Source organism: Podarcis cretensis (genome assembly GCF_951804945.1).
Source record: "Podarcis cretensis genome assembly, chromosome: 7".
Classification (NCBI taxonomy): Eukaryota; Metazoa; Chordata; class Lepidosauria; order Squamata; family Lacertidae; genus Podarcis; species Podarcis cretensis.
Window position 1 is genome coordinate 26433506 of NC_137176.1, and position 72089 is coordinate 26505594.

Here is a 72089-nt window from a genome sequence, read left to right on the forward strand (position 1 = left end):
TTCTTTACCAAAGAAGTAAAAATACAAGCACGCAGGGATCATTCATTGCATGGAGTCATTTTATTCCATAACTTTGTGGCTGCAGTCTGTAGTCACTAATGCAAGAACCTCATCCATCCACACCTTGAACTTACAAAATGTTCCCTTTCTGACTTGTACATCCAGTGCATAGGCTTTGGATTTACCGTAACTCTGGTCCTGTTCTTGGGATACCAACCACACCTTCTAACAGGAGTTTCTCTCTTCTGGAAGTGCATTATATGTATTTAGAAGGTGTGTGACTATGCTCATGTTTAGCTGTGAATGCCTGGGGATGAGAATTTGTAGCTCATAGGTCAAGTACATTATGTTTTTTAATCCTATCCTTGTCCTCCAAATTGACCTATTCTGGTTCCGCAAACACTCCTCACTAAACAACAATTAGCTATGCATTGCAATTAGATGTGCATGCTTTTCTCAGGATCGAACGTCAGAAAATCATGCTCTGCCGGTTTCCAGAAAAAGCTAGTTGTAAACAACACGGATTGACTAGCACCCAATGACACAGCACACACACCTGCTTTCTCTACTCATCTGGAGCAGTTTTTTGTTTAAACTTTAGAAAAGTTGGTTCTGTTCTTTTTATTTAAAAAAATGCAGAAAAAGCTGTTCACTACTTTTTAGCATTTTAATTGGTGCAATACGAAACTTTTTGGAAATTGATTTTTCTTTTAAAAGGAATCAAACGATCTTTTAAGCATGTAAATATTCAAATAATGCTTTAAATGATGAAGAAACCAACCTGAAGCATAGGAGGAGGACAAAACACTTACCACTATATCTTCACTGGCTCCTTTTTGGCAGGTATCAAATATGAAATTTTATAAACTGGCCAGTATTGCCAAGAACTAAATGCCATTGAACTGCCGAAATCGAATGTTATCCACCAAGTACTGTTCGCCATAAAATATTAGGAACAAAAATGATATCATATATCAAATGAAGACATCAAAATATTCACAATATATGTCAAAATATATTAAAATATTCCATACACATTTAGAAACATGCAGTCAAGACTTTGTTCAGCCAGAACTCGCTGTAATTCAGTTCCAGCACCTCTCAGGTGGGCACCATTGCTATTAGAAGAGAACAAGGGAAGTGAACAAGGGTGTTCTGACACCTGCTTTTCTAGAAAAACAGCACTGCATGCAGTGAATATCTAGTGACCATTTGATACAAAAAGTAAGCTGAGAAGAATGCTGAGGTGAATTTTAGAAGAAAAAAGAAAACATATAAAACCTAATCTGGTTTCCCAAGCAATTCTACCCCCTTCCTTGACTTCATCAATTTGGGTTGTGGAGTCAAGAAGGGAAAAAAAGTTAAAATGTTATTATTACTATTACTATTATATTTATGTATATCCCATTATTATTACTATTATATTATGTAGTCCTAGCCCAGGACTGAAGGCAGCTTACACAGATAAAATAAAACAAGCTTAAAACATAGAATAGACCATCATTAAAATGTAATTAAATGCTAATATAATTAAAATTCATTAACACAGACAATAACCATAAAAACTTCACAGCACCATCCCTTTCTTAAAAAACAGCCATTTCCCAAAGGCCTGTTGGTATAGAGAGGTCTTCACTTGCTGGCGGAAGTAAAGCAATGATGGAGCCAGTCTCACTTCTCTAGGATGGAAGCCCCAAAATCTGGGAGCAGACACTAAGAAGGCTGTAAAATGGAAACGGCACTAGAGAGGACAGAAGTTATTAAAGAACCTTTTATTGAGGGTGAAAGAGGAGAGTGCAAAATATGGTCTGAAGCTCAACATCAAAAAAACGAAGATCATGGCTACTGGTCCCATCACCTCCTGGCAAATAGAAGGGGAAGAAATGGAGGCAGTGAGAGATTTTACTTTCTTGGGCTCCATGATCACTGCAGATGGTGACAGCAGCCACGAAATTAAAAGACGCCTGCTTCTTGGGAGAAGGGCAATGACAGGCCTAGACAGCATCTTGAGAAGTAGAGACATCACCTTGCCAACAAAGGTCCGTATAGTTAAAGCTATGGTTTTCCCAGTAGTGATGTATGGAAGTGAGAGCTGGACCATAAAGAAGGCTGATCGCCGAAGAATTGATGCTTTTGAATTATGGTGCTGGAGGAGACTCTTGAGAGTCCCATGGACTGCAAGAAGATCAAACCTCTCCATTCTGAAGGAAATCAGCCCTGAGTGCTCACTGGAAGGACAGATTGTGAAGCTGAGGCTACAGTACTTTGGCCACCTCATGAGAAGAGAAGACTCCCTGGAGAAGACCCTGATGTTGGGAAAGATGGAGGGCACAAGGAGAAGGGGGCGACTGAGGACGAGATGGTTGGATAGTGTTTTCAAGGTTACCAGCATGAGTCTGACCAAGCTGCGGGGGGCAGTGGAGGACAGGAGTGCCTGGCGTTCTCTGGTCCATGGGGTCACGAAGAGTCGGACACGACTAAACGACTAAACAACAACAGCAATATGTTTGCTGAGTGAGTAGGTGGTAATAACTCCTGGCCCTCACCAAACTTCACAATCAGTTCAGGAGGGGGCTGATGTGGGTGGGTGTGGCCACACCCACATTTTGCCACACCCACTATTGTCAGGGGTAGTCAACGTGAATGCAGCCCTCAGGCGAAAAGGGCTTGCCAACGCTGGTTTCAAATGACCATGAGTCACATATTTGTACTCTTCAAAATGCATGGATGACTTGCCAATGCCACCTGGGTCATGGGGTCCCGCTTCTTATCATTGACCTTTGCCCTTTGGCTGGATCAACATTTTCTGTGCCCATGAAGGTGTTGTTTCTGGATAATACAGTCCAATCTGTGAGTCATGTTTAGAGAAACGGTTGCATGTTTTAAAGCCCCTTCCACAACTACCCATTTACTATTCCTTTTTTTAAAGTGGTGTCTACTGTAATTAGACAGCATCTTAAAAAGCGTCTTAAAAAGCAGAGACATCACCTTGCCAACAAAGGTACGTATAGTTAAAGCTATGGTTTTTCCAGTAGTGATGTATGGAAGTGAGAGCTGGACCATAAAGAAGGCTGATCGCCGAAGAATTGATGCATTTGAATTATGGTGCTGGAGGAGACTCTTGAGAGCAGCAAGAAGATCAAACCTCTCCATTCTTAAGGAAATCAGCCCTGAGTGCTCACTGGAAGGACAGATCCTGAAGCTGAGGCTCCAATACTTTGGCCACCTCGTGAGAAGAGACGACTCCCTGGAAAAGACCCTGATGTTGGGAAAGATGGAGGGCACAAGGAGAAGGGGACGACAGAGGACGAGATGGTTGGATAGTGTTCTCGAAGCTACCAGCATGAGTTTGACCAAACTGCGGGAGGCAGTGGAAGACAGGAGCGCCCGGCGTGCTCTGGTCCATGGGGTTACGAAGAGTGAGACACAACTAAACGACTAAACAACAACAACTGTCATTAGGGCCCACCTTGTGCAGCAGCTGATCATGTTGCCTCTCATCCAATTGCCTAGGTGTGGTTTTAATTCTTGAAGTCATGCTACTATAAAAGCAAGACAGCTGATGAACCAATTCCAAAAGAAAATAAACCATAGGAGTTATGTTGAAATACTTCTAAAGGCTTGACCTCAATCCTCTCTAACCCAGGAAACTTGCAGCCAAGCCTGCAATCCCCACATGTTACGATGAAGAAGAATGAGACATGGCTTAGCTGAATGGGCAAACAGCTGATAGCCAAGAGATCCTGAAATTTAATTTCACTGCTCAACACTAATAGGAGAGGTGGGTGTGTAATATGTGTGTTTATCATGTAGTGCTGTCTCCAGCTTGAGCTGTCAGTCATCTAACTGGGACACACACATTGCACTGATCTCTGAATTAGCAATGGGGAAAAGGGAGATTGGGTCCTTTGGATGCCAGTTCCTGCTAGTCTTGAAAAGTTGTGAACTGGAATTGTTTTCTTACTTTCACCTTGTATTTGTCTTCAGTAATGACTGTTTAGGAATGAAGATGCACAGATATCTAATGGATCAGATGTGTGACATTCTTTACATCTGTCCTGATGCTCTCACTCTGCCTACTCTGGTTCCCCAAACACACTTCACTAAGTAAGAATTAGCCATTGACTAATTCTGGTCAATCATATGACACTGCAGGATTCAGAAAAGGAAGCCACCAGATCCCACAGCTTTACTGTCTCTGCCACTGGGGCCAGAAATGAGAGCTGTGGTGCCTTCAGTCTGTTACCTGTTGGGTGCTACCAGTAGAGATGGTCAGAAGGCCTGTTAGCAAACATGTAAGATGGACACTGTTGACGGAGCAGTTTTATTAGGTGCCAATGGTGTTTCAATTTGCCCTATAGACTCAAGAGATCTCATTGGTTCTTGGGTCTCAGCCTTTCTCTAGTGAGTTCCTACCCTTCTTGTCTGCTTGCTTTGTTTCTGACCATGTATTGTCTACCAAAATACAATCCATTGCTTGTCTTCTGGACCAGCTCCTGGTCATACCTCATAGCTCAGTTGGTAGAGCACGAGACTCTTAATCTCATGGTTGTGGGTTTGACCCTCACGATCCCTTCCAACTCTATGATTCTATGATGCTAACCCAGGCTCAAACCCATAGAGAAGGGATGAGGAGCTTCATCCATTTTGCCTCTGGTCTCCCTCACCACTGGCCCCTGAAATATTGTCTAGAAGGGAATGTGGGTGAATAAGGTTTTCCACTGCTGACATTGGATATTTATAAAGCTGAACTATGTTTCTTTTCCATTAAGCAAAACAATGGCAGTAGAAACATACTCAGAGCTCCTGACACCCAACACCACAATATAAGCCACCCTGAAATCTTTGTTACGTATTTGAAATGCCAAGCATTTAATTGCTAGTGACCCACAGTCAGTTTATAAGATTGCTCTTGATTCGGAGACTGTGTTTGTTTTGCTTTTAGTATGACAGCTAGTCTAAGAATGTGAGGGCGGTTAACTGAAGGGGTGTGGGTTGTCCTGAAACATGCCCATCTACTTGGAGGGGAATGTTGAAAACTTTGTTAAATAACCAAACTTGCCCACAACTAAATGAGCCAAGAGAATTCAAACAATGGGCAATGCAGATCTGCTTCTATATACTCATTGCCTTTACGGTATGTGTGAGTTAGATTAACATTATGGGAAGGTGTTTTGACTATGAGCTGAAATCAAGATTTTACAGGTAAAGAATTTGGATTTTTAGTCTTGTAATGATGGGAAGAGGCACATGCTTCAGTCCTCATCGATCTGTGTCATTTTGATGGATTTCGAAAGCGCTACCTGTAAAAGCAAAGTGAAGTTAAAGGGTGCAGGCAGTTTTCACAAAACTTTGCTATGATACGCCAGAGCACACAATGCTTTTCTCAGCATGGCAACCTTGTTTTCCCTTTTGCTCACGGACACACATACCTGTGTTAGAAGATGTGAAATGGGACTAAAAGGAGGGATGCAAAAATGCCTCAAAGGGCCATTTCACAGAGGACACTGCAGCAAACCCAGGTTTATCTCTGAATGTACATCAAATATGAAACCACAACCAATCCTAGTTCTTTGAGGAGCATACCTGTGTGATACAAATATTTTCAAAATGTTTGTTATAGCCACACCTTGCTTTTTAGGCACACACACAGCAGGAAACTTATCTGGTACACTTTAAAAGTGTAATGCATTAAGAGATATTCTAGGGCATGGGAGAATCAATTGATGATGATGATGATGACGACAGATTGAATTGGCTGTAATTAGTTTTAATTCATTCTATGAATAAAGAAGATATATTTTTTCTGAAAGAGACTAGAATCCCATTGTAAATTATCTGTGTCTCCCTATAGGGTCACACTAATGTTTGCCAGATGTTAGCATTTCCTTCTTCTTAAACTGCACCACTTCACTAATAATAATAATAATAATAATAATAATAATAATAATATCCCACTCATTTGACTGGGTTGCCCTAGCCATGTCCCAAGGATCAGAGCCTGGATGCTACAATTCCAAACCAAAATGTTGCTGTCGGGAACTAATCAGATCTTATCATTCAGAAAGCACATATCCAAGGAGTTTTGTTCAAATTAAAATCAGTTGCTTGGATTTCATACCTCATCAATCATTCTAAAAAAATTCTAAAAATTTAGTGAGGGTGAGATCCTTTTAGACCCTTCCCTTAACTACCTTTCCTTGGTGAAACACGGACACTGGCACCAGAGCCTGCAATAAACCCAGATGCCAACTTTGCTGCCACATACACCCGGACAACACCATTACTGGCCCCAACAACATCACACATACCATCTTGGGACTATTTAATTGCTCATCATCTAACATTGTGTATGCCATCAAATGCCAACAGTGTCCTTCAGCTCTCTATATTGGACAAACAGGCCAAACCTTACGCCAAAGGATAAACGGACATAAATCCGACATCAGGAATCACAAGACAGAGAAACCAGTAGGAGAACACTTCAATATCCCAGGACATTCTATACAAGATCTCAAAGTAGCTGTTCTATTACAAAGGAATTTCAGAAATAGACTGGAAAGAGAAGCTGCTGAATTGCAACTTATTACCAAACTTAAAACCATGGAGAGACCTGGTCTGAACAAAGACATTGGATTCTTATCTCATTATACATGACAAAGCCATTTTTCACCTTCTCACCCCTTGCCTTTTCCTGTAAGACCTATTGCTGTCGTTAAGAGTCGTCAACAGGCTCATCACAGCTATCTGCCAATCACCCATTCCCACCACCCTTCTGAGTAATACCCCTCCCCACCTTCTCACTATATAGAAAGGTCTGGTGACTTCTGTTTCAGTGTATCTGAAGAAGTGTGCATGCACACGAAAGCTCATACCTAGAACTAACTTAGTTGGTCTTTAAGGTGCTACTGGAAGGAATTTTTTTCTTTTATTTTGTTTTTACATTTCCTTGGTACAACAAAGTGATTATTGAAACAGATTTAGTCTGTTATTCATAGTCACATGTGGAACAGAGTAACAGGAATATTTTGGATGTGGAAATATTTCATACTCCCCCCCCCCCCATTTTTACATCATTCCCTTGGTTGCCTTATATTTCTTTAATCAATCATACACATTTATTCAATACACTGTTTTTAGCACAGTCGTTAGGCTGCTTCATTCTATTTTTTTTAAAAATAATATTTATTACTTTTAAACACTACAAAAAAGGAAAGAAAAAAGAAAAAAGAAAAAAGACAATACAATACAATATAAAAAGATTACACAACACTAACGCAATAAACAAAACAAAACAAAAACAGTTTAACACACATCATACAATTTCAGTATCTTATCTTTCATTCACTTGTTTCAACGACCTCCTCACACCTCCCTTTTTGTATTCCACTTCTCTTAATTGTTTCAGCAATTCCTTTCCATCTTCCTCTATTTTCTGTCCTATAATTATCTTAACATATTCTAACCTTATTTTTCCTTTAATACTCTAATAATCTATTTATACCTAATTCCTTATAACATTTCTACTAAAGCCATATAACTTCATTCCAACATTTTTCTAACATTCATTAATTTTACAATATTTCTATAAATAGTCTTTAAACTTTTTTCCAATCTTCTTCCACCGACTCTTCTCCCTGGTCTCGGATTCTGCCAGTCATTTCCATCAATTCCATATAGTCCATCAACCTGGTGATCTTCTGTCCGATGCTCTTAGCTCTTTTCCAAGTCCCTTCTGCAGATCTTCTTCGTATTTATACAAAAACTTTACTTTGTCTTCTACTGATCTTATTTTTATTTTCCTTCCTTTAAAGCTGAAGAATAGACCTTGGGGAAACTCCCACCTAAAGATGATTTTATTCCTTCTCAGCAGGGCAACCAAATCTCCGTAGTTAGACCTAAGATCCAAAAGGTATTTCGGGACGTCTTTAAAAATTTCCACTCTTGGCTGTTGTACTTCTAGGTTCTTCTGGTAGTGCCAACAGTCTCTTATTCTGTTCTTCTCTTTTTTCCCTCCTCTTCCAAATCTGAAGGCCCTCACAGTTTTAAACTCTTCTTGACCCAGATCCAAGTCCCAAAAATCAGCAAATTCCTGTGTGAAGAAGTCTATCAAACTTTCTTTCTCCAATTCAGGTAGGGCTCTGATCCTCAAATTCATCTGTTTTTCTTTAAATTCAATCATAGCAAGCGTCGACTTATGGTCATCAAGTTGCCTCTGTAAGGCTGTGACTCTCTCTCTTACCAATTGTGTTACTTTACATTCAGCAGCAACGGCTTTCTCCCTAGCTTCCTCCGCAGTCTGCCGTATCAAAGTAGATTCCTGTATAAATTTCTGGATTGTTTCTGTATTAATATTCACCTTTTATCCCAGATTATTTATACTTTCTGTATTTAAGTCAATTTTAATAGTTGCAGCGTCCACTTTCGCATTTGTCACATCTATTTTCTTGTTAAGCTGTTCCAGTGAATCACTTATCTTACTTAATGCAACTGCTAAGGCCTCTTCTGTCGACATTCCTCTTGATTTTGAATATACTGTTACAAAAGCAATAGCGGAAGAAGCAGGGGGGCCTGATATTGAGGCTCTCCTAGATTGCTGCCAAGTCCTCCCAGACCTTAATGTTTTTTCAAGAATTGACTAGTCCGTTTTTTCCTTTCCATTTGCCATAACACTTTTTATTTATTTATAAATATTTATTAGAGTTTCCAAGTTAATACAAAAAAGAAAGAAAAAAGAAGGAAAAAAACAAAAAAACAAAAAGTAACAAAAAGTAACAAAAATACAAAGATACAAAATTAAAAAAACAGTCAGAACAAATATAGTTTCCATTACTTATTTCCATTAACTTGTTTCCCAGACCTTCTCTCACCTCCCCCTTTTGTATTCCAGTTCAAATTCTTAACTCAGCAAATCCTTATTATAACTTATTATAACTTATTGTTCAACCTTTACATTACAGCTGGTAACCACTTAATTTCTGTCCAACATCCCTCTAATGTCCATTAATTTTGCAGTGCCTCTGCAAATAGTCTTTAAATTTCTTCCAGTCTTCTTCCGCCGACTCTTTTCCCTGGTCTCGGAGTCTGCCGGTCATTTCTGCTAGTCCCATGTAGTCTATTACCTTCATCTGCCATTCTTCCAGAGTGGGTAAATCTTGTGTCTTCCAATACTTCGCGATGAGTATTCTTGCTGCTGTTGTAGCATACATAAAAAAGTTCTATCTTTCTTTGACACCAATTGGCCGACCATGCCCAAAAGAAAGGCCTCTGGTTTCTTAAGGAAGGTATATTTAAATACCTTTTTCAGTTCATTATAAATCATTTCCCAGAAAGCCTTAATCTTTGGGCACGTCCACCAAGGTGAAAGAATGTACCTTCAGTCTCTTTACATTTCCAACATTTGTTATCGGGCAAGTGATAAATTTTTGCGAGCTTGACTGGGGTTATGTACCACCTATATATCATTTTCATTATATTCTCTCTTAAGGCATTACATGCCGTAAATTTCAAACCGGTGGTCCATAACTGTTCCCAGTCAGCAAACATAATGTTATGTCCAACATCCTGTGCCCATTTAATCATAGCAGACTTCACCGTTTCATCCTGGGTGTTCCATTTCAGCAGCAAATTATACATCTTTGACAAAATCTTAGTTTTGGGTTCTAACAATTCTGTTTCTAATTTTGATTTTTCCACCTGGAATCCAATTTTCTTGTCCAATTTATAAGCCTCCATTATCTGATAATAATGAAGCCAGTCTCGCATTTTGTTTTTTAGTTTCTCAAAACTCTGCACCATTTGCCATAACACTTAACCGATTCAAGGTCAGTCCCAGAGTCTCACAGCTTTTTATCTTGCAGCTGGAAATTCCCCAGCCCAGCTCTTGTAACAGTTTCAAAAGCTTCCTCTAGGGGGAAACAGTTTCTGTTTATATTAGTCAATAATGTCCTCTTTTAAACACAGCTCAAACAATGAAGTTAGTTTCAATTTTCAGTTACTTTTACTCCTTTTTAAAAGCAGACGGAAACAGTAGAAACAATGTATTTCTCTTATTAGCTAGCTGTCAACGAGCGTTCTAATCGCTGTCAGTGAGCCTTCCAAAGAACGTCAGTCCTGCTAGCAACCCGTTTCCAGGGTCTGAGCGGCGGTATTTTAACTCTCTTCGCTCTCTCCCGCAGGCATATTCAGTTCCCAACTTCCCCCCCTCTTCTCCTGCCTCCAAGGGGGGGTTTAATGTTCTTTACCGATGGAAATTTAGTCCTTTACAATAGGCTTTCCAAGGCTTCAGCTTGCAGCCTCAATGCTTCAGTCTATTTACAAAAGGGGAAGGCGGACTTCCTGTATTGAACCTCCCCGTTACGATACCAAATTAAACTTTTAGAAATCCAATTCTCCCACTTCAGCTCTACTCACGGGTAATTACTTTAAAATCAAATTGTCCACAGGAAAAAGTCAGCGCTCTCCGGCAACAGCTATGCGGCTTCGCTCCGTGGAAGAAGCAGACGATTCAAAGCACCGCGCCACTCACCCCACGTCGCTCCGGACCCCCGCGAGTAGGGGAGGCGCAAAAGGTGCCCGTCGAATCCCACGCTCACGGGCTTCTCCCGCCTGTGATTTTTTGCGGGTCTCCGCCTTCGCCGTGACGGCCCGACCCAAATTCCCACGGGGCAAATTCCTCCCGATCAGAGGAATTCAGCCATTACCAGAGGCACCAACCCGGAAGTCAGGCTGCTTCATTCTACCACCTTTCTTGATTTCCTTAAGTATTACATTTGAAAGCTTAATATAAGAAAAGTCTGGTAGCATCAAAGCATTCAGATCTGAGCTACTGCAACCATTTTTCATTTATGTATTCAACCTAAGCTATGCCATTTGTTTCAGCAGTAGTCTGTGGGAAAATAGTAATACATTTCTGACTCTTAAATTTCTAGCCCTCTTGTAAATAACTTTGAAGAAGACCATTGCAGTCCTTGATGTTTCCAGTCAGCGCCTCTTTATTCTGACAAATGTCAAATATTAGAGGTTTAAAAAGAATATTACAGCTGACTTGACACTATAATTGCTTTACGTTCATGACTTTTAGAGTATGCATTTGCAGGATTATGTTAAATAATAAATCTTTGTGACTGACAGATAGCTTCTCAGCTAGGATTAATAAAGATAAAACTTATTCAGAAAGAAAATGAGGAGCAGATAAGTTCAACTGGCATTTCACACACACACACACACACACACACACACAAATCTTTATTTCTTTATAGGCTGTATAGCATTACAAGATGCTATACACATTAAAACGATAAAACAACCAAACAGCAGATTCACAGCAATATAAATAAAACACAACAGATAATACAAGTAAACCCTTCTTTAAACTCTTTAATAAATAAAACACAACAGATAATACAAATAGACCCTTCTTTAATTCCCAACATTAAACTCAAGAAAATGTTTGAATGCACAGGTATGTTTGTTGTTGTTTAGTTGTTTAGTCATGTCCGACTCTTCGTGACCCCATGGACCAGAGCACGCCAGGCACTCCTGTCTTCCACTGCCTCCCACAGTTTCATCAAATTAATGTTGGTCGCTTCTATAACACTGTCCAACCATCTCGTCCTCTGTCGTCCCCTTCTCCTTGTGCCCTCAATCATTCCCAACATCAGAGTTTTCCCCAGAGTCTTCTCTTCTCATGAGGTGGCTTCAGCTCAGGATCTGCCCTTCCAGTGAGGGTTGATTTCCTTCAGAATGGATAGGTTTGATCAAGTGCCAAAACATCATCAGCATTGGCACCTGTCAGAGCAACAAGGGGAGGTGATTCCATATGGAAGGGGCCGCTACAGGCAAGGCCCTGCCTGGGTTGCTGTTAACCAAGATTGTGGCACAACCTGCAGGGATGCTGGTGCCAAGTAGTTCATGGCTTTACAGCTTCATAAACAGACCCTTGGACTCGGCCCAGCTGTTTATGAGCAGCCAGTGCAGCTCTGTTAGGAGCAGTGTAATATGTGTGAGGGGGGACAAACCACTGAGAAATCTCACTGCAACATTCTGCACCAAGTGTAGAATGCTTTAAGAATCCACTTGATTTCATTGGCCTTCCTCACTGACCTGGTAATTAAAGAAAAACCAAAGCAGCTTTCCCACCCATTTCCCCCCAGCCTATTTACCCCCTTAGTTTACATGGCAAAAAGCACATGATTATTTTAATTATTAATTCAATTTGCATACAGTCCTTCACCCGCAGATCTCAGGGAGGTTCACAACATAAAAATGCAATATTAGATCATCATCACTGAAGTCAGCAGGAGAAGCTGGCTTTCCTAAACGTGCATATTTCCTGACTCTAACCCAAACCCCCTTTTCTTTTAAAAAAGACTTCTGGTGTTAATTTTTGGGAGATTGAACAACTAAAGTTTTAACCGAAAAATGGTCTCAGTCAACAAGGCTGCCTTTTATGAGACATTCTCACCCCACCCCCCGGCTATTTTGATTCCAGTTTGTTACCATGTTAGGAAATGGGGGGTTACTAAAGATGTATTTTTCTTTGCAACATTTGTTTGCCTCTGCCTCTGTTGTTGTCTTCATGCTGTTCATGGTAATGTCCATATTTTCTCTCCACATAGGTAGGATGGGGCAACATACTGGTTGGAATCTGGTCCAATCACTACTGATAAGCTAGCTCACCAATTACCTCATCAAATTATAGAGCATATACCATGTTTGTGCATCAGCAAAGTGCGTCTTTGGAACATGTTGTGCCTAGTGTGGCATAATGATGTGATGCATCATAATGTCATGTGCTACTCCATTCCTTCCTTTAGCTGTTTTCACATGTCCTGTGCCTATGTGAAGAAATTGAATCATAGAGTTGGAAGGGATTACGGGGGTCATCTTGAAGGATTTCAAATCTTGAAGGATTTCAAGTTTTAAATATTTTTTTTAAAAAAATAATTTTTATTAACTGACCAATCAAATCAAATCAAATCACATCACATCACATCACATAAATTCCGAATTACAAAGCCGAATTTTAATTTTTTTTGTTGGGTGTACCCATATTTCAAGTTCCGAAGGGGATTCCAATCATCTTCTTGCTGCTGCATTAATATCCACAAATCTGTCCGAATAATGTTCATAATTCTATCCAGTTCTATCTTGCTGTTCCCACATCCCATCTTATTCATATCTTTTTCTTTTTTCTTTGTGATCTCTTCTGATAATCTCCTTAAGCAGGTATACACCAGTTGTAATCCTGTGTGAATTTTTCCGTTCGTCCAATCACCATATCAAGATGGTTTCCATATATCATCACTTCCATAAATAAAAGCACTCTTTTCATCATTAATCTTCACAAATCTGTTGTCTTCTTTAGTCCTCTGAGGAGGCTCGCCCGCAATATGAAAACAGATCCATTCCTCCTCCCAGACATAAGTCTTTCGATAGAACTTGCCAAAATGGCGACGCTGTTTTTTACTGCGTCATCCCAAAGCTCTTATACTTTCCACGGTCTCCTTTAAACATGCTTTTGGTTAGAAATTATCTCCACACAGTCTTAAATCATCAGCTTAGGTCATTTAAGCGGCATTTCTGACTTTTTTGGGGGGGGATTCTTGGTTAATCACATAGAGAAAAGAAAGGAAAGTTTCAGGACCGATATAAAAAGCAGTGGAGAGATTGGGCAACCTTGTCATGTTCCTTTCTCAATCTTAAACTCTTCTGTAACTACATTGTTCACAATTAATTTTGCTTTTTGTTCTAAATAAATTGCACCTATACCATTTTCAAAACCTTGACCTACCCCCATCCCCTGTAAATTCTTCTTCATAAAACTCCAATAAATATTATCGAAAGCTTTCTCCGCGTCCTCAAATATCAAAACTGCCTTAGTATTGATATTCACTTGTAATTTTTCTAAAATGTTAATTATGTTCCTCATATTGTCAGACAGATGTCTGCCCGGGAGAAAGCCAGCTTGATCTTTATGAATTTCTTCTACTAACACCTTTTTTAATCTTTTAGCCAAAATATCTGCAAAAATTTTATAATCCACATTAAGCAGCGATATGGGGCGGTAATTCTTAAGCTGTGTCTTTTCAGTCTCTGTTTTCGGTATAAGTGTAATATAGGCTTCCTTCCACGACTCTGGTGCCCTTTTCCCTTCCAATATTTCATTACAGACTTGCTTCAATGGTTGTATTAGCCATTCTTTTAAAGATCTATACTATCTTGAAGTCAAACCATCTATGAATCAGCTGCTTTTTGCTGGCTGAAAGAATGGCTGCTTCTTGAAAACACTGGTGTGCTGGATTTAGAAGGTTTTAACAATGTATTTGGTTGGCATGCATATTTGTGGTATGATAAGGTAAAAGCACATAAAGCGTTTAAAAACCATATTGTTAGAAAAGCACTGTTTAATGTTTGGATAAGATACAAGGATTTGTTAGAAAATAAAACCCCAAGATGGTTGTCACCAATGGAAGCGAAGGCACAGAAAAAACTCAATATGGAGGCCAAATGGCCGAAATATTGGGAAATTTTGGAACAAGATGGAGACAGAGTAAAACTGCAGAGCTTTGAAAAATTAAAAAACAAAGTGCGAGATTGGCTCCATTATTATCAAATAATGGAGGCATATAATTTGGACAAAAAAGTTGGCTTCCAGGTGGAAAAATCAAAATTGGAAACAAAATTGCTGGATCCCAAAATTAAGAATTTGTCAAGAATGTATAACTTGCTGTTGAAAAGGAACACTCAGGATGAAACGGTGAAATCTGCTATGATTAAATGGGCACAAGATGTTGGACATAACATTATGATGGCTGACTGGGAACAGTTATGGACCACAGGTATGAAATTTACGGCATGTAATGCCCTAAGAGAAAACTTAATGAAAATGATTTATAGGTGGTACATGACACCAGTCAAGCTTGCAAAAATTTACCATTTGCCTGATAATAAATGCTGGAAATGTAATGAGATTGAAGGTACATTCTTTCACCTTTGGTGGACATGCTCAAGGATTAAGACATTCTGGGAGATGATTTATAATGAAATGAAAAAGGTATTTAAATATACCTTTCTGAAGAAACCAGAGGCCTTTCTCCTGGGCATGGTCGGCCAATTGGTGCTAAAGAAGGACAGAATTTTCTTTATGTACGCAACAACAGCAGCAAGAATACTCATCGCAAAGTATTGGAAGACACAAGATTTACCCACCCGGGAAGAATGGCAGATGAAGCTGATGGACTATATGGAATTGGCGGAAATGACTGGCAGAATCCGAGACCAGGGAGAAGAGTTGGTGGAAGAAGATTGGAAAAATTTAAAGATTATTTACAGAAATATTGTAAAATTAATGAGCTTTAGGAAAATGGTGGAATGAAGTTATATGGCTTTGGCAGAAATGTTATAAGGAACTAGGTACAGATAGATTGTTAATGTATTAAAAGGGAAAAAAAAAGGTTAGAATATGTTAAGATTAATTACAGGACAGAAAACAGAGGAAGATGGAAAGGAATTGCTGAAACAGTTAATTGAAGTGGAATACAAAAAGGGAGGCGTGAGGAAGTCAATGAAACAAGTGAATGAAAGCTAAGTTTGAAAATATTGGAAGTGTTTTTTAATTGTTCTTGTTTAGTTTTGTTAATTTAATGTTCTATGTAGTGTTTCTGTTTTTGTATTGTATTATATTGATTTGTTTAATTCTTTTTTTTCTTTTTGTAATCTTTAAACTCTTAATAAATATTATTTAAAAAAAAGAAAGAAAGGAAAGTTCCCCCCCCATCCAGTCCCGTTGCCAACATACCTTGGTGTGTCTTCTCATGATTTATTCCTGTTTATCCGACCCGTCTTCTTTCTCAGAGATCTCTTCAATTAGCAGTCTTTACTCCCCATTATTCCTTGAAATATGTGCATTTGCTTCCTCCTAATTGTTTCTTTTGAAGTTGCTGCAGCTAGAGGCGCGAATCAGAGACAGCGTCCAGGAGAGCCGAAGTCCACACAAGGGCTTTCTGCCTAGTGCCCCACCCCCTCGAGTTCGGGGGTGGTATAGGGCACAGCAGACAAGGGCAGTCCCCCCCCCACTCACTTGGGAGGGGGCGGGAGGCTGCATACTCCCATCACAGCCTCTTAATTACCTCATGTGGGTCGGAGAGATGTTATTGTCGGCCATCTTCCAATCTGCCCCTAGTGGCCCCCCCTCAAGTTTTAAAATTTATTGGTTTCCTCAAGACTAACATCAGGAATGAGCCAGCTCTGATTGGAACTTTACAGCTAGCTGGAGAATACAGGCAGGAAGAGAGAGGTTTAAATTTGACGCAGGCTGAGCAGAGACCAGAGCTGACTCCCTCTGACCTTGGACAGCCTGTTGCCAAGGGAACAAACTGAGAGTGGGCTGGAACACAACCAATGCTCTCAGGAAGCTCAAACAGGTGCGGACGGACACAGAGACAGTCTTTCGGAACAGGAAGAGGTTGGAGCTGATCCAATAAACCTGAAGAGTTGTCGAATGGGAGGGCTGCTGGACAGGAAGCAAAACAAGAGATGTAAGGGGTGACGGTTCAATATCTTCTGTAGGAACCGGGAGAAGTCTTCAGAAGGGTCATCTTGAATGATAATGTTGGCGGCTTTGTTAGAGCCATCCGGAGCTATCTGTTTGTTTTTGCAATAAACCCTCCTTTTAAATTCCCTACGCTTGCTGTGTTATCAAGCCAGGAACCTGGACTCCTGACAGCTAACAAAGGGGTTAGAGGAAAATCATTCTTGGGTCAACATCTGAGCATGCACAAAGATGGCAGAATTTGGATGTTTAGTCATGCACATTGCCCACACGCAGAAGCTAGAAATTAACTCATAACCAATCTTGGCCTGAATTATTAAAATATTAAAGTTCATCAGACAGAAAACTGGGTTCAGTGCACATTGGGGCATTTTCAACCTAACAGGTTCAACTTACAAATCAGCCAATTTCAAATTTAGGCAGCATCACCCACATGGGCAGAAGATCTGGATGCTAGCAGGAGCAGCATAGGACCAGCGATAGTGCTGATCACATGAATAAGCCTCTTGCCTAAATTTGCAAAGTTAAGTTGAGAGTTGGTATGATCCCATAGTGAGAATGTGAGATTTCCTGATCAAAGCTCTCCTCAGCTTATTAAACGGTCTCCTGCAGATCATCCCAATTGTGAAAGAACAATGACCTATTTTACAGAGTTGTTGTAGCAATAAAATCTACATTAGTGCTGCTGAGAATATTCACAAATTTCTGCTTTGAGGTGATTCTGTGGCAGTGAGCATTTCCCCTGAAAGCCCTTAATACAGGGATGTTTAGCTATTTCTATCCTTTTGTTTTGTTTTTGTTTTTCTACCGTTTTCCTCCCTGGTGTCACATTCTGTATGAATTCTTTCCTGCCTGTGTTTCTTCCTCCTTCCTGGATTATTCATACTGGTGATCCCATCTAGTCAGGCATCTTGGGAGTGCAACATCACCTCATCCTATAGCCCATCTGATCTGGCTGTGTTATACTACTGAAGGCAAGCATTCAAACAGTAAAAATATACAAAAAAGGTGAGTGGTTTGACACAAATTTTTACAAGAAAGCTTTGCTTGGGTTTGTCTTTGTGTGTTGTAACAGATCAGCCACCAAATTATTTTTAAGAGCATAACTTCCAATATAATAGAGGAAAATTTCCACATGACTGTCTAGCCAAATGAATACCTAATACAGTTTCCTCCTGTGACTTGATTTAACTCGATGGGAAACACTGGGAGCTCCTTAAAGACACTCCATGCAATAGTATACAAAATTGCCAGATTTTATTAGTCATAAAGTATTGCAATAATTACAACACAACAGTGAGTTACAATTTAGCAACTCTTTTACAGTGCATTGTAAAGTAGGTTGGTAAATTTTAATCCAACGGTCTCAAATTGTGCTGCAATTAGCATATGGTTACCAGATTTTTTTCAATGAATCTGGGGACACTTTTTTTTTTTTTTTTTTTTTGAAGCTGAGTAGCAACAGGGAGTCAGTAGTGGGGATGGTGAGGCAAAAGACCCTGGGCCCAAGCACACATGCATATTGTATCAAGGCACAAAGCCCTTCTTTTGCACCCTGTGAAACGTAAATGTTAGTTTTTAAAAAACTGGGCAATGGCATGCCACCTGCCCGTGACTCCCAAGCCTTTCCTGATCTCCTGCCCCCTTCTCCCTTTTGACAGATCGGGGGAGGCTTGGGAGTCCTGGCCGGCTGGCCATTGCCCAGTTTTTTTTAAAAAAAAAAAACCTGCACATTTATGTTTCGCAGGGTGCAAAAGAAGGGCTTTGCACCTTGCCTAGCAGAGTAACTATGTGCCTTGCCCCCCTCCTGGGCAACGGCCGCTCACCTGCAACTCCCCCAATCTATCAAAACAAAGGGGAAAGGGGGCAGGCGATCTGTACCAAGTTTGCCTATACCTTTGAAGTATTGTTGCATGCCACCCCACTCTCTGAGTGGTGCGAGATTCCAGGAGTTCCAGGCACTTACCCGGGGTCTGTGTTTCCTTTTTGAAATGAGGCACAGCGGAGTTTTGGGTGTCTTTATGATATGTGGTTTATTTACACATTTATACAACCTGAGCCTATGTATGATGTCCCCAGTTCACCTTCGGCAGTGGTGGCGGCAGCGAGCAGCTCCTGAAGCCAGCCAGAGCCAACTGTGCTACCAGACTGTCTCTGGGCTGCTGAGGCTGCCGCTGCCCCATTTCCTGGGGAAAGATTTGCAAATCTGGGGACATTCCAGAAAAGGAATTTGTCTGGGGACAGATTTGCAAATCTGGGGACTGTCCCTGGGAACTGGGGACGCCTGGTAACCCTAAATTAGCATCCTTCTTTCTGGGTATAAACCAATTTTATTGTAAAATAAAGCATAATGAGTTCATGGGTGCTAGTTAGCCTAAAATCCCTGGATTCAGTTGGTTGACATCTGTCTCTGGAGACAATGAAGGAGTGCACTTTTGTGGGTAACATCAAACTGTTTGTAGAGACCGATATGGGAGAGACATGTTGTGTTGCTTCTGGGACTGATGAAGATGTACTGCTGTGCTGCTGCAGATGCACCATGGTGTTTCTTCTCTATGTGCTCCAAAAATGTTAGAATTTAATCAGTGCTTAAAACTGGATGCCAGACACTGGATTTAGCCAGTATTAAAATATAAGCCAGGCCAGCATCCCATGTCAGAAAATTGCTTAGGAGACAAGGGAAGGGAAGGAGATATAAGGAAAGTCAGTGGGCAAATGGGAAATAGCCCTCCCTCAACTCAGAGTTTAGCTTGGAAGGCAAAGCAGAGTTTAAAAGTAGAGTTTCAGAGTTGGCTGTGAGATGACCTGGGGGCGTGGGGGGGGGGAGGTTGCAGCCTGTAAATTTCAGCAAGCTGCAGGGAGTCTGGTATCTGTTTGAATCCAAGGCTGCAGCTATGGGAGAGGCAAGACCCTCTCGGAGTGTCACTGTTCTGAGCCCCTCCATCATACGTAGGCTCAGGTTGTATATATGTGTAAATAAACCACATATCATAAAGAAACCCAAAACTCCTCTGTGCCTCATTTCAAAAAGGAAACACAGACCACGGGGTGTTGTTGTTGTTTAGTCATTTAGTCGTGTCCGACTCTTCATGAACCCATGGACCAGAGCATGCCAGGCACTCCTGTCTTCCACTGCCTCCCGCAGTTTGGTCAAACTCATGCTGGTAGCTTCGAGAACACCATCCAACCATCTCGTCCTCAGTCGTCCCCTTCTCCTTGTGCCCTCCATCTTTCCCAACATCAGGGTCTTTTCCAGGGAGTCTTCTCTTCTCATGAGGTGGCCAAAGTATTGGAGTCTCAGCTTCAGGATCTGTCCTTCCAGTGAGCACTCAGGGCTGATTTCCCTCAGAATGCATAGGTCTGATCTTCTTGCAGTCCATGGGACTCTCAAGAGTCTCCTCCAGCACCATAATTCAAAAGCATCAATTCTTCGGCTATCAGCCTTCTTTATGGTCCAGCTCTCACAGACCCTGGGTAAGTGCCTAGAACTCCTGGACTCTCGCACCGCTCAGAGATTGGGGTGGCACGCAACAATACTTTAAAGGTACAGTCAAACCTCTGTTGTCGGACTTCTGGAACAGATTATGTTCGACAACCGAGGCAGCGGCTTCCGATTGGTTGCAAGAGCTTTCTGCACTCAAGAGGAAGAAGCTGCGTCAGACATTCGGCTTCCGAAAAACATTTGAAAACTGGAGCATTTACTTCCAGGTTTTCAGCATTTGGGAGCTAAAACATTTGAAAATGGAGCCATTTGGGAACCGAGGTTTGGCCGTAATTGGTAAGGCTCACCCAGAGTATATAGCAGTACCCTAAGTCTGGGATTGTTAACTATTTTTAAAGAAGGGCAATCTGACCATAAAATAAAGAAACATTTACTTTTTTTTTTTAGTGGCAGCACGCCTACCAGTGACACAGTATTGGAACGGACTGGAACATCTGTGTATCTCTTGTTGGAAACAAAATGTATGGTCAATTGCTGTATCAGAAAAATTAACAAAGAGATTACACGCATTGAATAATACAAATGATGATTTTGTTGAAAGATGGCATCCTTTTATAATATACTTTACTGATAACCCTGAAGAATGGCAACTACCAAAATCGCAGATTGGATTTTGGCAAACTTAACTACACTGATCCATCCTGGAGGGGGAAAGTGAGTGAGCTGGGATTTTGCTTTTGTATTTTTATGTTTTTATTAAAATATGTTCTGCATTATGCAAGCAGAGGTGCCTTCTGTGTGGGCCTAGCAGAACCCTGCCACTGTGCCAGGCTGATACATGCTCAGCACAAACTGCAATGTCAATAAATCACTCTCCTTTGTTGTAGGCCATATTGCACATATGCAGAAACCTGCTGCCCATGCAGCATTCAAGTGAGTTTCATCAGCACTGGAACCCAAGCCAATGAGACAGGTTGTGTTGTGTGTGCAAAAAGGTGACACACCTTTCTCTATGCAAGACATGTCAACATTATGGGGGGGGGGGGTGTCTTGCAAATTGTTGGGCTCCACCAGATCCTATGTGATTTTGGTCAATTTGGGACGGGTTCCAGGATAAAAAACCAGCAGGACTTTTGGCTGAAAAATCCACTTCTTCTCAATCTTTTCTGAACAGAAATAGGACAATTCCATGTCTAGTTTTTTGTCCCACCACTACCCCCACCACAGCCACCAACTTGCAGATCATAAAATATCACTTGTACCCTTTTCATCTGTTCATGTGTCTTAGGAGAAAATTACGCATTGTAAGATTTATCCACGCTACATAAAATATGCCCACAATGCAAATGTATGATTATATAAAAGAGCAAGCATATGACCCAAAAAATCGTGTGTGTCAACTTGCCCTATTAAGCAAGTAATCATAAAATAATTTACAGGCATCCTACAGACTCCAGCTTAGTATATGAGGAATGACTCACTTATCCGAAGAAAGAGAACTGTGTCCTGAGTTTGAGTGTCTTCAAAGCCCATGACACCTTTGGTGAAGGCTGTTCTCCAATTGGAGCGCTCGCAGGCAAGTGTTTCCCAATTGTTGGTGTTTATACTACATTTTTTAAAATTTGCCTTTGAGACAGTCTTTAAACCTCTTTTGTTGACCACCAGCTTTCCATTTTTAAGTTCGGAATAGAGGAGTTGCTTTGGAAGGCGATAAAAAAAATGACACCACTGAACACAGTAGACTTTACTTCTGAGTGTGCATGCACAGAATTGTGCTGTGAATGTATCTTCAGGGAGTCCCGTAACAAAAATAATACTGAAGTAATACATATTCTCTGATACACATTTATTAAGGTGTTATGGCCACGTAGGCATCACTTTGATCCATATTTGTTACATTGCTTGAGTGTACCTTTTCTTCTTTAATCTGAAATGACAGGAAAGTTTTCATGGATTTTTCTTTGCTTTTGTTATTGGGTTGTATATAGAAGGACATATGATCTTTTTTTGATTTACAATGCAGTGCATCCACAAGTGCCATTGATTTCAGTAAGGCTCATTCACTGGAAAGTGAGTATGGAATTGCACCCATAGGGCCTTAGGGTGCAATCCAATTCCCACTTACCTGGGAGTAAGTTCCATTAAATCCAATGGGGTTTACTTTTGAGAAGGCATGCACAGGACCGCATCATTCCACCCCTCTTTATGTAACAGTTATCTTTTATTTATCAGTTAGAAATATAATATAAACATAGTGGTTTTTTTCATATTTTTCTCAATGGTTGCTCCTTACTAGAAAATTAGTTTTTGGGGCCACCAGGTGGCGCGTTGGAAGATGGCCGACAATAACATCTCTCTGACCCATACGAGGTAATTAAGGGGCTGCTATGGGAAGTATGCAGTCTTCGTACCCCCCCCCCCAGGAGACGGGGGGCCGCTGCCTTGCCAGCGGTGTTCACAATGCTCCCCTTGATCCGAGAGATGGGGGTGCCGAACACTTGGCACGAGCCCTCAGTGAAGTCAGATCTTCCTGACGCCGATTCCAATTAGCGAGTGCTGGTTAGCTTCAGCTCGGAATTATAATTGGAAACATACGATTGGAATGAAGCTGAAGCACATACATCAAGTAATGTTCGAGAGATAAGATTGCTGATTAATGGAGCTCTGTGACCGGGAGTGACAGATGGATAAGTAAATCTTCTGATGAATCACCACTAGGAGACTGTATGTTTGGAATGAAGAGGGGGTGGAGGAAAAAACTCTTTTTTTTCTTTGCATGATGTGATATTAATAATCCTTCACCCCAGATAGAAATAAGATCGTTGTGTTTTTACTAATCACAAGCAGGAATTTAAGAACTGTGTGGGATGGATTATAACAGGAGAGAGGATTGGTGAACGGTGAGAAAGAGGAAAATTTTTATGACGCAGTTAAAAAATGGCGTCTCGCCAAGACAGGCTTGCTGGAGAAAGAAGGACAGGGGGAGGAGAATCAGGATCATTCAAAAGAGAAGGAATGTTGGAACGCAAGCTTGACCTGACAGAACCTCCTGATTCATTTGATTTATTTGGCAAGCCTGAGAAAAGTAAAGGACAGACCGAAGATTTATTTTATTTTTATTTTTTATGGAAGCATTGAACAGAGGATGTCCCTGAGCGATATGATCTTTGGAGAGTACAAAACCCACACAGAGGATGCCTGTTTTCAATCTGCTTGTGAAAATTATCAGAGATCGCAAAGAAAGGACTATACGATAACAACAAGAAGTGAAAGAAAGTAATAAAGGACTATCTGGATTGAACTGGATAGAACTGTCTAATTAAAGCAGTAATATAAGTGATGTTTGGACTCGTTCGGAGTTTTGGACTCGTGCGGAGCTTGATATATGGATACCCCCAACAAAATTTAAAATTTGGCTGTATAATTTGGAACTAATGTGATTTGGATAATGTGATGTGATTGGCCTGTTAATAAAAATTATTTTTAAAAAATAGTTTTTAAAAGACTATGGAAGTTAAGAGTAAGATTAGTGCCAGAACGATTGCAGGAGTGATTGCAAATCTAGCTGATTGCAACCACCATGTTAATATGTGCCAGGAAATACTAGTTCTGAACTCTACAAAGATAAGGCCATAATCCGATTTCGAGTAATGAAAGCGAAGCTCAGGCACCTTCTCTTCATGTGCTTGACACCATTCTTGTGATGAGGTAATTTATGATGTTGCAAAAGTTGCAACTGTACAGATTATCTTGATTGAAGCAAACTTTCACAAGGACTGCTTGTTCTTCGAAGCTTTTCAGATTATGCAGGCTTTTGGAATTTTGACAAGGAATCTAGTGGAGCAAGGAAAATTAAACATAGGATGGGAAAAGTGCATGTATAGAAGCAAGAGGAAAGGACTTTGGCAAACAGGCAGAAAGGCGTTGAAAAGACCTTGGCTGCTGGGAACTCCTTATAGACAGCTTTTGGTTTACTCATTCATTAGCAGACTCTCCTTCTTAGTTTTCACTACAAGCACGAATGGTTTTATTCCCTTTGTTTTCAGTGTTCAGATGGGAGTGCTGTTGCTTATACAGTCAAAAGGGAACCACCCATGCACAAGTTAGAGATTAGCAGTCTTGCAGATTATTCTTTTTCTTTAATGAGGACTGAGCATGCTCAGTGGCTGTGGAATGCTGACTGACTGGAAGGGGGAATGAAACAACGTAGCCTTGGAAAAGTGAACAGGAGCATTCCACATGGCTGCATTTTGTTGCAAGCAGGATCCCACCTGTACGATACAGTGGACACTTGGGTTGCGAACGTGATCCGTGTGGGATGCACGTTCGCAACCCGCAGCGTTCGCAACCTGCATCTGCGCCTCTGCGCACACGCGGGTTACGATTCAGCGCTTCTGCGCATGCACAAAGAGCAATTTAGTGTTTCTGCACATGCGTGACTGCTGAAACCCGGAAGTAACCCATTCCGGTACTTCCAGGTTTCGGCGGTCCGTAACCTGAAAAAACGCACCCTGAAGCATCTGTAACCCAAGGTATGACTGTACAGTAGTACCTCAGGTTACATACGCTTCAGGTTACAGACTCCGCTAACCCAGAAATAGTACCTCAGGTTAAGAACTTTGCTTCAGGATGAGAACAGAAATCCTGCTCTGGCGGCAGCGGGAGGCCCCATCAGCTAAAGTGGTGCTTCAGGTTAAGAACAGTTTCAGGTTAAGAATGGACCTCCGGAACGAATTAAATACTTAACCTGAGGTACCACTGTATTACAAAAGTGAAAGCAGAGTCTCAGAGCAGAGAATTCAGCAGTGCCCCAATTAGGAAAAGGCAATTCCCTGCCCCAAGGAAAAAAACAAACCACAACTTACTATGAGATGCGAATAGGGTAGGGAGAGGCAGCAGTGGGGACTCCCAGTTCCCAGCAGAGCATCTTTTCCTACGGGAGTCTGAGACATAAGGAGGCCTACAGGGACCTTTCCCTTGGTGGGAAAGATGCATGTGGAGTTTTAAAGTTTTCTATCAGGGGTTTTGCAAAGAGTAATCCCAGTCCTCAGTGAGGAAAGATGCTTCAGCAGAGAGTGCAGAGATTTTTCTGCCACTGCAGCTTTCTGCTGACCCCAAAAGTGTTTGTACATAGAATCATAGGATCTTAGAACTGGAAGAGACCCCGATGGTCATCTAATCCACCCCCTGCAATGCAAGAATCCTGCCCACAGCCATCCCTGGGTGGGCTCGGACCACCAGCCTTAGGGTTAACAGCCAGATGCATTGTCCCATTGAGACTTCAGGGCAAGTGAAGGTGAGAGTCAAGGGAGCTCCTGGCAATCTCAGTCTGCTCACGTCAGACATTTGTCGTTCTCACAAATTCAATCAGGGACATTGGCTTTCTGAAAACCCTCACACCTTGCAAGGCCAGTTGGAACGCTGCAATCCTACTGAATTTGCCCAAACCCAAAAAAATAAAATAAAGGAACTGTAGTTTTCTCTCCCATTTAAAATTAGAAACTTCATTTTTGAACAAAAGTCTTCATCTACCTCCCTTTCACTAAATCCCACTTTAGATGTTGGAGGGCTCTTTTTTTTTTTTTTTTTTTGCTTTGCTTTGCTTTCTTTTGCAGAAAAGTTTTGTGCTGCATCCAATGTTTTTCAATGATGTTCTGCTTTTTGAGATGAAATTGTTGGTTTATTTATTTTACTGCTATGAAACTATGACTGCAACATACCTAAGTGCTTTTTACTTTTCTTTTTAACTGAGGCTTTCAATTAGAGTCAAGGATATGGTCATACAGACCCCATTACTTTACCTTGGGGGTGGGGATCATCAATAAGCAGCAGTTAAGTTAATGCATTAACCTGGTGAATAGGTAGAGTAGAGTGGAAAAAAGAATGTCCTGGAATGAATAATGTATATTTATCTAGTAATAATGTGGACCTTAAAGAGGGAGGTGGGAAAGAGTTCAAACTGTTTTCATGAAGCTGTTTGCTGCTATGTATATACGAATCAGACCTTAACATTTCTTGTTGCCACCATTACACATGAGCCAGGATAATAAGTAATTCAGATGGAAGCAGGAAGAAAAAAAATCCTCAACTTTGACTCTTGGCTTGATTTGATTTCAACACTTGCAGGATGCAGGGACTAAAGGGGGTCTGACACCCAATTTGGATGGATGGCAGCCAACAGATTGAGGTTGAATCCTGACAAGACAGAAGTACTGTTTTGGGGGTACAGGGAGCGGGTGGGTGTGGGGGACTTCCTGGTCCTGAATGGGGTAACTGTGCCCCTGAAGAGGCACCTTTCTTTGGGGCAGGGGTGGGTAGTTCAGAGGCCAAGGGCAGCAGCAACAGAGGATTCCCGGGGGGCCACTAGGTGGCGCATCGGAAGTTGGCTGACAATAACATCTCTCCGACCCACACGAGGTAATTTGGAGGCTATGATGGGGGTAATTAGCCTCCTTAACCCCCCCAGGATTATGGGGGGGATGGCCCTTGCCTGCTGTGCCCTATACCACCCCCGAATTTGTGGGGGTGGGGGCACTAGGCACAAAGCCCTCCTGTGGGATTTTCGGCACTCCTCGACGCCGTCCCCGATTCGCGCCGCTGGTTGCAATGATCTTTAAAAGAAATAATTTGGACATGATTAATTGCACATACATCAAGGAAAAAGGGGAGTAAATACTGCTGACAGAAGAGATCTCTGATAACAAGACAACAATAAAATACGAGAAGAACGTCAAGATACGGTAATGACTGAGGGGGGAGGGGGAAAAAAACCTGCCTCTACCTTTTTATGTGATTTAACAAGAATCCCCCTCCCCTAATGAGTCAGAAATTAAGGACTTAAGCTGTGGATTTAAGGCTGTGTGGAGATAAACTTTCGATCCAAAGCAATGTTTCAAGATGAAGCTGGAAAGCTAAGAGTTTTGGAGTGACGCAGTCAGGAAAAAATGCCGTTCGCCATTTTGTGAGGCATTGTGGGAGCTCTTGGGTCTGGGAGGAGAAAGAGAGAAATAGAGTTGTTTACATATCGTGAATCAACTCCTCGGTGGGACTTAAGAGCGACAAATGCCAAAATTTACGATGGATAAAGTGATGTTATCTACGAAGGAGATATATGGAAACCATCTGGACTTAGTGGAGGAACGGGAAATCCACACAGGATTATTACACTTGCTATCGGCTTAAGGAGACTAACAGAAGAGATCGTAAAGGAAAAAGAGAAATTATACGAACAAGATATGATGTGGCAACACCAAGATAAGACTGGATAGAATTATGAACTTTGTTTGGACTGATTGGGACTGATTTGGACATTAACGCAGTAATAAGAAGATGATCTGAATTCCCCTTTGGATCTTGAAGTATGGGTTCCCCCAACAAAATTTAAAAATTTGGCTTTGTAATTCGGAATTTATATGATGTGATTTAATTTGATGTGATTGGCCAGTTAATAAAAATTATTAAAAAAAAAAAAAAAAGCAACAGAGGATTCCAAGAAGAAGAAGAGTTTGGATTTGATATCCCGCTTTATCACTACCCGAAGGAGTCTCAAAGCGGCTAACATTCTCCTTTCCCTTCCTCCCCCACAACAAACACTCTGTGAGGTGAGTGGGGCTGAGAGACTTCAAAGAAGTGTGACTGGCCCAAGGTCACCCAGCAGCTGCATGTGGAGGAGCGGAGACGCGAACCCGGTTCCCCAGATTATGAGACTACTGCTCTTAACCACTACACCACACTGGCTCTCTCAAGGAGAGGAGGCTGAGAAAATACTCCACGAGGGAAGGTGTTCGCAAAAGGGTGATAGGCTGCCAGCTATGCAAGCAAGGGGTGACATAACTGGGCTCCTGAGCCCCACAGGGGTGTCTCAGAAAGAAAATAATTGGTCAAGGAGGCTGTGGGCTCAAAAAGGTTGAAAACCTCTGGTCTATGTAATTGGATTGGGAAAATACTATCATGCATGCCCCAATTTTAGGGTGGTCATGTATCCTACTTTTCAAAAGACAGTCCTCTCTCTGGAGTCCCCCAATTGAAGACCTGCCTAGTTCATTTAAGTCCATTTAACATAAAGAACAAGAGACAGCAGTGACCTTAAAGTTGCCCATCAGCATTTAGCATCCAACAACGAAGGAATACAGGGAATAGAATCTAATCAAAACAAACACAACTCTGCATATAATGAAGGTATAATAAGCACTGAATGTCCCAACGCACTTGGTATTATGACTCAGAAAAATATTCACACAAGGCATGTATGCGCAGTCGCAAAGAACTTGAAAAAACACACACCCTTACTTTGGAAGGGTGCGAGGAGAGTTTCACGAAGTGGCTCTCCACTTAAGAGACACAACGGAGCTCTGAAGGGACAAAGAAGTAAGATAGGAATCTGCACCATTTCTTATGCAGTGGTACCTTGAGTTACAAACACCTCAGGTTACAAACTCCGCTAACCTGGAAGTGTTACCTCGAGTTGAGAACTTTGCCCCAGAATGAGAACGGAAATTGTGTGCCGGTGGCGCAGCGGCAGCAGCAGCAAGAGGCCCCATTAGTGAAAGCACGCTTCTAGTTAAGAACAGTTTCAGGTGAAGAACAGATCTCTGGAACGAATTAAGTTCATAACTAGAGGTACCACTGTATATAGATTAGCATGTGCAAATCCATGTTTTCCTTTGACTTCTTTTTATTTTTCTCTTTTGGCAAGGTGTGAGTGGCCACTTTACCCAATTTTCGCATATTTTCTTTCTCAGTGAAACTGCCATGTGACCTCCAGCTTCCTTATCAGCTCGCCCCCCCCCCCCCCAATCTCCACCCTGGATTATTTACGGTAACTAGAATTTCCCATGCACGGACGCATGTATAAAAACTCATTCTCTCCCACTTGATTCCGTGACCTGCCATTATCTTGCCACGCGTTATCTTGAAATTGGTGCATTTTGCTTGCTGCTGAATAAATATTCTGGAATTCTTTTAGAATGAGAGTAATCTAATGGGTGGGAACCCCTATCAATGCAGATATGCTGGCATGACTTCCTCTTTAAACACAAATGAAGTAGTTTGAGTTTTGTGTGTGTCCCTTCCTTCTAGAGTCTTAATTGCTAGTTGCTCTCAGTTTTACTTTCTACTCCACATCCCCGTCTTCTTCTTATTTATATATCGCCCTATACTCGGGGGTCTCAGGGCGGCTCACAGAATAAATATACAACTTCATACCCTCCAACATTTCTCTAATGAAAATAGAGACGCCCTAAGGAAAGGTGGGACATTCTGGGATCAAATCAGAAACCGGGACAGCTTTTGTAAATCCGGGACTGTCCCTGGAAAATAGAGACACTTGGAGAGTTTGGCCACAGCCACTGCAGACATGCACATAGCTGTCAACGTTTCCCTTTTTTTAAGGGAATAATAACACTGGGTAACAATTTTTTACTTTTCGAATGTTGTCTAGATTTCTACAACTGATTTAGGGTATTTTTGCACTGCTGAATCAGGAAATGGCATCCATTTCTCTCCATCAGGTCAGGTTTACTGTAAACTGAATGGTGGGCATTGATAAAGTTAAGTACACGTAAATTGCATGTTGCTTCACCATTTTTCAAACTTCAGGGCTTGAACTTCCGTTTCTTGGAACTCCTGGAATGCTCAGTGGCAGGGAGGTCTCTCTTCAGAGTCCAACAGTAGTCAGCCATCATGACTGCGTCCCAGCGACCCTGATACCTGGTCTCCATCTCTTTCATGTCCTGATGGAATCTCTCCCCCTGCTCGTCACTCATTGAACCCAGGTTCTCAGGAAACCAGTCCATATGTGAAAATAGGTAGTGTATCTTGACGCTCATGTTGCAGCCCAGGTTTCTGAAAGCAGTCAGCATGTTGTTGACAAGTTCTGCGTAGTTTCTGGCCTTATTGTTGCCAAGAAAGTTCTTCACTACCAGAACAAATGCCTTCCATGCTTCCAGTTCCACTTCGTTCATTGAGTTTCTGAACTCTGGATCTCTGATGAGCTGACGGATCTGAGGACCGTCAAAGATGCCAGCTTTCAACTTCTCCATGGTCAATCCTGGAAAAGCCTGGCACAAGTAAGGGAAGCAGTCACCATCCTTGTCCAGAGCCTTGGTGAACTGCTTGATTAAGCCAAGCTTGATGTGCAGCGGTGGGAAGAGTATTCTGTCTCTGTCCACCAGAGGGTCGTTGATGACGTTCCTTTTTTTGCAAGGCACCAATTCCTCCTGCACAGGCCAGTCCTTCTTTGTGTCATGCTGAGCACGGTCCCTACTATCCCACATGCACAGAAAACATGGGTACTTGGCGAAGCCAGACTGTTGTCCCAACAAAAAGTTCACCATCTTCAGGTCAACACAAATAAACCACTTATGCTGATCATAACCAATTTTATCCAGCACATACTTCACCACTTCATAGTTCTCCTACAGTGTACTTGAGTGAGCCGGGGTATAGAGGCAAACTGGTTGCCGTTGTGTAGCAGAACACATTTCAGTGATCGCTTGCTGCTGTCAATGAACAGTCTCCAATCTTTGGGTTTGCACTGTGGCACTCCAAGCTTGAGCAGAAGCTGCGCAATATCTGCACAGTACACCAAGTCCTTCTCTTCCGAGAAAGAACGGAGGTACTCTTGATGCCTGTTGCGGAAGAAGCTGATGTGAGCGCTGTCAGAGAGGAGGTTTTTTTCCTTCAATCTGCATGCCAACAGTTCGGCAGAGTCCTTTGACAAGCTGAGGTTGCGAACTAGATCATTCAACTCCTTTTGGGAAAATGGATGTGGAGCATCATCTTCAAGAACCACTTCTTCTTCTTCATGTCCTTCAACACTGGAGGCATCTTCATCACTAATGTCAGGAAGTTCTCCGAAGATAGGCACTGGAATTTCATCACAATGAACTACAGGACGACGTGCTGATTGAAGATCAGGATACTTGAGGCTACTCCGGTTCTTTCCGTTGATCCCAGCTGCACCAATTTATGGAAGATTTCGAGGTTTTATGACTTCAAACTGATCCCTTTTCGACATAATCACCCACAACTATGGGACCTGAATACTTATTGTCATTTCCAATCAAAACAATTATTCGACATGGCATTTTACCCCCACCAACTTCTTCTAAAATGCTCCACACAAGCGTACATGTGAACAAAAACGTAAAAAAAGACATGTGGACATAGCTCAAAAACTTAACCTGATTGAGCAAAACCAATGTGATTTTTTGATTCAGTGCATCAGATTCGTCCTAAATCAACTGAAAAAACGCAGACAACAAATTTGTTGTTGACCAGTGTAATAATTATAATAATTTATTATTTATACCCTGCTCATCTGGCTGGGCTTCCCCAGCCACTCTGGGTGGCTTCCAACAAAATATTAAAATACTGTAATACATCAAACATTAAAAGCTTCCCTAAACAGGGCTGCCTTCAGAAGTCTGGTAGTTGTTTTTCTCTTTGACATCTGGTGGGAGGGCGTTCCACAGGGAGGGCACCACTACTGAGAAGGCCCTCTGCCTGGTTCCCTGTAACTTGGCTTCTCACAGTGAGGGAACCACCAGAAGGCCCTTGGTGCTGGACCTCAGTGTCCGGGCACAATGATGGGGGTGGAGATGCTCCTTCAGGTATACTGGGCCGAGGCACAATTGTTGACACAATTCCCATTTTCTTGATTTCAAGAAAATGTATTTAGCATATAAGATTACTTTCAGTGACTGCTGCTATACTGGACCGAGGCCGTTTAGGGCTTTAAAGGTCAGCACCAACACTTTGAATTGTGCTCGGAAATGTACTGGGAGCCAATGTAGGTCTTTCAAGTCCGATGTTATATGGTCTTGGCAGCCGCTCCCAGTCACCAGTCTAGCTGCCGCATTCTGGATTAGTTTCCGGGTCACCTTCAAAGGTAGCCCCACGTAGAGCACATTGCAATAGTCCAAGTGGGAGATAACCAGAGTATGCACCACTGGCGAGACAGACCGCGGGCAGGCAGGGTCTCAGCCTGCGTACCAGGTGGAGCTGGTAGACAGCTGCCCTGGATACAGAATTAACCTGTGCCTCCATGGACAGCTGTGAGTCCAAAATGAAATTCCCTTATTCCGAATAGGATTCCTTGCAAGAAAAGGGAAAAGTTGACAGCTATGCACATGCAGCCCTCAGAGGCTTGGCAACCCTAAATACAGCCCTCAGGACAAAAAATCAGTCAGCCAGCCCCCCCTCCTTACTTTTTTTATTGGTTCATCACTTTATATTTTATTATGGTTGTTTGAATTGGGCCACGCCACCTGTGTTGGCTGCTTGGGAGGGCAGAGATTGCCCTGGGTTGTTGCTCTTTATTCCGAAAAGGTTAACCTAATGACAAACAACATCCTGTCTTGCAAAATGATTGTTGGACTGAAAAGGTGGTGGAGGGGAAACCTCTTGCTACCAATAAAACATGATGGATGTTCTATTGAAGCTACTTCAGGAAGGCAGAGCAGATAGGAATGTGGCCCATGTGGTGGTTCTTGCTTTGGTGGAGTCACCTTTTGTTGACCAGAGCTGTGTTGGTTCATTCAGGTGTGGCTGATAATCAGAAGTAATGGGTAGGCCTTTCTTGCTGTGAAAGGTGCAAGGAAGCCTTTGTCCAGGTGATGTCGTATTGATGGGCAGGTGTTTTCTTATAACCTCCAATACGTGGGAGCCTCTTCGCTTTTACAGGAAGTTTACATAAATCTTGCGCAAACAGAATCTCTCTCCCCATCCCCCCCACTTACCTAACCTCGTCTTCAGAAAATGTACCATAGCAAAAGAAGGGTCAATGGGAAATAAATGGGTGCTGTGTTGTAGAATAGCACACTCTTTTTTCTTTTTTAAAAAACAATCCTCCAATTTTTCTATTTTTGGTTAGCCTGCTCAAAGCAACCTAGTCAATTTGCCACTGCTCTTCTCTCTCTCTCTCTCTCTCTCTCTCTCTCTCTCTCTCTCTCTCTCTCCTTGCTTCCCATTATCTGGTAAGCTTCTCTAAATAAACAACTGCCTCCTGCAAAGGCAGGTTTGTCAGAAAAGGTCAAAGGTTTATTTTGTTTTTCTCCCCAGCCATTTGGGAAAAACTGCCAATAATTTTCAAAGATGTTCTGTAAACAGCACCCAGTATGCAATCTTTTTCTCTTTTTTTTAAGGTAAAAGAATGCAAGGTTTCCCCTGCCTCACCCCAAGCCTGTTCTGCAGACAATGGACAGTGAGGAGTCAAAGAACCTGGAGTTTTATGGCTTCTTCTCTGAATTTCTGGCATAGTTTTACAGAATGAGTGATTGCAGGGGCAACTTGGGCGCTAGCCAGCAGCCGCTGGAACAAGGATAATAACTATGTAAAATTTGGGTTCACCTTGATGGGCAGGATGGTTGAAGATCATTGCGATGTGCAAAGAAGGTGGAGAAGAGGTGGGGAAACCAGCTCTTTCTCATTCTTTTGGCAGTGGAACAACTTGTGCACAAGGGCTCTGGAAAACGCATTTGTTTTTCCACAAATGCCTGAGTGACACCATATGAACTGTTTGCACACAAAGGCATCCATCTAAATGGGCCAAAGTATTTGCTACATTGTTTTTTAGTGGGTATCATTTTCTCTGTTCCCGATGTACACGCTGTGTCATAAGAAAGCTGCAGAGATAGTGCAGGATAGTGCGCACCCCGGAAATGATCTCTTTCAGCTTCTGCCTTCTGGAAGAAGGTAAAGGTTATAAAGACTAGGACTAGCCACCTGAGAAACAGTTTCTATCCAAATGCAATTTTGGTTTTAAACACAGTGTAAGGTAGTCTCTATGGGAGTATATTGTATTTAATTATGGGGTATCAGAGTTTTTAGGGGGCTAACCAGGTTGGGCTAGCTGGGATAGCAGGCTTGTTGGTTTTTGAATGTCCGATGTAGATTTTTTCAGTTTCGTTGTTCTGTATGGGACAATAACAATAAACATTATTGTATCGTATCGTGTGTGGCTGTTGTTTGGGTAACCAAAAGTCACCATCCATACACAAGAGGGTGGTATTGACAGGCTTGGGGAAAACTCCAAGGTTTGCAGAAGTCTAAAACATATTTAGGGAGAAAGCTGTTAAGATGGTGAGCGCTAAATTGGCCAATTAGAACTGCGGATGCTCAGTGGCTGTGAAAGGCTTCCTGTTTACTGAGTGGGTGCACGATTAACAAGCCACTGACCTAATCTAAGTTCCTACCCCTACTAGTTTGGCCCTGAATCCCTGTTTTGATACCACAAGCTGAGTCAGGAGGTAAGGCAGGGGCTAATACTGTCTGGAGCCAGCTGCATTGCCGTGGTTTGCTGTGAGGTTTGTGGGCTGTTCTTCACCTACCTCTTTGAGTCATGAAGGGCTGGCTTGAATGAACTCCCTTAGCCTTCATTGCTGGAGGATGGATGGCGGCTAACAAACTGAGGTTGAATCCTAACAAGACAGAAGTAGTTTTGGGGGGACAGGGGGCAGGCAGGTCTCCCTGGTCCTCAATGGGGTAACTTTGCCCTGAAGGACCAGGTGTGCAGTCTGGGAGTCATTTTGGACTCATAGCTGTACATGGATGTGCAGGTCAATTTTGTGTCCAGGGCAGCTGTCTACCAGCTCCATCTGGTACTCAGGCTGTGACTCCATCTGCCTGCAGACTGTCTCACCAGAGTGGTGCATGCTCTAGTTATCTCCCGCTTGGACAACTGCAATGCGTTCTACGTGCGGCTACCTTTGAAGGTGACCCAGAAACTACAACTAATCCAGAATGCGGCATCTAGACTGGTGACTGGGAGTGGCTGCCAAGACCACATAACACCGGTCTTTAAAGACCTACATTGGCTCCCAGTACATTTCTGAGCACAATTCAAAGTGTTGGTGCTGACCTTTAAAGCCCTAAACAGCCTTGGCCCAGTATACCTGAAGGAGCGTCTCCACCCCCATCATTTAGCCCGGACACTGAGGTCCAGCTCAGAGGGCCTTCTGGCAGTTCCCTCACTGTGAGAAGAGAGGTTACAGGCAGTGGCGTAGCGTGGGTTGTCAGCACCCAGGGCAAGGCAAGTAATTTGCGCCCCCTAACCCGTGGATTTTAGCAGGGGGCAGAGAGCTGCGAGTGCGAGCGCGCCCCCCCCAGATGTTGCGCCCGGTGCGGCTGGCCCCCCTGCACCCCCCACGCTACGCCACTGGTTACAGGGAACCAGGCAAAGGGCCTTCTTGGTAGTGGTGCTTGCCCTGTGGAACGCCCTCCCATCAGATGTCAAGGAAATAAACAACTATCTGACTTTAAGAAGACACCTGATTAGGTAAGTTTTTAATGTTTGATGTTTTATCGTGATTTTGATATTCTGTTGGGAGCCGCCCTGAGTGGCTGGGGAAACCCAGCCTGATGGGTGGGGTATAAATAATAATTATTATTGTAAATTATTATTCCTAAGATTAACTCATAAGGTAGTGGGAATAGCAGACTTATTTATGGTAGCCTGGAGTCACTCTGCCACACTGCCACCCTATGTTATGGGTATACTTCATAAAGAAGATGGGGCTAAGGTAAAAAGGTAAGGCAAAGGGCCCCTGGACAGTCCTCTCAAAGGCAACTATGGGGTTGTGGTGCTCATGTCTCCTTCTGGCTGAGGGAGCTGGTGTTTGTCCACAGACAGCTTTCTAGTCATGTGGCCAGCATGACTAAACTGCTTCTGGTGCAACGGGACACCATGACGGAAGCCAGAGCACATGGAAATGCCATTTACCTTCCTGTCACAGCAGTACCTATTTATCTACTTTCACTGTAATGCTTTCAAACTGCTAGGTTGGCAGGAGCTGGGACAGAGGAATGGGAGCTCACTCCATCGCAGGGATTCAAACCACTGACCTTCTGATCGGCAAGCCCAAGAGGCTTGATGGTTTAGACCACAGCACCACCCGCATCCCTATAAGATGGGGCTACCCAACTATAATCAGTAATTTTGCACCATTTCACAGTCTGCCTTCCTATTTGTTGTTCACAGTAGATCCAGACAGAGCAAACACACTTCTACAACATCACATTTTCTAATCAAGTGACTAATTTGGCACTCAGTACTGAATTTGGCTTTCATGTAACTGGGCATGATTCACAACAGTGAAAACAAGTGGGAGAGAGAGAGAGTTGTCAGCTGTCTAGAAGCATTCTGTATTTGCCATCATTGAACAATGTGGCTAGAGGCCACTTGTACCCAGTGGGCAAGTTCTTGGGCCCACTGTTGACTTGCTCAAACGCTACAGCAAAGTCTTTCTAAGCCTTCATGCTTAATTGTCGCATTAAGCTTGTCATCTAGCTATTTGAACTGACAATTATGATTGTGTTTTTGGAAACATAAGCTCGTTTTATCTAAATGGCCAGTGGGGAACACCCAACGTGTGTGGATAATTGGGACTGCTGTTTACATAGAGTTACAGTGACAGTGAGGCATGTTGAGAAGCCTTCGGCTTAACCCTTCAGCTTCATCTACTAATACAACTGCACATAGCACCTTGCATTTCCTTCCTTCCTTCCTTCCTTCCTTCCTTCCTTCCTTCCTTTGCCTTCTCTTACACTGCATTGGATTATAAGTGCTTTGGGGGCAGAGACTGTCATTTTCCTTGAGACCACCAAGCAGTGCCAGATTTACGTATAAGCTAAATAAGCTATAGTTTAGGGCCTCACTCTCTTGGGGGGCCCCAAAAAAAATTGAAGGAAAAAACCTGGATGCACATTTCCAAAATAAAGATAAAAAACAAATAAAATAAAACCTACATAAAGCATTTGTTTTGTGTTGTGTAGGCTACTATGATGTAAGTAATGGGCCCCACCTGCTAGCCTGCTCCCTAAAATATCACTTCTTTTTAACTGTATTTCAGTTCAGATGTCTTTTAGAAGACATCTGAAGGCAGCCCTGTTTGGGGAAGCTTTTAATGTTTGATGCATTACTGTATTTTAATATTTTGTTGGAAGCCACCCCGAGTATAAATAATAAATAAGTATAAATAAGTATAAATAAATAAATAAATAAATAAATGTTATTATTATTATTATATTCAACAATTACTTTGATAAAATACTAATTTTGTTATGTGCAAATGGTTTTAGATACCAATTAGATCCATAAATTACCATATAGCATATACTCAACACAAAAAACAGTGACAATTTGTTGTTGACAAAGGACAGCTGGACACATAAAGGGCCCCCTTACCTTCAGTAGCTTAGGGCCTCATCAAACCTAAATCCTGCCCTGCCACCAAGATAATGACAAAGATGCACGGAGATGATACTCTGATTTCTGATGATCAAAAAACAGAGTGAAAGCAATTTTTCAGCATGGATTTCTGAAAAATAAGTCATGTCAGACTAACCTGATCTCGTTTTTTGACAGAATTACAAGCCTGGTAGATGAAGGGAACGCAGTGGATGTAGCCTACCTTGATTTCAGCAAGGCATTTGACAAGGTGCCCCATGATATTCTTGTAAAGAAGCTGGTAAAATGCGGTCTTGACTATGCTACCACTCAGTGGATTTGTAACTGGCTGACTGACCGAACCCAAAGGGTGCTCATCAATGCTTCCTCTTCATCCTGGAGAAGAGTGACTAGTGGGGTGCCACAGGGTTCTGTCTTGGGCCCGGTCTTATTCAACATCTTTATCAACGACTTGGATGATGGACTCAAGGGCATCCTGATCAAATTTACAGATGATACCAAACTGGGAGGGGTGGCTAACACCCCAGAGGACAGGATCACACTTCAAAACGACCTTGACAGATTAGAGAACTGGGCCAAAACAAACAAGATGAATTTTAAGAGGGAGAAATGTAAAGTATTGCACTTGGGCAAAAAAAATGAGAGGCACAAATACAAGATGGGTGACACCTGGCTTGAGAGCAGTACATGTGAAAAGGATCTAGGAGTCTTGGTTGACCACAAACTTGACATGATTCTATGATTCTATGATTCAATTACAGATAAGGCAAGCTCTCCTGAAATGGATCTTCACCCAAGATCCATTGGGATGAGTATTTTAGGATGTCATAGAATCATAGAATCATAGAGTTGGAAGAGGCCACAAGGGCCATCGAGTCCAACCCCCTGCCAAGCAGGAAACACCATCAGAGCACTCCTGACATATGGTTGTCAAGCCTCTGCTTAAAGACCTCCAAAGAAGGAGACTCCAACACACTCCTTGGCAGCAAATTCCACTGTCGAACAGCTCTTACTGTCAGGAAGTTCTTCCTAATGATTAGGTGGAATCTTTTTTCTTGTAGTTTGGATCCACTGCTCTGTGTCCGCTTCTCTGGAGCAGCAGAAAACAACCTTTCTCCCTCCTCTATGTGACATCCTTTTATATATTTGAACATGGCTATCATATCACCCCTTAACCTCCTCTTCTCCAGGCTAAACATGCCCAGCTCCCTTAGCCGTTCCTCATAAGGCATCGTTTCCAGGCCTTTGACCATTTTGGTTGCCCTCCTCTGGACACGTTCCAGTTTGTCAGTGTCCTTCTTGAACTGTGGTGCCCAGAACTGAACACAGTCCTCCAGGTGAGGTCTGACCAGAGCAGAATACAGTGGCACTATTACTTCCCTTGATCTAGATGCTATACTATTGATGCAGCCCAGAATTGCATTGGCTTTTTTAGCTGCCGCGTCACACTGTTGGCTCATGTCAAGTTTGTGGTCAACCAAGACTGCTAGATCCTTTTCACATGTACTGCTCTCAAGCCAGGTGTCACCCATCTTGTATTTGTGCCTCTCATTTTTTTTGCCCAAGTGCAATACTTTACATTTCTCCCTCTTAAAATTCATCTTGTTTGTTTTGGCCCAGTTCTGTAGCTGATCTCCAGCTCAGCCAGCTGAGTCCCCACTCAACCGGTGTTAAATTCCCAGCCCCAGCACAGCTGAAGATAAGCCAGTGTAACTTGTCCCACTAAGGCTCAGCTGGCTGAGCCAAAGCCAGTGTAAGTCCAAAGGGGACGCAGAATTGTTGCAACTGTCGAGAGCAAAGCAATGCTGCTCTAGTGCAATACCTCTTTTTCTGTGCAGCTCAGTGGCTAAGGCATCCAAAATCACCTTACGTTGTTTAGGCACTGGTTGAAAACTCAGCTACCTGATTCTGGATAGACTGGTTTTTCTGCTTTGCACTAGAGGCAGATTTTATTATCCAGAATACAATAGCAAGTGTATGTCTACTAAGTACTTAATATTCTTAATCGCATATAGGAGGAGAAACTAATTATTACGTCTTATGCAAGGGAAGTTAGGTATATGCCGTGTCTCATAACTATATCACTTCTCATGTTTAGCCAATAGACCAGCTACCAACTGCTGACTTGGCTCAATGGATTACTTCGTACAATGCTAATCAAAAAGGAAAGCAAGCCAAAATAACACATCTGGATATGACAGCGAGTTGAGATTCCAGTGGCACAAAGTGGTTTAGAGGCGTTAAGACAGCAGATGACAATGAAGTCCTAGGTTCTGTGTGAATATTTTGAGCTATTGACCTACTCTGAAAAAACTTGATAAACTGTGGATTGCGTGGTGTACCCACCATTGCACAAACAGAACAGATGTACACTCATGTCTCAAAATCTGCTCCAGAAGATTGGCGGGACCTTTCAGATTTTCAAGGTGCACAGACGGATGAGGGGGGTGAGGAGAGGAAAAGGAAGATCTATTTCATGAGCAGAACTAACCCCGTGCAGCAGTGGATACCAGAGGTGGTTCCTGGACATAGTGGAGTGGCCTGTGGCCAAGGAGGTTATGGAGGCGGGGCCAATAAAGCCACATGGTGTGGGATTGTGAATCTGGCTGGTGGGCTGGATCCCAGGTTCCCCTACTGATGGTGGACTATTTCTATATGTAGGACCCCACCCACCTGTCAATTGCCTGGCATTCCGTCAGCTGATTGGTGCAGACTTCAAGCTCCACTTCCTTCGGCATTCAATCCCAGCAAGCTTCAAGTCGCTGCCTATCATCACCTCCATTGCCAGTGCACAATCTAGAGTCTTCTCCGTCACCTGCGACCTGACTCTTTTTTTTTTTATGGATACTGGAGGAATGAACCTGAGAGTTCCTGAATTTAAACCTAACCCTGCCACTGAGCTGCAGTAACTTCTCCCATAAAGAGGCCAAGCCTCTGTTGCTGAAAGATGCAAGAACTCTGCAAAGGGTATTTCCAAGATGCCTATCAGTGCTGAACATGGTTTCATAAAACACGGTTTGGATTAAAATCTGAGTTGTTTAATCTTTACACTTGAAACCTGTGATTGAAGGTCATCAGGACATATTGTTAACTTGCTAGTGCCATTGAATCTGATTGTTAATATCATTAACTTTTGGGATTAGGGGGGAAAGTGAACATTTGGGTTGCGCTCTCCTTGAGAAAATAAACTGAGCCCTTTTCCTAATCTAAGCAATTGAAATTAAACAGTGGTGCAGCTGGGCAATTTTAGACCCTGGATTCAATGGTATAACAGAGGAGGTGGCTGTTTAGATGGGAATATATTGCTACAAAAGTTTGGTGCCTCCCCCCCAAACCTGGCCGAGAGGTGGCAAGAGTTCCAGGCATTCATCCAGGGTCTGTGTTCCTTTGGAGAATTGAGGCATGGCAGAGACTGTTGTAGCTTTAAGAAATATGGTTTACTCACCTATTTGCACCTTCAACCTGCATGGAAGGAGTCTAGGTCTTATGGCATGGTCATTTCAAGAGGGGTTTGTACCCCACAGCAGTGCAGCCAGCCAGCCCAAGATGGATTCCGGCCTTCTTCCTGCTTCTTCTTCCCAGAACCCCTTGCCCAAAAAAATCTATTTTCTTGTTACTTGACACCCAGTTACCCTGGCAACTAGTCTCTGTTCACACCTCAGGGTAAGGGGGAAGCACCGTTCTCTTGCATTGCCAATGTCCCTCTGTGGTCCTCTATTGTTCCTTAATAGCCCTAGTTTTGCCAGGCCCTTTTGCATAGGCTGGTCCAAGAATTCCTCTGTAGCTTGTATTTCTCCTTTCACATCCCAAATAATCAAAATCCTACCATTTATTAATTTCTAGGGTTTTTTTGGGGGGGGGTTCCCCCTCCTATAACAATATATTAGAGTGGTACCTCGGGTTAGAATTTCATGAAGATGATGTACAGATGGTACACAACACCAGTGCAGTTAGGGAAAATGTACAAAACTAGTTCAAATATATGTTGGAAAAGGAGGGGACATGTTATCATATGTGGTGGGATTGTAAGGTAATTAAAAAAAAATTGGGAAATGATATACAACAAATTGAAGAAAATGTTCCATTTAACATTTGTTAAAAAACCTGAAGCATTTTTATTAGGGATTGCAGGGAAAGATCTGCCAAAAAAGCTGAAAAACATCTTCATGTATGCGACAACGGCTGTGAGAGTTATAATAGCATCTAGAACACGACACATGCAAGAGAGATCTGAAAAAGGTGAGTGTTTTTCCCCCCAAATAAAAAGCTCCATGTGAAAACTCTCTGAGAGCAAAAGAGGTTTGAGAGTCGGAGATCTTTCCAGGAGAGCAGTGCCAAACCCCCGATTCAGCCACAAAACCAATTTCCCTGCAAGGCAGGGCCTATCTTGCAATAAAACCTTTTAGGATTGCTTTATCTTCTCTCACACACAAGATTATTTTTTGTTTTTGATTTTGGTGGTGACACACGAGATAAAATCAGGGCTGGATTCCAGGCTGACTGGGGCGATGGAGCAACATTTAGGAATCCCAGATGCTTGTTGCTGGCAGAGCCGTTAAAATAAACAGCAGCAACACCTACTTGCGTGGGTGGCAATTAATCATGTCAATCAGGTCGACCAGGAAAGTTGATTTTCTCTTCTAATCCGTGCCTTCTCCCCTTGGCAGGTTTCCTGGCTGCTCTTGCTGCTTGCCACAGGACTTGACCTCTGAGAAGAGCGGGTCAAACGTTGTTCAAAATGGCCAAGCTCGGAAATGGGTGACCAGAAATTCTTAGAAAGACCACAGTGTAACTGCGAGCATCTACTTTAGACACAGAAGGCCCAGGTTTCATCCCTAGTAAGGGACGCGGGTGGCGCTGTGGGTTAAACCACAGAGCCTAGGACTTGCCGATCAGAAGGTCGGCGGTTCGAATCCTCGTGACGAGGTGAGCTCCCGTTGCTCGGTCCCTTCTCCTGCCAACCTAGCAGTTCGAAAGCACGTCAAAGTGCAAGTAGATAAATAGGTACCGCTCCGGTGGGAAGGTAAACGGCGTTTCCGTGCGCTGCTCTGGTTCGCCAGAAGCGGCTTAGTCATGCTGGCCACATGACCCGGAAGCTGTACGCCAGCTCCCTTGGCCAATAAAGTGAGATGAGCGCTGCAACCCCAGAGTCGGTCATGACTGGACCTAATGGTCAGGAGTCTCTTTACCTTTACCTTTAGGGCTGGGAGGGCTGTCTAGAACCTTGAGACTATGAATAAAGACAATTATATGTGTAAAGTCTGTTGTGTGTAATGATGGAAAGGCCAGAGATCAGGGCAGAGCATCTACCTCACATGGAAAAAGGTGCATTGTCACAATATTCTTGGGTTTTTTTTTTACCATGATTTGCTTGCAGGACTGAACCTCTTTGCAGTCAGCATCAAGCAAGATATATTTTGAAAGGTATTCAAATCTTTCAAAATCATTCGAGAGTGAAAGTGGTCTGCTAATGACTGACAGAAGTCTGTGCATGTTTTCAAATCCAGTTCTTTTTCTTGGAGAGCTTGTCAGGGACCGTGCTGAGGAGGGCTGCACTGAAGAAGAATGGTGGGAGCCTCCCTTTCCCCCTGCTCCTGCTCCTGAATCTATGTATAGATTTGGAACAGTGGTTTGCAGAGGGGCATATTTCAGAAGGCAGAAGCTGGGAAATACTGGATGGGGAACAGCTAGGAGAAGAAACACTGGGAGAGAGTGACTTAACAGAGTCACTATCTCCGGAAAGCATTCCTCCACTCTCCCCAAGTTCAAGAAGAGCTCAGAAAGCAGAACAGAAAGCACACAAAGCTCAGATTACAAGACGGAGAAGTGACGTAGATTAATAGGGACATAAGGGGGTGGGATCCTTAATTGGGGGCACCACCATTCTAGGAGATGGGTTATTTGTTCTCTCACAGTGATTATTAAAGTTTCTCACTTGTAAGATTACTCATTTTCCTTTGTTCTGCTTATCTACTGCCAAGGGGGGGGGGGGGGGAGCCAATTCCCTGAAGCCTGACTTGTGCAGTGAAAGTGTAAAATTTCATTCCACGTAGTCAACATGAATACAGACTCTGCAACAGACAACTTAAAACATTGCAAAAAATACATAGCTACAAAGAAACATGTTACATTTATACAAAGTTACTAAAATATAAATTTGAACACTACGGTGGAAAAAAGAATTATCTGGGACGCAAGTAAGGCCGTGATGAGGGGGTTCTTGATACAACAGAATGCGGTAAAGAAAAGGGCACAAAATGAGAAAAAAGATAGAATTTTGGAGAAAATTAAAGAATGTGAAAAGAAATTAAGGACAAAACTGAAGTCACAGCCGATTCTGAGAGAAATTAAACTTTATCAAGCGCAATATTCCAAATTGATAAACCAGGAAATAGAGTGGAAAGTTAAACTAATGAAACAGAGAACATTTGAATCGGCGAATAAATGTGGGAAACTGCTAGCATGGCAGTTGAAGAAGAGACAAAAAATGAATACAGTTACAAATTTAGAGATTGAAGGAAGAAATATACAGAACCCTATGGACATTAGAAAGTGCTTCCAGAGATATTTCAAACAATTGTATACTCAAGGGCCGCAAGATGAGGTTGAGATAGAACAATTTTTGATAGAGAATGGATTACCAAAATTGTCACAAGACAACAGATCAATCCTGAATTGTAAAATAACACGACAAGAGATTGAACAAGCCATTCAGAACATGCAATTGGGCAAATCCCCAGAGCCCAATGGGCTTACCTCCAAGTATTATAAGACACTGAAAGACTATCTGATACAACCACTGATGGAGGTAGGCAACAAAATTTTGGAAGGGAAGAAGGCGCCGGAATCGTGGAAAGAGGCCTTCATCACATTGATACCTAAATCAGAAACTGAAAAGACACAACTTAAGAACTATCGTCCCATCTCCCTTCTAAATGTGGATTACAAAATTTTCGCAGACATTTTAGCAAGCAGATTTTAAAAAGTCCTAAATGAAGTAATTCATAAGGACCAGGCAGGCTTTCTCCCAGGCAGACATTTGTTTGCTAATACAAGGAACATTATTGACATTTTGGAACTTCTGCAAACAAATATTAATACAAAAGCTGTGTTAATCTTTATAGATGCGGAGAAGGCCTTCGATAACATTTCTTGGAAGTTTATGAAGAAAAATTTGGAAGGGATGGGAGTGGGACGGGGATTTGAAAATGGGATAGACGCAATTTATTCAGAACAAAGGGCCAAATTGATAGTTAACAATGTGGTGACAGAAGAGTTTAAAATTGAAAAAGGAACACGACAAGGTTGCCCTATTTCCCCTCTGTTATTTATCTCGGTCCTGGAGGTGCTCCTTAATATGATCAGAGGGGACCGGTTGGTGGAAGGAATCCAGGTCAGAGCGAAACAGAACAAACTTAAAGCATTTGCAGATGACCTAGTTTTGACTTTACAGGAGCCAGAATCTAGTACAAAAAGGGTATTACAATTGATTCAAGACTTTGGTCGGGTAGCGGGATTTAAACTAAATAAACAAAAAACTAAGGTACTGGGGAAAAAATTGTCAACTTCAGAGTCAGAGAGGTTTCAGAAAGAGACAGAGCTAAATGTGGTTAAAAAAGTAAAATACCTAGGGGTAAATATAACAGCAAAAAATCTGAGTTTATTTAAGGACCACTATGAGAAATGTTGGTCTGAAATTAAGAGAGACTTAGAAAGCTGGACAAGATTGAAACTTTCCTTGTTAGGCCGAATCGCCGCTATAAAGATGAATGTATTGCCAAAAATGTTGTTTTTGTTTCAAACTTTGCAAATTGTGGACAAAACAGAGTGCTTTCGGAAGTGGCAGAGAGATATTTCTAAATTTGTCTGGCAGGGCAAAAAGCCCAGAATTAAATTTAAGATATTAACTGATGCGAAAGAAAGAGGGGGCTTTGCCCTGCCAGACTTAAGGTTGTACTATGAAGCCGCAGCTTTCTGCTGGCTAAAAGATTGGCTGCTTCTCGAAGACACTGATGTATTAGATTTGCAAGGTTTTAATAATGCTTTTGGTTGGCATGCATATTTGTGGTATGACAAGGTTAAGATCAATAAGACTTTCAAGAACCATATTGTCAGAAAAGCAGTGTTTAATGTCTGGACAAAATACAAAGACTTATTGGAAAACAAAACTCCAAGGTGGCTTTCACCATTGGAAGCTAAGGCCCGGAAAAGACTCAATATGGAGGCCAAATGGCCGAAGTATTGGGAAATATTAGAAAAAGATGGAGATAATTGGAAATTGCAGAGTCAGGAGAAAATGAAAGACAAAGTGCGAGATTGGTTACACTACGCTCAGATTAAAGAAGTTTTCAAACTTGATAAAAAGTTAGGATTTCAGGTGGAAAAATCGAAGCTAGAAATGGAACTGTTAGAGCCTAAGACTAAGGTACTTTCAAAAATATATAACTTGCTGTTGAAGTGGAACACACAAGATGAAACGGTTAAATCGGCCATGATAAAGTGGGCACAGGACATTGGATACAACATTATGTTTGAGGATTGGGAGAGGTTGTGGACTACTGGGCTGAATTATACTGCATGTAATGCTTTGAAAGAAAATGTTATGAAAATGATATATAGATGGTACATGACGCCAGTCAAACTTGCAAAAATATACCACTTGTCTGATAACAAATGTTGGAAATGTAAAGAAAATGAAGGAACATTCTTTCACCTCTGGTGGACTTGCCCTAGAGTGAAGGCTTTCTGGGAAATGATATATAATGAGCTGAAAAAGGTATTTAAGTATACCTTCCCTAAGAAACCAGAGGCCTTCCTTTTGGGTATTGTCGGCCAGAACGTGCTAAAGAAGGACCGAACTTTTTTTATGTACGCAACAACAGCAGCAAGGATACTTGTCACTAGGCATTGGAAAACCCAAGATCTACCCACACTGAAAGAATGGCAGATGCAACTGATAGACTATATGGAACTGGCTGAGATGACTGGCAGAATCTGAGACCTGGGAGAGGAGACGGTGGAAGAAGATTGGAAGAAATTCAAGATTTATCTACAAAAATATTGTAAATTGTATGAATACTAAGAAGGATGCGAGAGTATAAACAACTTGGCACCATTAAGCTAGATGAAGTGAATTATGAAGATAAGCTAAATTTAAGAAAGGATAAAAAATTTGGAAGTTGTAGGTTATATTTAAATTCTTTAAGATTTGAATAAAGGATAGTTAAAATCAGAGATATAACATTGGAAAATTAGATAATAAGAATAGAAATAAGGGGATAAATTTGCTGGAAAAAATTTCAAACAGGAACGCAGGAGCGGGAGATGTGAGGGAGTCCAAAGAAGTGAAGAGATCTATGTTAAGAGATGTTATATTGTATTGTTTATTGGCATTGTAATTTAAACAAAACTGTTAATATATATATATATATATATATATATATATATATATATATATATATAAAGTTACGCATTCATACGTTACTGAATATATATATAAAAATCAATATCAAAGCATTTCCCTTCTGAGGCACCCTCCCTCTCAGCCTCCAGGTTCTCACCCAGGGTCCAACAAACTCTCAGCTCATGCACAAAAGTCTCAAAATGGAAATGGAAATCATCACTCTATTATCTCACTCTAGACTTGGTTTTGAGGGGCAGGCTGCTTCTCCAGGCTGCCCACTGCTGTGTCCCATTCATCTGCACTCTCTACACCCAGTTCCAGGTAGAGTGGGTTTGTTGAGTTTCCCGGGGGGTCCAGAGGATGAGAAAGGCAGCCACTTCCACTCACAGCTCTCTCTTTACTGTCTGTCCTCTCCTCCTTCTCCTCCTCCAGCTTCATTTGCCTCCCACAGAGTATTAGAAAGAGATTTCAACACACAATCGGTGCCCAACTATGTTGTAAGAACCACCCTTTGGTGTGTTGAAGCAGAGGAAAATGTACACAGTAATCAAACTGTTAAAGAAAAAACACCTTATTGCCACCGGACAACAATCATGAGCACTGTGGCCAACAAGACTGAGAGAGTGAGCTGTACATGGTATAAATAATCTTGTTTTAATCTTGTTTTTAAGTTGTATTCATTCAACTTGTTTTTATTATTGCTTGTTAGCTGCCCTGAGCCCAGCCTTGGCTGGGGAGGGCGGGGTATAAATAAAAATTATTATTATTATTATTATTATTATTATTATTATTATTATTAAATATAGCATATTTGTTCCATTCTAAAAGCTTCTTCTGATTTCCTCGACAGTGCCCTGACATGTTGGCAGCGTTGTCATAAGACTGACCTCTACACATGGAGAATGTTTCAAAGCTGGCACAGATGATGCAGTGCTTGATTTTCCATTTCTTCACCAGTCGTTGCTTTTCCATTCTTCAAAAATTTCTTATTCTTGTTGCTGTGCTCCTGCTTTGCTGCCTATTAGGTCTACTTCTCTGAGCAGAATTTCCCCTCTTCTGAGGGTACAGCTCCAAAGCAGTTTCCATCACACTCTATTTGCCACCTTAGGGCAGAATCGGAAATGGCCAGGATGAGGACAAATATTCCTGAATATGTTGGTGGTTTCCTCAGTACCACCAGGCTGTTCCCCTGTTCATAGTTGGCATCTTTGAAATATACCCGGAGTCAAGTGTGGATTTCATGCTCTTTATTCAGCTCATAATAGTGAGGAATGCAAGCCCCCCCCCCCCAAAGTGTCTGCTTTATTTACATTATTTACACAATGGGCCTCACATGATTGGCTAATTCCGGGATTTTCCTCTAGGCTAATCAGGGTGTGGATTCACTTCCACCTGGAGCTGGATTGGGTGGCTCCTGCGGACGAATCAGACTGCTGCATTCTGGATCCTATTGTTCTAGGACCAATCAGACTGCTGCATTCTGAATCCTATTGTTCTAAGACCAATCAGACTGCTGCATTTTGGATCCTATTCAACTCAGTACATAACAGTCTTGTAAGCCCTTGGGCCATGCAAACCACGAGATCAACAGGGCTCTTGCTCTGTAGAGATGCTGGGGACCAGAGCCTTTTTCTGCATACAAAGTATTTATGTGTTCTACCACTGAACTATGGCCTTTCCTCAAAGGCTTTCAGACCTACATAGGTAAGAGTAGACATCTTAACATTTTAATTCAGGGGTAGCTATCTGCATTGCTATCTGAAATTTCTTTTCCAGCAAGTGGCTCCTGTCTTGCTCTCTGTCCACCAGTTTTTCCATTCCCAGCATAGAATTACAACCTGCAAATACCTGCTGTATTGAGACTGTCACTTTCCATTATCAGTGTGTGGGAAGCCTGCGATGCAATAGCAAAGATGGCTGCACCCATGAATTAAGAAAGAGATGGTGATTGCTCCATTAATGGAGAAAGAATTGGATATGGGGGCGATAAAGATCACAGATGCAACCTTGATGTTACCATTCCATTGCCTGATGGAACATCCTTGATAGAGATCCATCAAGAACATTTGCTTTTGCTTTTCTTTGTTCCTTACTGTTGTTCTGTTGTGATCGGAATTGAACTAAACTGGCACAATTGGGGCAGGGTGGGGAGAATATCTTTATTAAGAAGGCTTTGAATGGGCAGGCAGCCCAAGATTGCCAACAGTCAGCCTGTTGCTTGACCCCAAATACATTTAATTCCTTTTAATGGTCAAGGTAGGAAGTGACTTTCAGACCCACAATGCACAGCAAAATAGCTTTTAGTATACTTAATAGCAATGTTGCACTTCGAATGCAGCCCTTTTGCTCCTTTTCATTTGGTACTCATTAGACAGCAGCGTGCTAGAAAATGCCAGCCTGGGCCTTGGCCCCCTGAGGAGTGCATTGAACGAACGCCCATTCCACATAACAGTCCTTGGAGAGGAGAGCACACTGAATTCCATTAATTTCATACACCGATATTCTTTGTGTCAGAATACTAAAGCCATCTTTCCCAAAAGCTCTGAAACACCCTTAATAGAATTGAAAAGAAAGACCCTTTGGAACGGAGGGTGGTTATTGTCCCCATTCCAATAGATTCACTTTCGTCAACGGAGGGCGCATTACTCTTGACAGAACAAATATTGTCAGAGGGATTGCAAGGAACCTATAGGAGTTGTGGAGAGGAAATTGCAGGCCTTCATCTGTTTGAGACATTCCAAGTAGATTAAGCAGCTATTACAATGAAATCAAAGTTTTAGAAGAGTAGAGTTCAGAATAAACAGTGCCGGATTTAGGGTGGTGTGGCACAGGGTGCTGAGCTGAGGGGGTGAATAATAATAATATTAATAATAATAATAGCCTGTATTTGTATAATAATAATAAATTTTATTCATACTCCACCTTCCCCAGCCAGAGCCAGGCTCAGGGCGGCTAACACCAGTAAAATTACAATAAAAACATAAAGGGGGGGATTAAAATACAGGTTAAAATGCAATTTAAAATGCAGCCTCATTTTAAAAGTAGCCCATGGATCAAAACCGTAAAGGGAGGGAAAACATAAGGGTCAGACTGAGTCCAAACCAAAGGCCAGGCGGAACAGCTCTGTCTTGCAGACCCTGAGGAAAGATGTCAAGTCGTTAGGGCCCTAGTCTCTTGTGACAGAGTGTTCCACCAAGTTGGGGCGAGTACTGAAAAGGCCCTGGCCCTAGTTGAGACCAATCTAACCACCTTGCGGCTCAGGACCTCCAAAGTGTTGTTATTTGTGGACCTTAAGGTCCTCCATGGGGCATACCAGGAGAGGCAGTCCCGAAGGTACATGGGTATGGTTATCTACTGAGAAGATCCATTTTAAAAGCAACTGTACCAAAAGGAATTATTGTGAAAATAATAAATATTTTTAAGGAGGTACCAAATTTTGTCCTAAGAGTATCATATTACCAAAGTGCGTCCCTAGGATGAGCCGTGACATTCTTTGCATTCTTTGAAAGGTGTGTACACAGTGAAGCCAAACCATTATTTGGTTCAGAATATTAATTTTGAGCTGCATTCCAAATCGGGTGTCATATCCTGCAAAAATTCTCTTCTGGTCTGGAAGATGAAACCACAGAATCCTAGAATTGTAGAGTTGGAAGGGACCCCAAGGGTCATCTCGTCCGGTCCCCTGCAATGCAGGAATCACAGCTAAAGCATCCATGACAGATGGCCATTGAACTTCTATTTAAAAACCTCCAGGGAACGAGAGTCCACCACCTTCCAAGGGAACCTGTTCCATTGTCGAGCAGCTCTGATCCTTTAATGCTTAAAAAAGCTGGGTCAGCATGAATCAGCGGTCTGCACCAGGTTGTATATATAGAGTGAGAAATGTTAGTTTGGTGGTGGGTTGGTTGGTTGGTTGATGAAAGCTGGTAGTGCTGATGTGTGTACAGTTGGTCAGTCGCTTTTGCAGAAAGACTTTCAAGAATCAAAGCAGAAAGTACTCTGCAAGGATACTCTTCTCGTGGACTCTTTTATGCCGACAAGGGTCCGAGGACCAGGAGAGGCAACAAAGGGAGGTCAGAACCTTCTTTCTTTCTTTTTTTTAACAAGCACTGACAGAAAAACTACATGGGATTCTCTGCTTCCAAACGCTAGCAGGGGAATCTTATATTTGAACCTTCTGCATGGATAAAATTATCATGGTCTCAAAATGTAGCAATCTTCCTCTTAAGCAGTTTTACTCAAATTGGATTGTGTCCAGTAGGGTCAAAGATGGTGAATTTAGAGTTTATTCATGTAAAATGAAGCATTTTAAACTTGGCAGTTTTAAAAACACATTGTAAATTATTTCTCATAGTCTCTAAATTTACTTGCCTGCCCTTGATTCCCAGAGCAGCTGCGGCCACTTTCCTACTTAATATTTTTCTGTCTAGTGACAGAAAATGGCACTGTGACATATGTCAATGATTGACGGGGAAATGAATAGGCAGAGTAGAGGCTTCATCACTTTAAATCCTCCCTATTCAGAGCATACAGGTTCTTAGATTTTACGTAACCAGTTCACCCACTTGTAGCAAGAATTGAATTGTTTGGCAGGTGGATCACAGCATTGCTTGCAAAACAACCTCCTGATCTTGGCCATTGTAAGGTAAACTAAAGGTAGATTATAGAGACATCTGTTAAGTCAAACATAAACTACTTTGAATGGGTAGAATCGCCATTTGAAATATATCCCCTTTGTGGTGCAATATTCAACCAGAAGTGCAAGCTGGATTTAGAAGAGGCAGAGGAACCAGAGACCAAATTGCAAACATGCGCTGGATTATGGCAAAAGCTAGAGAGTTCCAGAAAGACATCTACTTCTGCTTCATTGACCATGCAAAAGCCTTTGACTGTGTCGACCACAGCAAACTATGGCAAGTTCTTAAAGAAATGGGGGTGCCTGATCACCTCATCTGTCTCCTGAGAAATCTCTATGTGGGACAAGAAGCTACAGTTAGAACGGGATATGGAACAACTGATTGGTTAGAATCATAGAATCATAGAGTTGGAAGAGACCACAAGGGCCATCGAGTCCAACCCGCTGCCAAGCAGGAAACACCATCAGAGCACTCCTGACATATGGTTGTCAAGCCTCTGCTTAAAGACCTCCAAAGAAGGAGACTCCACCACACTCCTTGGCAGCAAATTCCACTGTCAAACAGCTCTTACTGTCAGGAAGTTCTTCCTAATGATTAGGTGGAATCTTCTTTCTTGTAGTTTCAATCCATTGCTCCGTGTCCGCTTCTCTGGAGCAGCAGAAAACAACCTTTCTCCCTCCTCTATGTGACATCCTTTTATATATTTGAACATGGCTATCATATCACCCCTTAACCTCCTCTTCTCTAGGCTAAACATGCCCAGCTCCCTTAGCCGTTCCTCATAAGGCATCGTTTCCAGGCCTTTGACCATTTTGGTTGCCCTCCTCTGGACACTTTCCAGTTTGTCAGTGTCCTTCTTGAACTGTGGTGCCCAGAACTGGACACAGTACTCCAGGTGAGGTCTGACCAGAGCAGAATACAGTGGCACTATTACTTCCCTTGATCTAGATGCTATACTCCTATTGATGCAGCCCAGAATTGCATTGGCTTTTTTAGCTGCCGCGTCACACTGTTGGCTCATGTCAAGTTTGTGGTCAACCAAGACTCCTAGATCCTTTTCTTTTTTTCCCCCAATAGATTTTTATTGAGATTTTAAAGGTTACAAAAATAAAAAATAAAGAACATATTTAAACAGAAAAAAAGAAAAATAAGAAAAATACAGAACAATACAAGAACAAAGGAAAAAACACACGAGAAAAGATGCAGATAATTAAAAAAACACAAATCAATCCTTTACATAACTTTCTTTCCTTTTCTTATTTCCTTGACCTCCTCACACCTCCCTTTTTTGTATTCTACTTCAATTAGATATTTCAGCAAATCCTTTCCATCTTTATTTTTATCCTAATAATTTATCTTAATATACTATAATTTTACATTCTGTTCTTTCACCAATTAACAATCCATTTTTACTTAATCCTTTATATTATTTCTGCTAAAACCACATTACTTCATTCCAACATCCTTCTAACATTCCTTAATTTTACAATGTTTCTGTAGATAAACTTTAAATTTCTTCCAATCTTCTTCCACCAACTCTTCTCCTTGGTCTCGGATTCTGCCAGTCATTTCCGCCAGTTCCATATAGTCCATCACCTTCATCTGCCATTCTTCCCAGGTGGGTAAATCTTGTGTCTTCCAGTACTTTGCAATAAGTATTCTTGCTGCTGTTGTGGCATACATAAAGAAAGTTCTATCCTTCTTTAACACCAATTGGCTGATAATGCCCAGGAGAAAGGCCTCTGGTTTCTTCTGAAAGGTATATTTAAATACCTTTTTCATTTCATTATAAATCATCTCCCAGAAAGTCTTAATCCTTGGGCATGTCCACCAAAGGTGAAAGAATATACCTTCAATCTCTTTACACTTCCAACATTTATTATCGGGCAAATGATACATTTTTGCAAGCTTGACTGGCATTATGTACCACCTGTAGATCATTTTCATTATATTCTCTCTTAAGGCATTACATGCCGTAAACTTCATACCTGTGGTCCATAACTGTTCCCAGTCAGCCATCATAATGTTATGTCCAACATCTTGTGCCCATTTAATCATAGCAGATTTCACCATTTCATCCTGAGTATTCCATTTCAACAGCAAGTTATACATTCTTGACAAATTCTTAGTTTTAGGGTCTAACAGTTCTATTTCCAATTTTGATTTTTCCACCTGAAAGCCAATTTTCTTATCCAAATTATAAGCCTCCATTATTTGGTAATAATGAAGCCAATCTCGCACTTTGTTTTTTAGTTTTTCAAAACTCTGCAGTTTTAATCTGTCTCCTTCTTGTTCCAAAATTTCCCAATATTTCGGCCAATTGGCCTCCATATTGAGCTTTTTCTGAGCCTTTGCTTCCATTGGTGACAACCACCTTGGATTTTTGTTTTCAAGCAAATCCTTATATCTTATCCAGACATTAAACAGTGCTTTCCTGACAATATGGTTTTTGAATGCTCTATGTGCTTTGACCTTATCATACCACAAGTATGCATGCCATCCAAAGACATTATTAAAACCTTCTAAGTCCAAAATGTCCGTGTTTTCAAGAAGCAGCCATTCTTTCAGCCAACAAAATGCAGCTGATTCATATTAAAGCTTAAGGTCTGGCAGGGCAAATCCACCTCTTTCTATAGCATCAGTTAGTATCTTAAATTTTATTCGAGGCTTCTTGCCCTGCCAGACAAATCTAGAAATATCTCTCTGCCACTTCTTGAAACAATCCATTTTGTCCAAAATTTGCAGTGTTTGAAACAAAAACAACATCCTTGGCAATACATTCATCTTTATCGCAGCAATTCGGCCTAGCAATGATAACTTCAAATTTGACCATATTTCTAAATCCTTTTTCACTTCCATCCAACATTTTTCATAATTATCTTTAAATAAGTTCACATTCTTAGCAGTCATGTTAACCCCTAGGTATTTCACTTTCTTAACCAATGTTAATCCTGTCTCCTTCTGAAACCTCTCTCTCTCAATCACTGTTAAGTTTTTCTCTAAAACCTTAGTTTTCAGCTTATTCAACTTAAATCCCGCAACCTGACCAAATTCTTGAATCAATTCCGACTCCTAGATCCTTTTCACATGTACTGCTCTCAAGCCAGGTGTCAGGGGCTCAGGAGCAGAAGCACAGGGAAGAGGGGAGATGGAGAGCGAAGGGGAAGAATCTGAGGGCAGCGTAGGAGAAGATGACAGTGGCCCGAGAGATTCCATGAGCCTCTCCAGCGAATCGGAAGATTCACAGAAGGGGGCGCCAGTGGCCAGGGCAAGGGGATTCCCAAGGGGGACACTCCAGGAGCAAGGGGCCAGCAGGGACTCCCAGAGTAGCAGTTGGAAATCAGGACCAGCTTCCCCACCAGAGCATAGTGGGGGGGAAGAGTCCCAGGTATCGAGGGCAGAGGATTCCATGCCAGGGAGTGAAGATAAGTCAGGGCTGGCCACGCCTCCATCGGAGAGCCAGACAACGGAGGGGAGGTCAGATCCGGGCAGTATCCCGGAAGAGGGAAGCAGTGACAGAAGCAGTGTGACGGTCAGGAGGAAGGTCACTGGGTTGGCGCGAGAGGCAAGTTCAAATGTACAGGAGCGCGGGACAGCAGAGAATGAGGATTGGGAACCGGGTCCTAAAGCCCGCCGGAGACAGGGGGAGGAGTCAGGCGACTCAGCGTCGGAAGAGTCGAGAAAGGGGAATGCCCCAGCGGGCAGGAGGACCCAGAGGAGGAGAGAACAACGGAAAAGGTGGAGCAGGGCTAGGATCTTAAACTGGTGTCAGAGGGGAGGAGATTCAGACGGGACTTCGCCGGTCTAGGGTTTAAGACGTAGAGCTGCGCGCTGCGGCTTTGGAATGGAAGTTGAACTTCAATAAAGACTTTTGTACATAACGACGATCGGGCGTTGGTCCTCTGTGAGCTGGGACCTAGGGGCAGCTCTGACACCAGGTGTCACCCATCTTGTATTTGTGCCTCTCATTTTTTTTTGCCCAAGTGCAATACTTTACATTTCTCCCTGTTAAAATTCATCTTGTTTGTTTTGGCCCAGTTCTCTAATCTGTCAAGCTCATTTTGAAGTGTGATCCTGTCCTCTGGGGTGTTAGCCACCCTTCCCAGTTTGGTGTCATCTGCAAATTTGATCAGGATGCCCTTGAGTCCATCATCCAAGTCGTTGATAAAGATGTTGAATAAGACCGGGCCCAAGACAGAACCCTGTGGCACCCCACTAGTCACTCTTCTCCAGGATGAAGAGGAAGCATTGATGAGCACCCTTTGGGTTCGGTCAGTCAGCCAGTTACAAATCCACTGAGTGGTAGCATAGTCAAGACCGCATCTTACCAGCTTCTTTACAAGAATATCATGGGGCACCTTGTCAAATGCCTTGCTGAAATCAAGGTAAGCTACATCCACTGCGTTCCCTTCATCTACCAGCGTTGTAATTCTGTCAAAAAACGAGATCAGGTTAGTCTGACATAACTTATTTTTCAGAAATCCATGCTGACTATTGGTGATCACAGCATTCCTTTCTAGGTGCTCACAGACTGTTTGCTTAATGATCTGCTCCAGAATCTTCCCTGGTATTGATGTCAGACTGACTGGGCGGTAATTATTTGGGTCCTCTCTTTTCCCCTTTTTGAAAATAGGGACAACATTTGCCCTCCTCCAGTCTGCTGGGACTTCGCCTGTTCTCCAGGAATTCTCAAAGATGACTGCCAGTGGTTCTGAGATCACATCTGCCAGTTCTTTTAATACTCATGGATGCAGTTCATCTGGCACTGGAGACTTGAATACATCTAAACTAGCCAAGTATTCTTGTACTATCTCCTTGGTTATTCTGGGCTGTGTTTCCTCTGCTGAATCATTTGCTCCAAATTCTTCAGGTCGGGCATTGTTTTCTTTATCGGAGAAGACTGAGGCAAAGAAGGCATTGAGGAGTTCAGCCCTTTCTGTGTCCCCTGTTTGCATTTCACCATCTTCTCCTCTGAGTGACCCCACTGTTTCTTTGTTCTTCCTTTTGCTACGAACATACCCATAAAAGCCTTTTTTGTTGCTTTTAACCTCTGTAGCAAGCCTGAGTTCATTCTGTGCTTTAGCTTTTCTGACTTTGTGTCTACACGTGCTGGATATTTGTTTGAATTCCTCTTTGGTGGTTTCCCCCCTTTTCCATTTTTTGTACACATCCTTTTTTAATCTTAACTCAGTTAAAAGTTCTTTAGATAGCCACCCTGGCTTCTTTAGGCACCTTCCATGTTTCCGTCTCATTGGTATTGCCTGAAGTTGTGCTTTTACTATCTCCCTCTTAACAAACTCCCAGCCATCATGAACTCCCTTTCCTTTTAGTATTACTGTCCATGGGATCTCACCCAGCACTTCCCTAAGTTTTATGAAGTCGGCTTTCTTAAAGTCAAGAAATTGAGTCCTAGTATGCTTGGCTGCTCCTTTCCGCTGTATAGTAAACTTCAGAAGAGCATGATCACTTGCGCCAATGATCCTTCCACTTCTACCCCACTAACCAGGTCATCAACATTGGTTAGGACCAGATCTAAAATGGCTGTTCCTCTTGTTGCTTCTCCCACTTTCTGGACAATGAAGTTGTCTGCAAGGCCAGTGAGGAATCTGTTTGACCTTATGCTCTTGGCTGAGTTTGACATCCAACAAATATCCGGTTAATTGAAGTCCCCCATTACTACTACCTCCCTTCCTTTTGCATGCTTGGCCATCTGTTCCAGGAAGGCATCATCTATGTCCTCCGTTTGGCTTGGGGATCTATGGTAAACTCCCACAATGAGGTCACTGTTATTCTTCTCTCCCTTCATTTTGATCCAAATGCTCTCACTTTGGCTTTGAGGTTCTAAATCTTGGATCTCTTCACAGGTATACACATCCCTGACATATAACGCCACTCCTCCACCTTTCTTGTCTGGTCTGTTTCTCTGAAATAGATTGTATCCCTCCATTATTACATTCCAATCGTGATGCCTATTATGTCATATTTAGTTTGCTGTACCAAGAGCTCAAGCTCATCTTGTTTATTTCCCATGCTTTGCGCATTAGTGTACAGACATTGAAGTCCATTAATCATTCCCCTGTGTCTCTTATTTAAGGATTTTTTTCCTCCCACCACTAGGTCTGCGTGCTGTTTGCTCCATTTGGTCTACGACATTTGGATGATCATCTTCATCAGTTGATAGACTCCTACATTCAGGAGCACTGTCTCCCTCCCCCACATTAGTCAGTTTAAAGCCCTCCTGATGAGGTTTCTGAGATTTTTGGCAAAAACATTCCGCCCAACCGTTGTGAGGTGCAGCTCATCGCTTGCCAGAAGTCCATCTTCAAGAAACTGCAGTCCGTGATCTAAGAATCCAAACCATTCCTGTTTACACCATTTGCGAAGCCAGCTGTTCACTTCCACTATTTTCCCCTCTCTCCCTGGGCCACGTCGTTCAACTGGGAGGACAGATGAGATGACAATTTGCGCATTTAATTGCTTCAATTTCCTGCCCAGAGCCTCGTAGTCTCTTTTGATCTTCTGGAGGCTATTGCTTGCAGTGTCATTGGTTCCCACATGAACCAAGAAGAAGGTGTATTTGTCAGTGGGTTTTATGATTCCTTGCAGTCGTTCAGTTACATCTTGGATCTTAGCCCCGGGGAGACAGCACACTTCCCGAGACATCTTGTCAGGCCCACAGATCACTGCTTCTGTTCCCCTCAGTAGGGAATCCCCTATCACCAGTACACGCCTCCTCTTAGGTCTGGTCGGGGTTCTTCCATGAGCTGTCCGTTCCAAGGTCACCTGCACATCCCCTGAGGTTCAAAACTGGGAAAGGAGTACGACAAGGCTGTATATTGTCTCCCTGCTTATTTAACTTATATACAGAATTCATCATGTGAAAGGCTAGGCTGGATGAATCCCTAGCCGGAATTAAGATTGCCGGAAGAAATATCAACAACCTCAGATATGCAGATGACACAACCTTGATGGCAGAAAGTGAGGAGGAATTAAAGAACCTTTTATTGAGGATGAAATAGGAGAGCGCAAAATATGGTCTGAAGCTCAACATCAAAAAAAACGAAGATTATGGCCACTGGTCCCATCACCTCCTGGCAAATAGAAGGGGAAGAAATGGAGGCAGTGAGAGATTTTACTTTCTTGGGCTCCATGATCACTGCAGATGGTGACAGCAGCCACAAAATTAAAAGATGCCTGCTTCTTGGGAGAAAAGCAATGACAAACCTAGACAGCATCTTAAAAAGTAGAGACATCACCTTGCCAACAAAGGTCCGCATAGTAAAAGCGATGGTTTTCCCAGTAGTGATGTATGGAAGTGAGACCGTAACTAAGGCTGATCGCCGAAGAATTGATGCTTTTGAATTATGGTGCTGAAGAAGACTCTTGAGAGTCCCACGGACTGCAAGAAGAACAAACCTATCCATTCTTAAGGAAATCAGCCCTGAGTGCTCACTGGAAGGACAGATACTGGAGCTGAGGCTCCAATACTTTGGCCACCTATGAGAAGAGAAGACTCCCTGGAAAAGACCCTGATGTTGGGAAAGATGGAGGGCACAAGGAGAAGGGGACGACAGAGGACGAGATGGTTGGACAGTGTTCTCGTAGCTACCAACATGAGTTTGACCAAACTGCGGGAGGCAGTGGAAGACAGGAGTGCCTGGCGTGCTCTGGTCCATGGGGTCACGAAGAGTCAGACATGACTAAATGACTAAACAACAACAAAATTCAACCATATTTCATGATAGACCTGTCTCTGGTGTTTTACATGGACATCAATGGCAGTCAAAGCAACAGCGGAAATCCCCAACTTTGCACATATGTGTCTTTTGACAGCATGACCCTGGGGCTACCATGAAGTAGATAGGTTGCTCTTCACCCCCCCATCTAGTAATTGGGCTTAACCTTTCTTGCTTACAACTGCTGTGTTCCAGGGGTATCCTCCAAAACCACAACAGTTAGTTCTTCTGTCCTAAAATGCTGCAGAGTTTCAGATGCAGGGCAGCCAGCTTCATGGTTATTTATGTTAACGCTTGGGTGTAAACATAAAGTGAGATCTTGCTCATAGCTCTTGTACCTTTGTGCAAGATTCTTGGTGTCAGGAGTGATGGGCTTAAACTGGTCATTTCCCCCCTGCACCACTGGAGATACTGGCCAGAAAAGGGGCTGGAGCTAGGATTCTCAACAGCCAGAATCTTCCTCTTGGTCCTAGGCAGGGATGGAAGAGAAATTCTGTTTGTTTTGCAATTTAACGGGAACCCACCTCATTCCCACTTCCTGAGACATTACACAAACCGAAACACAGCTTCCTCTGACATTCATGCTTCTTCACATTTTACAATGCACCTCCTCAGCTGAAAAGGAATATTGGGGGAAGTGTGCACCTTTGTTGTTGACAGTGTTTTAAGACCGTCAAATCCTGGCATCCAACAAAATGTGGGCATATCTGAGGGGAATGTTCAAGGGAAGAGAAGCTGAGCTCGGAAAAACAGGAACTGAGCAGGAAAAGCAAATAGTCTCTCTCACATTGAAGAAGAATATGTCTAGTTGCCCCAAGCTGAATGGTAACTACTGACATATTATTTGGTTCCCTTTGTATGTTTCTCATGTTTGCATGAGAAGGTATTGGGGTTGAGCTGAAATTACCTTCCTCTTTCACATTTTGGGAATTGTCCTTCTTGGAGATGCCTACCTTATTTCTCTTCACCACTTTCAGTCTCATTTGCCCTCACTGCCATGTTGCCATATTGCCTCTAGGGCAACCCATTGTCATCCTTTTGGACAATGGCATCACAATGCCACACCTGATGTAATCTGATGTCATGACACTGCAGGCACCCATTATAAAAAATCACATGGCTTACTGCAGCCAATCAAATTAAATGGTCATGTGGGCAAATGACCCAAACTTGGTTCTCCAGCTGGTTTTTTTGGACTACAATTCCCATGATCCCTGACCACTGGCCCTGCTAGCTAGGGATGATGGAAGTTGTAGTCCAAAACCAGCTGGAGATTCAAGTTTGGGAAACCCTGAGCTAGAACACCGTGAGGACAAAGACTAAAAGACTGAGAGGAAGCAGCCATGAAAACAAGAGGCTGGCACATAGCGTCAAAACAATGGAGATATTTCATGGAAGTCTTATTTTGTCAGGCAATTTGGCTGTAATGAATACACTACTTTGGATGCAAATATATGCAAATATCAAGGGAGGCAGACATGATGCCTTCCAGAAGTTGTACACCACCAAATGCCAGGATGCTGTAGCCAGCATGAACAATGGTAAGGAACATTGGAAACTGTAGTCCATTGAATCTGGAGGGCACTACAGTCCTTGCCCCTAACTTAGACAATATTTGCTGCAGCTTGAAAATGCATAACACTAACATGCAGATATAGAGCTTCCCCCTAGTCTGTTAGTGTAGCCTACAACATAGTGCTGCATAAATTGTAGTAAATATAATTTTGACTGAAACTAAAAGAAGACAAATCCTAGTCCAATAAAACCCAGTTTCCCCTTAATCATCTCTCTTTCTCTCTCTCCTTGACTAAGCTAATGTTACTCCATAAAAGTTGGCCCTGGGCACTGTGGTGCAGTCACTGACTCATGCCTTTTCTGCTTCAACATGCTTGAGGGTGGGAGCCAAATATTTAACTCAAGGAAGTTACCAGGGAGACTGTAGCATGCTAATATCGGTGTGAAAAATGGTGACTGGTGCTATCTTTTATTGGGAGGAAAGCTTTCCAGGAAATGGAGAAGATGACTCTAATTTCTTTAAGCATTCCTTCCCCCGACCCCCACAACATTTGGTCAATATTTGATTAATCTGCAACTCTTGCTTGGTAAAATGATTAACAGTACATGCATACACAGAAAAAACATCCAATTCAGTTCAATGGGACTTACTGGCAAGTGATTGAGGAATGCAGCCTATTCATTCCTATTCATTTCCCCCTGAGGAGCTGCCACTTCCCCAGAAAATGTGGCCTTGGTTTAATTGGCATAATCTGCAGATATTGGAAGGTCCGTATCTCCATGCCATAAAGAGTTTTGCTTGTTTGCTTATTGAGTAGTTTGTATCTCACTTTGCTTTGTACGGTAAACTCAGAGTGGTTTACAATCTAAACCTGGATTTTATTTTATTTTTAAAAACCCATTCAGTCTACTGAAATCAATTCATCCATTGGGCTGTTACAAAACATTGGAGCAGAAACGAGTAAAAAAGAAACGACAAAGTTGACAGCTTTCCTTTCATTAAAAACATTCTCTGTACTTTCCACCGTTTTCTATAAAAGCTGTTCTAGAGGCACACTGGCATAACGGTTGCACAGTGTTAAGTGCCCCAAGGTCAATTCAGAATTTTCCATACTTACCTTAAATGCAATATAATGGCCCCTCTGTTCATCTTCCTCTTCTTCCTCCCCATCTCCCCCCTGCTGTGGAAATTTGCATTCTGAAATCCTCAGGCCGGCATCTCTAATCTGTGTACATTAATAACAACAACATATTGTTATAACATATACAGAGTGTTTCAGTGATGGTAGCCTTAGACCTAGCATGGACTTTGCTTCTGTTGCCTTTGCTTCTGCTTAACTCCCATTAGACAATCTAATGGGTTTTCTCTCATTGCCTTGACCTAATTGATACACCATTTATATGCTTTTGTGTTCTCATGTCCATATTTGTGTTCCTCTAGACTTCTTTCCCTTTTATTGAGTAACAGTCTGCCCCCCTCCATCAACACCGGTTTAAATGAGCACTGTGAATGGAAAAGGGCTACCAATGTTCTTGTGTTTACATATATAGTCTTAGCAGCGTGGCCTTCATGGAAATGTACACAGAATACAAATTCATTCTTTTTCAGAATGCCTGATCTTGACCTTTCGGAGATCAGTTGACTCTGCCACTCAGAAGAGGGTGGAGGCTTACCTCATAACAACTCTTAACAAAAAGTGATGAGGGTGCCAGCAAAAGCCATTAGCAGAGGTCACGGAGGGTCATGGTGGAATTTGATGTATGCTTTTGGTAAGCTACATTCCTATAGACCACAACTCTTAGCAAACCCACTTCAATGCATTGGGGGTTGCAAGGACAGTGTGTGTTGCCTTCTGCTGTTTATGTATGAACTTGACCACAACCTGAGTTGGTGGTAAATCAAACTTTACTCTCAATGAGGTCTGGGAGGCTGCCCAGAGTAGTCACTAAGTCCTCCAGCCTGGCCATACCTCAGAGTCAGCTTGCCATTTCTCTTAAATGGTTTGCATGCCAGATGTTGAGTTGATAATGCATAATTACACCCCCCCAAGAAACATTATATGAAAATATATCCAGATGTGACCAGTGGGGAGGCAAGAACAGGGTTAAATAACTGCTCCTACCATGTGGCATCATCTCCCCCTCTTTGGGGTTGGGTTTTCTTCTATACCCTGAGTTGAGAGGTGTTCATATGTGCCCAGATGCTGCAATCAGCATGCAAAGCATAAAAGGGAAGCAGAACTGAGGAGTTGTGTCTGCTCAACTGTCCATGTTGATGGACCTTGGTGTGGATGTTCCAGGACCTCTTCAGGTTTGGACTCTGGACTTGTGGATTGACCCCAGACCATGTTTGCTGCCTGTTGGACTTGGGACTTGACATACTGACTTGCCGCCAGGTAGGCCAGGGGTTCAGAACACCCATCTTGGCTTTGCATCATTATATCTGAATTTCTGAGAAGTGGTCTTAGTGCTTTGGGTCGTTTATCATAGTGGATTTCTGTCGGTCCAGCTTTGTGATACCTGCTTTTGTTGCTCTTGGCTTCAGCAAGGAGTCTTCTGCAGGTATCCTGGATTTGAGGCTACTGTTCATTAGCATTTGAGCAGGCGAGTATCCTTACTCCATGGGTGTGTTGCAGTGCTTCAGTAACGCAATGTACGGATTTGGTGCATCTGCCTTGGCCTTGGTCAATATCTGTTTTGCTATTTGTACATTATTCTCTGCCAGACCATTGGATCGTGGGTAGGAATGATGAAAAGCTGTCCAAAAGCAAACTCAAAACTGAATTTTACCAATATTGCATGACCCAATTTTCCCTGTGCAGAGAGGATCTCATGGACAGCCAGAGAACCCAAAAACATTTAACCCTGAATGGATAGGTGTGTAGGGAGGAGCCACATAGACTCAAAGGGATTAGCAGAGAAACAAGAAGCCTAGTAGGGCCACTGTCAGGCTGCAGGCTTCAAGCAGCTCAGGAGGAAGAGAAGGTAGCAGTCAGAGACAATGTGCTAAAAGCCTCCTTGACACGGGTGCCAGACCTCCACAGCACGGATGGGGACTGAGAGTGAGGGAGTTCCTCCCTTTGTTTTCCAAAGTAGCCACAAAGCCAAGACCTTTGAATTGGAGGGAACAGGATCCAAAGGAGAGTCGAATAGCTATGATAATTGAATCACATCCTTAATTGTGTGTAGTATGGACTTCTGGCTGTGTAATGGCTAAACTGTGACACATCATGTAGTAATACGGAAAAGATTTGTGTGTGCGCATGCATGCATGTGTGAGCAAATTGTCTCCTGGTATCATATAGTTGCGTACTGTATCAGAGTACTACCTGTAAGTACTCCTGCCAACCTAGCAGTTCGAAAGCACATCAAAGTGCAAGTAGATAAATAGTTACCACTCTGGTGGGAAGGTAAAAGGTGTTTCCGTGTGCTGCTCTGGTTTGCCAGAAGCAGCTTAGTCATGCTGGCCACATGACCCGGAAGCTGAACGCCAGCTCCCTTGGCCAATAAAGCGAGATGAGCACCGCAACCCCAGAGTCGGCCACGACTGGACCTAATGGTCAGGGGTCCCTTTACCTTTACTACCTGTAAATTTGCAAAGTTATGCAAACCATCAGCGACAGACTTGAATAATCCACTTGCACAATCCAGTTTAATCACTTAAACTGCTTGTGTGTTTCCAGTGAATCAGAGTAGATACAACGCCACTGTTTTTGTGTGGATTATGTATATGAAGTCATCTTGGGGCATTCATCCATTTGGTATGTTGTTTAATCTGGACAAGATTTTGAGGAAATACACTTTTGTGCTGAACTCTTTCCTTTTGTTACTTTTGCAGGAATTTTTGGCATTCAAAAAGTGGTTTTGGGCATTCAAAAAGTGGTTGGCCAAGATTACCTAGTGACTTCATGGCAGATGCAAGATTTGAACAGGGAATATTCTGATTTGTAGCTCAGCTATGTCCCACCAGCACCTCAGCTGTAATTGTGAGATACTAGTCATTACTGCTGTGTTGAACCTGCCCTCCAAGTTCTCAGAAGACTGAAGAAGAACCTTCCAGTTTTTGTCCTCTTTCTCAGAACACTTTATAATTCATTCATTCATTCATTCATTGTTAGTCACCAAAGGCAGGGCATTCTCTAGGTGACTTAGGATCAAGTTTAAAAACTTTTCAAATTCCATCAGGTTGAGGAAACGTTTAAGCTGCCACTGAACAAGTATCAGTGTTGGCACCAGGTAGGCCTCACTTGGGAGACCATTCCAGGCCCTCCAAGTGTCCCTATTTCCTAGGAACAGTCCTGGATTTACAAAAGCCATTCCAGTTTCTGATTTGATTCTGGAATGTCCCGCTTTTCCTTAGAGCATCCCTGTTTTCAACAGAGAAATTTCAGAACCCTAACAACATTTATCTAGATTCTTCAAGCTGCTCCTTCCTGAAATTACTGCTTGCTAAGTTCCCACAGAGTTTGACAGAAAGTGTTTGACAGAAAGAGAAAAACCCCAATTGATGCCTCGGACAAAAGCAGCAGATAACACAAATCCAAACCCCCAGAGTTTGAAACACTGCAGATTTTGCAGTCTTCTTGAACTGGATCTCCCTCCTGAAAAAACAGGGGGGAAAATGAAAATGAAATAAAGAGAGGACAGTGACTGGCTTAAACTTGTGCCAGCTGGTCTTCCCTCAAGTGCCTTGTGAGCAGGCTGATCTGGTTTCTTTAAATTATATGCATTTGGTTATAAAAGGTAGGGATCTATATTTTGCAAGTGGCAAGGCCCATAAAATCTGTCCCTCGAGGCATCTTGGCTGGGCACCTGAATAGTATTTTTCTGCTATTTATATCCCAGCATCTGCTCAGCTTTGCATCGTTTTCTTTCAACATTATGTAACTCCTAAGGGAACATTGTGAGCACTCTCTAAACTGAAGAAACTGATTAAATAGGAGATAGCTGCTCAACTGGAATGCAAACAGAGACGGGAGCCATGCCGTCCTTTGGCATGCCATTACATGCCCATATCTTGATCATCACAAACCTTTGATACATAGAGATAACACCTACAGACATTTTAAAGACTGATAGACAGTTGCCCTGATTCAGAGCCTTGTATGTGCAGAATGTACACATGACACTTCTGGACAAAGAGGATTCAGATTTTAGTTGCTGGGGTGGGGCAACACTGAGAGAGGTTGCTTGCCTTTCCGTCTTGCTTGCAGCTTTCTCAGAGGATGCCTGACTGCCTAGGATGTTGGGAAGAGAATGGTGAATTGGATGAACCTTTGATCTGATCTAGTTGGGTTCTTCTAGTGTTCTGTAGTCACAGCCACACCAACCATTTAAAGCACATGTATACCATCTTGACAGTTATGGCTCCCCATTCCGCAATAATCCCAGGAGTTGTATTTTAAGGATGATGGGGATTGTAGCTCTGGGAGGAGCAAACTGCAGTTCCTAACATAACAATCAAGGCATCTGAATCAAGAAGGGCATGATTGGAGAATGCTTGCCTAAACTGTTGTGTTTTCAAGAAGAGCCGGCGAAATGCCAATACAGATGGGGCCTCTCGTATTTCAGCAGGGAGGGCATTCCACAACACTGGTGCCAGCAGTGAAAATTCCACATCAGTGTTACTGCAAGCGGATAATCATCAGGCCATGGCAAAACCAGCTGAGTTCCATTTACTGATATTTATGCCCTTCACAGGAAGTGGAGGTTTAGATGGTCTTTCAAGTCACCTGGTTCACAGTTGTTTAGTTTTCAGAGTTTGCTTCCATGCATCATATGTAAGAACAACCTTAAACTCGTTCAGTGGCTAATAGGCAGCCAGTCAAGATCCCCATAAGTAACACTCCTCAGCACATGGTAGAAGCCATCTATGGAGATCATTAATCACATGTTGTATTAATGATTTGATATCTTAAAAAAAAATCTTAAAAAACACCAGCATTCAATGTGCCCTTGCACTCATAATAGTGTTCTACGACCCCACCTGATAGTTTCAAAACCTTGAGCCTCACCCTTGTCTAAAATGATTCAATGTTGTCGGACTAGTAGGCGAGACTTCTTAGAAAAATATTTGAGATAAGATTTCACAGGCCTTCTGTGATGGGGCTAGACTTAAATCAAATACTGGGAACTTTAGAAAGATTTCCCTTTCATTTTGTGCATGTTCAAGTATAGCAAGCTAGTCAGCTTCTACATAAGCAAAGCATTTAGGTCTCTGTAGAAGCACACTTGCCACATCTGTTCAAAGCTACAACCAGCTCTTTGGGATTGAGGTCAGGAGGCAAAGGGAACCCTGTTCTCATCTTCATGCATTGAGAGGATATGCTGAGAAGGGAGCAGGATCAATGCCTGCTTCCTCTACACGTTCAAGGTAGGACTAGGGCTCAGTTCTCTCTTTGCTGCATAGTACTGATTGACTGGTGTCCGTGACGTCATAAGGTCACTTCCCCCTCTTGGAGCAGATTCAACTTTATTTCAAAAACAAAAAATGAATGGCATACATGTGTGCAATGAATGAACATTCAATAAAATGAACATACGTGCTGTACTTTAAAAATTAAATGCAGGCAGCTACCTTAAGTGTGATGGAGGAGCAAGACCAATCAGGGTTCAAACTGCTACTGATGAGTATTTCTGTCACTTGTGAAGGCAAGAGCCATGGCTCACTCCATGGCGGAAAATGAGACTGTGTTATTACTTTGATCATGGTTGATCATGATCTTCTGGACCACTGCCTTAATGTTAACTAGGGCTGTGTTGAAAAATTCTTTTTCTGCTGTTCCTTGAGTGAGTGAGAAACAAAACCCACCCAAAAGGTTGTTGGGGAAAATTTACCCTGCTTATGAGGTTTCCAGGGGTTCCCCCTCTGTTGTTGTTGTTTAATTTTTAGAAAAGCCTCAGTGGTGTAAGGCTCTCTCCACAGCATCTCACTGGCTAGAAATGCCTTGGGAGCAATAAAGCACATTGCATTGCTCCCAAGGCATTCTGGGAAGGGTGGTTGGCAGGAAGTGGCACGAGGTTTCTAGAGCTTCTCATCAGCCAGACCTCCTAGTAAGGTAAGAGGTAACCTCATCCCCAAAGTTTCTCTCCCTGACTTAAAGAAACAGCACACTTAATATTAATATTAAGCCCAGACTTGATATTAATGAGCAGGTTATAAAACTGTTGTTGGTTTTTTTGGATTTTTTGTAGGTAGAAACTCTGAGCTACAAAAGGAAAACTCTCACCCCTACGCACATTTCTAAATTATGTCTTCAGGGTCCAGTTAATGAGTTGCTTGTGGGATTTTTACTATCTGCTTGGAAATGTTTACATGGAATAAATTTGAGATACAAACTTTGCTGTGACTATTTATATCACTGACATTAATCATACAAATGATGCATTTCATGTGAAATATTAAGAGTTCAAAAAGTATTTGTTTTATTGGTGATAAACAGCCTAACAGTTCTGGCATTTAACCTTAGAAAACTTTTTATGGCTTAAAACACACACACACACACACACACACACACACACACACATATATATATATATATATATATATATATATATATATAGCCCAGCACAGATGTATAGTAATAAACTTATCTCATAATGTCAAATGATTAAACACCAGATTCTTTTTTACATTTAAATATACAAGGCTTTCCATTAGGGAGCTCAACTTACTGATAAGAGCTTCCCAACTGTTAAGTTTATTTCTACTTCTATTTGTCCAAAGCTAATAGGGAAAATAATAGAAACCATTTGAAAAGCAAAAAAACACACCCACCCCGACCCCACCATGTTTCGGTTAATAAGCAATAGGGAGTGTGCTATTGATTTCAAGTTCATGAATGACATTAATCCTCAGGGAAGAGCTACAGCTCAGGAGCAGAGATTGCAAAAGTCCCCAGATTCAATTCCTGGCATCTCTAAGTAGGGCCTGGAACTCTGGAGAGCTGCTGTCAGTGTGTGTCAATACTAACCTACATTGAATTAGAACAGGGACATCCAGCAGGTTGATTGGGATTGACTGGTCGATCCCTGGGAGGATCCGGTTGATTGTTGCTGATCACGGGCTCCTTTTCCTTTGCTTTTGCCCTTCATTTCCGCTTCTTGATCGCTGGAACAGAAACAGAAGGCAGAGTTTTCACTATGAGGCAGCTTCTCCCTAAAAAAAGCTCAACAACTTTGACCCCCAAGGGTAGATCACAGCCCTTTTTTCCCCTGTGAGCAGATCATAGTCTCTTGGGAGTTGGACATCCCTGAAGTAGACCATTGGCCCACCCCTGTGAATGCTTGAGGTAATACTTCACTAAAACCTTCAAACTTACCTGTCCTTGCCTCCCAGCTTTGTTGTTGCTTCCTTCTGTTTACTTGGGATCTTTGCAGGAAGCCGTGTTCTTCCAAAAGGTTGCTTCTTCTTCTTCTTCTTCTTCTTCTTCTTCTTCTTCTTCTGCTTCTGCTTCTGCTTCTGCTTCTGCTTCTGCTAAATCATAGAGGGTTCCTAAGAACCCAAGGTGGACTCAGACACCCTGAAGGTTTGCTTACCCTTTGGTCACTACATCATGATCAAAGCCAGTTGGGTACCCTTTCTGAAAGAAGAGGCAACTAATGGCTGCTCACCCAGTCCTGAGGTGGGTGGTGGTTGTGGTCTGGTGTGGTAGGCCCCAATCCTGGGAGAGCAACCCTAGGCAGTTGACTGGCAGTTGGGGAATTCCTCTGGCCGGCCACTTAGGTGGGCACATTTTCCTGCTGGCCAGTGTTTGAATTTGGTGTGTACTGTTATTGTTGCTTTCAGTCCACAAAGAATACATAATTGATTGCTTCCCCCCACTTTGTACTGAATTTCTTCTGCATTGAAATTTAATGGAAACAATTTGATTTACATAAGGAGGCGAACTGCAGCAGAAAGAAAGCGGTGCTGCATGCGATGCAATTAAGGCAGAACAGGAAATGATGCCTTCTGACATCCCTAGTAAGGCACAATCATCTCCAGATATTTATCTCCAAAGTGATACTAGTGGAAACACAGGTGTGTAATGTTCACATGTATGTGTGTATAGATGCATTGACAGTCAGGAACAACTGAAAGCTAAGCCTCTCCCCCATATACAGAGAGTACGGTATGTCTGCTCACCACTTTACAAAAGCTGGCTTTTAGTGAAGAGCGCAGAATGTATACAACAAACCAAATAAAGAATTCTGGATTGTAAAAGGCTTAGTGAAAATGTCCTATAAACATTTGAGCTTTGAAAGTAACTAGCTGCTGAGATTTCTGGTCAATATTTCTGGTCAATACTTTGTGCCAAATCACTCCATTTATTGTTTACTAAGTAGATGCATGGGACGCAGGTGGCGCTGTGGGTTAAAGCCTCAGCGCCTAGGACTTGCCGATCGAAAGGTCGGCGGTTCGAATCCCTGCGGCGGGGTGCGCTCCCGCTGCTCGGTCCCAGCGCCTGCCAACCTAGCAGTTCGAAAGCACCTCCGGGTGCAAGTAGATAAATAGGGACCGCTTACCAGCGGGAAGGTAAACGGCGTTTCCGTGTGCGGCTCTGGCTCGCCAGAGCAGTGATGTCACACTGGCCACGTGACCCGGAAGTGTCTCCGGACAGCGCTGGCCCCTGGCCTCTTGAGTGAGATGGGCGCACAACCCCAGAGTCTGTCAAGACTGGCCCGTATGGGCAGGGGTACCTTTACCTTTACCTTAAGTAGATGCATAATAGCCCAGGGATTCCACGTTGTAAAATTCAATAATCTGTGAAAACTTCAACATTTACAATGCCTTTTATGCCTCCATTATTTCTTTATTAGGAGGTACCGTAAGCTGAAATGCCAATCAGATAAATGATGATGTTTATTAGATTTATGCAAAGAGAGCCAGCTCCTTTCTACTAGCTCACTTCTATCCTTAACTCATAATAGCTGCTGTTATATCTACAACAGTGAGAATATAAGGTACTTCTCATTGCAAGCTTGTCCATCACCCACCACAAAACATGCAAACTACCAAAGTCTTCTCAGAGCACAAGTTGTCCTTTCTATTAATCGTAGCAAAGTGCCTCTATGGCACATGTTAAGAGAGGGCCTGTGTCTTGCAGGAATTGAGCAGAGACACTGTAAACACCCCTCTCTGCCACCATTAGCACCACTGTGCTCATTTGTACTAGAAGGTGTATCAGATTCCTTTCACAAAGAGATAAAGCTGCCAGATTCCTCATGCAAACCATGGTTTTGTTTCCCAACAGAAAGAACATGCCATAGCTCTCATTCCCCAAGTAGGATAGAGTGTGTTTGCCATTTAAGAAGTCATCATACATGTTCAGCAAAGGGGACAGAGATGAGGCAGGAAGTACAAGGCCACAGACTGGTATTGATCAGCATCAATTGCAGTCAGTCGAATGAGTCATGAACCGCAGGAAATTGATTGGATAGTGACTGATTCACAATATGCCTACGAAACTCAGCTTTTGAATTCAGACTTGACTGTAGGGTTGCCAAATTTCAAACAATGAAAATCCAGACAGAAAAGTTGAGCTTTTTTGGGGGCGGGGCAAACTTGTTGGGCTTCTCTGACAAATTCACAAAAAAAGACCTATTCTTAAGGAAAATTGCCAAAAATGACACTGCCGACATGTGTTGCCATGCATCTGGATTTTCCCGGACATTTTTAAAAGCAATTTTCACTGCTTTCAACAGCAATATTCTGGATATGTCCAGGTGTATGACAACCCTACAACTGTGTCTGGCTGGAATTTCTACACAAACTTTATATTTTGTGAGCAGAACCAGGTCTTTCAAATTTCCAGCATCTCAGTTTCATGCATGTAACTCAGCTTTTCACACAGCTATAACATTTGTCAGTGTTCTAAATTTAGCCATCTTAGTGGTAAATGAATTTAACATTCAATGGGAGTGACTAACTTGGAACAGAATCTATCTCTATCTCTAGCTCTAGCTCTATCATCTCTATCTCTATCATCTATCTATCTCTATCTCTATCTCTATCTCTATCTCTATCTCTATCTCTATCTCTATCTCTATCTCTGTCTCTATCTCTATCATCTCTATCTCTATCTCTGTCTAAACCAAAGGAATTCTGGCTCTGTCTGGTATCCTGTCTTTGGGGCTTTTGTCAGGGCTAGCACCTGATGATACTGCAGGATTGAGAAACCTGCTGCCCTACCGATGTTGCAAAACTACAACTCCCGTCATCCCAGACCACTGGCTGCCTGGGGCCAATGGGACTTGGAGTCCATCGGCTTCCGGAGGGCATCTGATTGGGGGAAGTCTGCTATATGGCAAGTGCCATTCACCGATGTTCCTTAAAGTCTCGAGTGACAACAAGCATACTTAGCCAAATCTAAAGTGATGCTCAGGTTTTAAAGCAGGACTAACCATTCTCTCCTGCAGGACTGATGCCATGGATGTTTCGCTATTGTATTCTGTTGCAAGGAAGATGCCTGTAAATAGTGTGGTTTTCTTAAGAGCAATGATATCTTATGCTACTGCTGTCCTCTTGTGGCTCAGAAGAATACACTTTTCTTTCCTGCTGTCAGATGCTTCAAGGCACTAAGAAGAAACCACATCCCTTAAAACTTCTCCCACTACTTGCATCAGGGCAAA